General features: G+C 50.6%; 3 protein-coding genes across 3 annotated transcripts in view; 1 reads left to right on the forward strand and 2 right to left on the reverse strand.

Annotated features, from left to right (window-relative positions):
* Positions 1-11,219: 11,219 nt before the first annotated feature.
* Positions 11,220-22,599, reverse strand: LOC119103408 (3-oxo-5-alpha-steroid 4-dehydrogenase 1). Its single transcript, XM_037226933.1, has 3 exons — positions 22,298-22,599; positions 12,752-12,929; positions 11,220-11,984 (listed from the first exon to the last, which is right to left on the reverse strand). Exons 2-3 carry the CDS (start codon positions 12,917-12,919, stop codon positions 11,388-11,390), a joined length of 765 nt encoding a protein of 254 aa, XP_037082828.1. The 5' UTR covers positions 12,920-12,929; positions 22,298-22,599; the 3' UTR covers positions 11,220-11,387.
* A 4,348-nt stretch (positions 22,600-26,947) lies between these two features.
* LOC119102233 (glutamate receptor ionotropic, kainate 2-like) lies at positions 26,948-58,627 on the forward strand. The gene is given in 19 exon segments (XM_037225597.1): positions 26,948-27,087; positions 37,078-37,275; positions 38,749-38,916; positions 39,239-39,426; positions 41,819-42,121; positions 42,499-42,702; positions 43,376-43,528; positions 48,397-48,597; positions 48,947-49,153; positions 49,865-49,949; positions 50,352-50,490; positions 50,896-51,033; positions 52,195-52,249; positions 53,269-53,411; positions 54,022-54,187; positions 54,189-54,203; positions 55,343-55,510; positions 55,944-56,096; positions 56,538-58,627. Coding segments are annotated over 18 exon segments (2,784 nt in total). The 5' UTR covers positions 26,948-27,087; positions 37,078-37,154; the 3' UTR covers positions 56,715-58,627.
* Positions 58,628-71,103: 12,476 nt separating this feature from the next.
* KaiR1D (Kainate-type ionotropic glutamate receptor subunit 1D) overlaps positions 71,104-72,089 on the reverse strand; it is a gene marked incomplete at its 3' end in the record, with an annotated part of 41,860 nt that continues 40,874 nt past the window's right edge. The window contains exons 18-19 of the mRNA XM_037226557.1: positions 71,556-71,714; positions 71,104-71,211 (exon numbers count right to left, since the gene is read on the reverse strand). Coding sequence (XP_037082452.1) covers positions 71,104-71,211; positions 71,556-71,714 — 267 coding nt within the window. The remainder of the gene's footprint in view (positions 71,212-71,555; positions 71,715-72,089) is intronic.

Consider the following 72,089-nt stretch of genomic DNA (forward strand, 5'->3'; position numbering starts at 1 on the left):
GTGTCATGCAATGCCTTGTGGTGCGTGATGATAATGCGTCATGAAATGCCTTTTAACTCATCTGCTTTGAGCCCCTGGAAACTCGGAACACGATGGTCAGAATAAGACTCTGCTTTTGATGTACACACATACTTTTTGTTCCCGTATTTTGAGTTGAGAGAATAATTTTACAAGAACCTCCTTGACGACATGAGGCCTCTTTGCAGATGGGGGGGGGGGGGGAAGTGCAGCCTTTTAAGAAGTCTCTTGGATTGAGATGGGAAGAGGGTAAATGAACGCCCACGGTAACCTTATTCGTACTACTCCAAACTATACGTGGCGTGATCTTTTCGCTTGGAGAAACTGAAGCTCTCCGTTCTTCAGTGAATCTAGAGTCTTGGGAGGAAAACAAACCCCATTCTTAGGGGTCACGGAGGATAGTATTTATAAGCACATCACGATGAGCAGTTTCGAAGCAATTTTATCTCTTCATGTTTTTAAGTGTTATATTCCTTTTTGTAGACATGTTTGGCTGGACAGAGTTAAGTCGTGAAAGCTGTAAAATTTCTTTCAAAGGGAACGCTACTCATTTGAAAATATTTAAGGAATCATCAGCTATGATGAAATAAGCTCACTTGTAATCCTTGGCTTACTTTTAGACGAAAAAACTGCTTCAGACAAAATGCTTTCTCCATTTAATAAACATGCTCCTCAATACATCATTGCTTGGTTGCATCATGGATCGTCTGTGTTACGTGTTTTGTGAGTGTGTTTTAACCCTTTCTGGTAGTCTTGATAAATATGCTCCCGCATATTTATTCTTGAGCTTAAGGTGCTTACTTTTATTCGCATGCCCGGCAATCGCACCATTCTTTAGCTCTTCGATTACAACTCCCATTTCCGTTATAGCTAGAAGGAATATGCAACTTCTTGTGCTATGTAGCATAAAACATAATTCGTGTTAGAATCTTGTACAGCTTACACAACACTGGTTGAGAGCAAGTTGAAGGCCGTCATATTTGGAAATCGTGTTCACGAACGTCATATATGAACAATTCGACAACTGTGTTTTTATTAACCTTGAACGCTACACGGGCAGTGGAATAACAGGACTTGGATGACGTAATTTTTGCGACATGAACGCCATTTTGCGTCATGTGTGACCTTAGAATAGTCTCGCCGCAAAAGTCTACATCTGCGCGGGCGTCTAACACAGAAACTAGAAGGGTTCAGATCTTAAGAAGAGCAAGGCTGTGAACTGCACAAAATAATCTTCAAGATGACTATTTCAGCTCAAAACCCCATACAAGTGTGGAGCACTCCCTTTAACACGTACTCGGGTGGCCAATTGCATATGACACGCTAGGGGTGGGGGGGGGGGGGGGAGGAGAGGATAATTTGACCCAGCTGGGATCCCAAAAATTGAAAAAAAAACTCAGAGACACCAAATTCACAGGGAGGTTGACCCGCATGTGAGCTAACTTGTGTCAATATTTGAGGCTTCTTGGCCATGACCTTGGTGTCAAATAAGGCCAAATTAGGTCAAGCTTAAGATTAGTGTCCAAAGTGCCTCCAGACCTACGCATGCAACCGTCTTAAACCTGGACACCTGCTCTGAGGGTAAGCTCAGTGGTGTTAATTTTGCATTAGTGACTTTGTCTGCACCTAAGGTTACATGAAAAAGGTCAAATAAAAAGAAGCAAATGGCAAAAGGCCGAATGGCAAAAATTGAACTGGTAAAAAGCCCAGCGAGTAAAAAGTCAATTGCTAAACAGGCAAAACTAAAAAAGTCAAAGGGACGGAAGTCAAAAGTCAAAAAGTAAAACAACCCGAAACCCAAAAGCGATAAAAGCCAAATGGGTAACAGTCAAAAGGCAAAAAGCTCCACGGACAAAAAAGAAATGGTCAGAAGTCAAAAGGATGGAAGTAAAAAACAAAAATTCAGGGGCATAAACGTGAGATGGACACCAGTAAACAGGTTATCACAAAAGCACTTCCCTGGCTCCACAGGGTTTCAAAACACCCCGAGGGGCCCCTGGTCAGGTGTACGTGGAAGAGGGCTAAGGGAGAAGAGGGGATAAAGCCCGCCCTGCTCAGACAGTTCGGATAAGTCATTTATCGGCTCCCTGACTGCGCGAAGGGAGCAAAGGCGGGGTCCCAGCCTTAGACCGAAGAAGGGCCCTCCCGCGTGATGGTAGGTGTATTAATTCACGACGACTTTTCGCGCGATGTGATGCCTTTTAACGTATCAACCTTAGATCCCTTCGGCCATAGAAAATACCCTTAACGACCCTTAACCCTTAAGGACCCTCCGACCATAGAAAAGCATGGCCAGTAAAGAAGTTCCTCCGACGAGCGGTGTCACGGATTTTGAGCAAGGGAAGAACTTTTCAGGTGGAGTCGGGGCCTGTAGACAGAACGGGGCCTCCTCGCGGGGAGCCTTCTGGGAGAGGCTATCTAATGGGTCTCCTATGCGGTTTCGCGGAAGAAGGCAAGGGAGCCCCACAAGTTTATCACAATTCCCTATTCCAATTCCTCACAATTATGCCGTACCTCCCTAATCAGCAGAGCCTCCCGAGCCAGCAAAGGGGCCTCCTTAAAACAAATAAGTCTTCCTCATTCAAAGCAGATTCTGTCGAATTTACGACTTGATGCAGAAAGGGCGCTATGAGCATGACTTAGGATCTACTTGCTCAATGACGGGGTGGATGGCTGCCCCCTCGTTCCTTCCCTCCTGCGTTGTCCCTGACTATACCCTGGAGACAAGGCTCCCCGCAGGTCTGCAATGGGCAATGCTGACGTATAAAGGAGTCCCAACCTTAAAGTGAGGGAGACTTAGGTCCGCTCCCCCAACTTGGGCTCCATCCCCATAACGTTGAGAAAAAAGTGGGCCAAATCTTGGAGATCCTGTTTGTTGGCGTATTTTTGGGATATGGTTCTTCATGTTTCACTGCTCAGCCCCTCCCCCCAGCTTAAGTTGTAAAACCAGACACCTGGTGGGCCGAGATGTTTGCTGCTACGCATGCATTATTCATCGGGAACTTTTCTGGAAAAATGCAAGGATGAGGCTGCTTTTGTCCATCAGTTACTAAAAACGCGTTTCAGTAATTCAGTTTCACCGAATGCATGACCGTGCATATGGATGTAAAAAACCGAAAACTCTAGATGCTAGGCGCAATCATGAAAACATCACTGCGGAAGTAGGAATTAGTGGAAATTAATGGGTCACTAATTCCACTGTGGCGAAAGGTCGCCGTCACTGGCTACATGACATACATCCCATGACTTTTAGCTCGTTGTTGGATCATGAGCACCTTGATCTATCACATACGGCAGACCTTCAAGATCCTGGTAACGCGTCCATAATACGTATGGAAAAGAGATGATATTGTGTTCCGGTCCGCGCACTCGCACGGAGCAACTTAAAAGACATGATAATGTGTTCCGGTCCGCGCACCCGCACGGAGCAACTTAAAAGAGATGATATTGTGTTCCGGTCCGCGCACCCGCACGGAGCAACTTAAAAGCAGCAAAATGGTTCATTTTCGCTTTTAATCCGCAACAACACCTTCAAAACGTCTGAAGGTTTTTCATCGTGTTATTTGTGCCACACAATTTGGTCTCATGTTCGGTTTGCAGCTTTGCCCCAATCAAGGAAATCACCCGTTATTATTTGTCATGTCTTAAGACCTTCATCTGTGCCTACCTAGCCTTGCTCACCGTGGTCCATGCCAAATTTCGCGAATTCTCCCCAGCCCCGCGCCGATGACTCGGATGTGCGTTAGACTGTTTATCGACGGGCCGATGACTCGGATGTGCGTTAGACCGTTGATCGACGGGCCGATGACTGGGATGTGCATTAAACTGTTTATCGACGGACCGATGACTCGGGTGTGCGTTAAACTGTTGATCGACGGACCGATGGCTTGGATGTGAGTCAGACTGTTGATCGACGGACCGATGGCTTGGATGTGCATTAAACTGTTTATCGACGGGTCGATGACTCGGATGTGCGCTAAACAGTTGATCGACGGGCCGATGACTCGGATGTGCGTTGGACTGTTTATCGACGGACCGATGGCTTGGATGTGCATTAAACTGTTTATCGACGGGTCGATGGCTTGGATGTGCGTTAGACTTTTTATCGACGGGTCGATGACTTGGATGTGCGCTAAACTGTTGATCGACGGGCCGATGGCTCGGATGTGCGTTAGACTGTTTATCGACGGACGCCAATCGCCGACAAACATCGGCGGGCAAATGCTGGGATCATTAGCGTTCTGGCCGTCACGTCACGGGTCTGTGAAATAACAACTCTGCAACAGGGATATGGCAGAGTGACGCGGGGAGAGAGCCGTAAAGGGGCCTGCCATCCCCCTTCTAGCACCACTTACAGTCATGCCGTCGTCCCTCTGTTCTTGGAAGCTCAAGCACTCTCACGCTGCGGCCATCAAGCCTTTCGGCAGTTCTGAGTACTCTGAGAAGTGGAGCACCCACTTCCTTTATAATTCAATGATGGGATGGAAAACTTCAGAGCCGGCAAGGAGCCACACGCATGCAAACTCACGTGCCGGTCTGTCATTATGCAAATAAGAGCAAAGAAAGACAAAGGCTGCACGTGCCAAAGTTCAGTCAAAGTTCAAGCGTTGGACACACTGCGCGCATCACATAATGCTGCCCGCGCTCGTTACAGACGTCCACAGCTTCAGCGGAGAACGGAACTGGGGCCTCACCAACGCGGCAAGGCTTCATTCCAGACGGAACACGACGAACGGCGTTCCCTTAATACCAACAATGCAAGCATTTTCCGCTTGGAGAGAAATGGCAGGGTATTGGGTTTGCCGGTCCGTACGAGGTGCAGGCAAGACGTTTGGGAGCGTTACTGACATTCCGCACTCTCCGTTGAGGGGGGAGGGAAGGGAGGGGTCGTCGGGGGCCGATGGTTCTGCATGGGCGAAATACAAAAGTGTGACTGATTTGCGTCTGTCCAACAGAAATAGAGGGTACACCGTCTAACGGCTCAAGAGCCGAGTTTCATAGACTTCACACAAACTTACCACGAGTTTACCATGTCTGCTTTTCCCTTAAAAAAAGCACGGGCATACGCGAGAAAATTATGCCAGATGTGGAACTGGGGGAGGAGGAGGGGACCTAGGGGCGTTTGGTTTGGTTCACTGCCATATAAAATTAAGCCAATAAGGCCTTAAGCCAAATTGTCGGATATGAAGAGTGGCCCAGTCTACCAAGTGGCCCCAGCCAGGAGCCATGTGATTCGCGTGTTCACGAACGCAACCAAGGAGACGTTCTGAAGCGGTGAAGTCTTCATCCAATAATCGAGGTGATCCCTGGTCACCTCCTCACCCTGCACTACCCACACACAGCGGTGTTGACCGCAGGCCGCACCCTTCACCACGTCACCGCCCGTGACGCCCCACCAAAGCCTCACGTCTCTAACCCAGTGCCCGCTCCTCCGACCGCACCAGCCAAACAGGGTGCAATCGTGGCACGGCATCTCGGCCGTCCCCCGAGGGCAGTAGGTCACGTTCCGCGCGTCGGGCACGTCCGAGGGCGTCCGCCGCCGCCGCTGCTGCCGCTGTCGCCGCCGCAAACCGGGGCCGAGCTGCGTTCGCCACGCGGTCCAGGGCCGGACCCAGCCGACAACCCGCCACAGGAATGCCTGTCCTCTCGTCACACTGCGTGCGCTTGAGAGCCGCCACGCTAACATAGCCTGCTTCTGTTTGATTCTCATGGCTCGACAGGATTCCGTAGGATTATACGATATCTATTCGCGGCCTTCATACACCTGCCATTTACAAGCATTTTAGTCTAAAAAGGGGGTACAAATAAAGGCGATCATATCTGAAAACATCACGGAAGCATTCAAAGGTATGGGGTAAAGAGATAAGCTAGCGCACCCTGCCGTCCCGCTGTACCAGAGGTCGGCCCGTCGTCCGAGGCCGTGTCAGCCGGCGGTTAGGCGTCCCGCCAGGAGGCCGTGCGGGTAGAGGCAAATCATCAGACACGTCTCCGCAGGCTGTCTCCAGCCAAGAGGCAGTGGGAAAGAATATGTATTTGTCCCCTCCCCCATTTCCAGAGGCGACTTTAACCCAACCTGAAGTCTTGTAGTCGTTCAAACGTTATTAACATCGCGATCGAGGAGGCCCATAGCTGAACTAGGAGGTCTTAAAGTGGGTTCAAGAGACTCTTCTCTGCATCAAGAGGGCACTTCTCTGGATCAGAAAAAGCCCTTTTTATGAACGAGACCGGCCCTGCTTTTGATCAGGAGCCCTCGTTTTGTGTTAAGCCGGGGGGGGCTGGCTCTAAAGGCCCTCTTTACGCATCCGAAAACCCATTTTCCGGATTAGGAAACACCCTCCATAAATCAGAAAGGCCCGTTCTATGCCAGAAAGTTTTTTATTAAGTGCCTTGCTCTTCTGAAATACCCCTGTTCTTCATTAGAAGGCCATGAAAAGCTTTTCACTGGATTAAAGGTCCCTAATTCACACCGCAGCTGGTGATCATTCCATCTTCGTTAAGACATAAGGAGTGACAGATCGTCTATGACCTGCTCCCCCATGCACAGGTTTTCCTCTATCACCCACACTCGCTAGCCAGATACAATGACTCCACCACACATGCTCGCATCGGCAACACTCTGGCGATTTCAAATCAATCTTTGTCCATAGTTATCAAAAGTCTGGTTGTTCAGCATCAAGTGACAAACCTAGTCACATTTAAAAGGAAATTTTCCGCCTTTCAGGGCTGTCCAACTCTCTTTTATCATTATTACCTGCCACCTTGTTAAATTAAAGTATGCCTTTCTAGCAAGGTAACGCTGAAAAAACCGAACAGATATCATTAGTAAAAAATCCGCCATTGTGATGCGCGCTCATTGTCCTCCATGTTACTTAAGCAAACGCTGCCGTCAAATCGGCGACCTCTGGCTCGTGCCTCGCCCTTGACCACGATCAGTCTCAACGCACACAGGTCCGCGTCTCGATAGGTAATGCATTGCAAAATGCCGGCTCGCATTCAACCTCGGTTTTGGCGTCAAGATTGCCGATTAAAAACGTCAGCAATAGCTACGAAGCGCGAAAAATCCCTCCACACAACAAAACAATGCCCCAAGCAATGTAGCTATTACGACTCTCCGTGAGTTCTAGAAAAAAGAGCTTTCTTTGCCTTCTCGGACCGCAGTCACTAGACGAAAGATCAATTCAATTTCTCCAAACTAGGCAAGTATGTTAGTTTTGGGGAGTGGAAATAGGTCGCTCTCAATGTTTATTTGCCCTATTACAGCCCAAACTTAAGCGGCGCGTTGAAAAACCTCACCCAGCACCCCCACCCTACCTGGAGGGAGGCCGCATCTTGTCTAGATTACCTTCTTGTCATATTGCTTTGTCGCCTGTTTTAAATTGTGCATTTGGCTCTCATCATGTTGGGTTAATGCCATTTGACTTCCCGTCCTTCTGCCTTTCTGCTTTCCTGACTTCTTGCTCTTCAATCTTTGTCCTTAAGCTTTTTGTCCCTTGACCTTTTGTCATGGAAGCCACGGCCGGGACAGGGACAGCTCGACCAAGGGTCACCACGCCGTGTCAGGGATTACTATCTCTGTCCCGGCCGTGGCGTCCTCTTCCACGCCCGTTGTGATCCCTACTACGATCGTTGTGGCCCTCTCCCGGCTGTGGTGGCCAAGCTTCGCTTGGTTTCGGGAATTAGGCCGAGGAAGCAAAGATGGGCCTGGAGAGAGGCAAGGATGGTTTACAGAGAATCGATATGTCAAATCGTTATTTTTAGTCTGATAGATCCAGTCTCCCAAATGTCGTATCCAAGATCAATGCTCAACAATTATCGGTCTCGTTATGGAAAATGTTCGGAATGGATAGAGTTCGTTTTGGTATGCGCTAAACGGAGAATAACAAAGAACCATTCCACGTGTTCAAAAACGTCAACAACTAAGTCGATGGCCTGGTCAACACCGCCGCTGCCGATTGGTGACTGTTTGGGTGGGACCAGGGGGGTGTCATCCGTATCGTTTAACACTATCAAAAAGTGGCAACATCGAGCTTGCGTGAGAATAGAGGTAGTTTGGAAGCAAAGCCTGCACGACGTCGAGTATACCATATTTGATGACGTCAGTGGCACGGAAGCCTCTCAGTTAGCCAGCTGACTGCTACACAACCCATTCGTTTGAATGGCGAGTACGTTTTGGGGCGTGCGGCTGGCGCTTCCAGGTTGGACTCTGAATGAATGGTCCGTGGTTTTGTCATGCAAACACAATTCTGGAAGAGAGATTGAATCTCGGAACAGTTTAACCTCATCATAATTTTATATTCTTCCGTGGGGTGTACATAACTAGGGGTTAAACGTCAAGCGGCGTTTGTAGCGCATCGCGTATCGCAGCTGCTTGGCGCTTCATGTCAGAGGGTTGCGATCAGTTGCCATGACTACGCCTTGTACGAGAGATCTCCCGTGCAGTTTGTCTTGAACGATTGGTAGCATTTAAAATGCTCGGTCTGAATATTTTATTATGCATATGTGTACAACCTTTATGTAAAAAACACTTGACTGTAGCATCACAAGGCCAATATCATAGGGTTTTACTGTACTTACCTTACTGTACTCACATCACTGTGATAAGAAGAGTGGAAGCTAATACAAATCAATATTGCAAATGTTCATGCAATCATACCTATAGACAGATCAAATTATGCAAGTTGAGCTGTTCAACTCTGCCACCAGGCACAAAAGGCACAGACAAGCCTAAGGCTATCTAACGACAAACCAGCCTTGGACAAGCCCAAGGCTATCTAACGACAAGCCTGGTCATGGAATGCAATACACCACAAACGCCGCATGGCATATAACCCCGTGTTATATCATCATGCATGCAAAAATCGTACATTCTGATAAGGCTAAACTGTTCCAGGACTCACTGTTCATTCCAAAAATGTGTGCGAATAGCGAAATGACGGATAATTTTTTTTTAGTCAAACGGGGAACCGCCAGGAGCACGCCACCAAAACATACCCATTATTCAAACTAATGGATTGTGTAGCAGTCAGCTGGCTAACTGAGATGCCTCCGTGCCACTGACGTCATCAAATATGGTATACTTGACGTCATGTAGGCTTTGCTTCCAAACCACCTCTATTCTCACGCAAGCTCGATGTTGCCACTTTTTCGGACCGGACGGTTCTACCTCGTTAGATAGCCTTGGGTGGGACACCATGCACAAAATGAGTGAAGGCGCCGGTCTTCCCCTCGTAAATTAGTTATTTTTGCGGCGTTGTTTCACAAAAACAAATAGCCTGACCACCAGGGATCTACCAAGATCAGCAAAAAAGACCCCGCGATCGGATGCCTAAGATTTGAATGTCAGACTTCCTGTGCTTCTGGATCTTTTCTAACATTTCCTCGAATGATTTTGTTTATCCTGGATCATATCTGCGAGCTTGTCAAAAAGTATTTTGAAACCAAAGATCTTGTTGGCATTTTGCGAAATGACCTTCTGAACTCCTGTGCCTTTTTATTTTGGCCAAGAATGCAATGCAATCTTGGATTTTTGAAGGTTTTCTAAAAGATCCTGTGAGGTCGTAGTTCGCTTAACATTCTGTCAAAGAACCCTTCCAGGTACATTTATATAGTTGCGTGAAGTGTTGTAGGTAGATACGATAGCCAGTCCAGTGGCGCACAGGGCTGTTTTACAGTCATTGTATGAACCTCAATTCATTCCACTGCTATACAGATAGTAAATGTCATGCCCTTTCTCTCATTGTCTTCTTGTCATCTTAATGACAATCGAGTCATGTCTCATAGAGACATGTGTGCAAGATGGTCAATGATCAAAGGTCAAGTCTAGTTTATGGCAAATGCCAAAAGGCATAAATATTCTCACCATTTTTCACCTTACGCTGCTATTGGTGTTTTAATCTGTATCATAAAGATACAGGCTCATGCGCATAAAGATAAATATTATGAACTTCTTCTTTCTCTGAAGGCCAACAGGCTTCCAAAGTCTTTGCAGTGCTTAACCTGAATTTTTCACTACCACTTAGAAGCTTCTTGCTGTGATACTGCAGAGGGAGCTTATGTTGGCTTGTTTACTACATCATTAACAAAAAGTAGGCGACACTTCTTTTTTTCATGGTGGCGTGTGTGCGCCACTGGCACACCTGTGGCCACGTCCTCTGCTTATGGTGATACATACGGTGTATGATAGGTTGTGCCATGATGTGCTAAATTGTTTCATCTAAAACTTGCGATGACATATTTATAACGAAGGATCTTCCAGGTTCTAAGATCTTGTGATATTCTGTGGTTCTGGATCTTTGAAAAAACTGCCGAATCTTCCATCATTCAGGACCTTTTTTGAAACATGGTTGTTGTCGAAGAATCTTCTGGAATGTGGGATCATAAAAAAAACGTGGAAGAACCATGCAACACTTGTGATTAAAAAGAAAATTGTGGAAAGATCTACTGGATCTTGACTCTCTTCGGGGGCCCAGACACAGGTCTGGGAGTGACCATCATTATCCCGGCCGTTGTGAGCCCTGCCCGGGCCGTTACGGCCCTTGTCCCAGCCCTGGTGAGCCCTACTCCGGCCCTGGTGAAGACCGTCCCGGCCCTGGTGGTCGTTTGCCCCGGCCTGGCCGAGGTGCGCTGGTGCAGGTCCACGCGCTGCCGGCCCCCGGCTGTTGTGCCGGCGCGGCGTGGTAAGGTATGCGGCCGCACGAACCTCTCCGCTATTCCGAGCACGTCCTCGGAACGGAAGGCGGCCGGCTGCCGAATGTTTTTGCTATACTCGGACCCAGCCTACCCGGTACATAGCCTGGAGTCCTGGCTTTGACTACCAAGCAAACGATCTGAGGGTTCGGCAGTCGACCCCCCCCCCCCCCTTTCCCTTTCCCCGGGTTCGGTGACAGCGGCCGTGCCACATCTCACGCGTTGGCTCATATCTCATGGGTTTCGTGGGGTGCGCAAGAAATTAAAGGCTAGTTCTTGTTGGACACCGAAAAAACGTCGCGCTAGTGAATTCTGGGTGACTTTCTGTTTCTCCGTGAGTCATGTTTCATGACTTAGTTGGATATGGAGAAACGCATGCTCTTAACGTTGCGTGCTCCCTGCGCTGTATTTTTGACATCATCCACGAAGAGCTTTACATTACGTCGAATTTATTTGGCACAAAATCAAGTGACAAATCACTATATCAAGGATGCAGCTCTCCAAAAAACACGTGCTCTACTTTTCCAAGTATATTTTCAGCGAGTGACTCATTGCCCAGCTCTGTGTTATCACCATTACGCTGAGCAAAGCCAAACCAACCTTTCTTCGTCTATGTCCTTGGAATGTGAAAGAAACTCTCTTCCCAGCGCACATGTTGTATCCCACTGGCCGCCAAAATACGTTCAAAACAGGAACGGCACGATCCGACGGCGCTCGCGCGGATACTCAGCCCCGAAGCGAGCCTTGTTCTGCTCGTGCAGTTCTGCCGCGCAGCCGGTGAGGTACACGGTGGTGAACAGGGCGAAGAACAGTGCCGCCGGTGTCCAGGACACCAGCGCGTAGCCCCACCACTCGATCATCTCGCCCAGGTAGTTGGCGGCCGTGACGAACTCGAAGAATCCACCGTGGGGCACGCAGTAGCGCGGTCCACCAGGCTTCCTCAACGCCAGCAGTCGCTGGTCCGAGTCGATGTTGATCGCAGCGCCGAGCACAAAGATGACAGCACCAACGGCGTGCAAGGTGGTATAGGTGTCGCTACTATCGGCCGGACAGCGATGTGCCGCCAGGCTCTGCAGCTGGCCGTTCCAGGTGGTGAAGGCCGCTGCCATCAGTATGTAGGGCAGCGGCCGAGCCGAGTCGGCCGACATGCGCAGCGGGTAGATGAACGTGCGCTGGAAGTAGTGCGCGGCGAACAGCGAGAGCGGCAGCAACGGTGGCCGGAGCAGTGGGCCAGTCTGGCCCGACAGGTGCCAGATGGGAATCAGCAGCGACGGCAGCTCCTGCCAGCACGGGCATGATACGGGTCATGGAAACTTCTCGAATACTGTCTTCAGTCACTGCTGCATGATGATGATCAGTAGAACATGAATTAAGACCTAAAAAGGATGAAGCGATGTTAGGGGTCCATTGGGTAGGACACAAGGTGAGCTCTGAGATCACAGTGCATTCCAGGTAATTTGAAAAGGTTGTTTAAGTTACATATTCATTCGTCACCTAGTGACCCTTTTCATCTAAAATGATGTATTGCATACAGTTTGAAATGAACAGTCATATACACAACCCGCAACCATATTCTACGGCTTTTTACCATCTGAGTTGGAATGTGGGCGCAAGTGGAAGTTTGTACCTCTTCAACAAGACTTCAATTACCATAATAATTGTCTTGACCGTTGAATGTTGGCCCCAAACTTGCAAAGAGTTGCTAAAAGGCAATTAACGGTCTATACCGCCAGGTTCGGGGAGATGTCGTAACATGGTAGTCATCCCCCCAAATAATTTTGCGAAACTTTGTTCGCGGAGGCAGGAAATGGGTTCCAGCCCCCGGGGGTTGGGGGAAGGGGGAGGGCGGAAGGGTGGGTGGGTAGGCCAGGCAATCCATGCGAGAGATGAGCAAAGCGAGCTCGTTTTTTAAACCGTACGTGAGTTTTCTGTATATTGTTTTACTACGGTTTATCTCATACTAAGGCCAAATGGTAAGCAGCGGTTCTCCTCTTCCTCGTAGCGTCATCACACCCATGTACCCCTGACGGGGCGTCAGCTGACTTACCTTAAGACACCAGCCAATCCTGTTGTTGACGGGCCAGCGGAAGCGGTTACGGACGAACCAGCGTCCTGGCGGCGTACCGACCAGCACCACCGTCACCAGACACGGCACGCTGAAAAGGCGCAGCCAGAGCCACAGGCACGGCTCCTCGGCCTCCTCCACCGACGGCATGGTCCGTCCCCTGCAGACAGCATCGGGGATAACATGTGACACTCCTCCACCGGCGGCATGGCCCGTCCCCTGCAGACAGCATCGGGGATAAGAGACTGAGTACACAGATGGCCTATCGAGCCAGCATGACACGCGGCAAACAGAGCCCCGGGAGGGCCACCGCCCAACCGCATCACGATCATATCCGACATGACAGGGGCTTCCAGCTGTACCACGGACCTTCGCCATCTAAGACATCTGCAGCGCATAGTAAGGAGGCCTTCTCTCAGGCTCGGCGCCAATCGGCATGGGCTTCATACCACACCTGGCCCTTCATCACACAAGACCTTCACCTCAATGCGATATCCCCTTCGCTATGAAGTGGCCCCTTTGGGAAATCAATTGGCCTTCTCCTCAGTTGGAACAGTGAACCGCTCATCAGCAACTAGAAATCATTCAGCTCTTCTGGATGTTGTCAATGCAAGCCTAGTCACAGGAGTGGTGCCAGCGAGTTAGGAGCACGCACTTGTAACGCCAATACCGAAAGAAGAGAATCTAGCTGGTGCGTCGAACTGGCCACCCATTTTCATACTACCCGCTGTGGCTAAAATAGCTGACCGACTCGTGTACCGCTAGATAAGCGATTATTTCGAGTAAAATCATTTGTCTTCATGCTCACAGTACGGATACAGACGTCATCATTCAACTGAGACTGAATTACTATAGTGACTGACCGCGTGTATCGTGCGATAGACTCCGGTAAAATTGCTCTGTTAGTGCTCCTGGATTGTCCAAAATGTTTTGACCGGATCGATCACGGAAAATAACTCGGTAACCTGAATATGTACGGCATAAACAGCCACTGGCTAGATAAGTATTTTGAGGAACACACTCAACAAAACAGCTCGGAGGGACGGAAGTGAAATCCTCTCATAGTCACTGCCAAACACAACCGGAGTCCATCAGGGTCTAAGCTTGAATTGTTTAATGTTTTCCACATTTTCGAACGAAATGAACCTGCATACCGGCAGCTCCACAGTGGTCCCGTTTGCCGACGATACCCAGCTGCTCGCTAGTGGCCGTAAAGAGCAGCTTGCAGATATCATCATTCGTTTGGAAACCGCTCTCACAGAACTTACCACCTGGTTTCACCAGAATAAAATGAAAATGAATGCGGCAAATACTAAACTTCTAGTGCTTGGAACAAAATCTCTGCTCTGCGATGTTCCTAAAATTACGATCCAAAGTGGAACAACGACAGTGACTGAAACCAGAGCTGTCAAGAATCTGGGTCTCACGATTGACAGAAACCTCACCCTTCAACCACACAATGACCAACTGACAGCTAAGTGTACTGGTACACTCATTAGCCTCATCCACGCCAGCCACCTCGTTCCGCGCTGTGTTCTGCGGCAAGCAGTGGGATGGGGGGGGGGGGGGGGACTCGTGATGTCCGCAGTTCGTCACTGCATATCCATTTAAAGAACATGCGGTATCACGCAACTTCACCGAGTACAAAAACTGGCCAGTTTTTGCACCCGTGTCATTTCAGGCAAAAATAATTACGATAGAATTTCAGAGGAAAGCAACATGTTTAGGTTTTTGTCGGCTTAAAATCTACTAAAATATCACTAATTAATTCTCACCAAATCCATACTCCACACAGGACAACCGACAGACTTACGCGGATTATTCCAGGCCGTCCAGAACAACTACAACACTCGACAGATAGGACAACTTGAAGTGACGCGAGCCAGAGCGAACGCCAGGGAGCGAAGGCTTAGCCACGGGACCGCAAAATTGGTTCATCGTCTGCCAGCCGCTACGCAAAACAGCAGGCACGCGTCGCGCTGCGAGGCAGATGTGATGCACCATCTGCTCCGAGGTGACCAGCTGAGCTGAGTGTACGTTGCTGCGCTGGTCTGCGAATTGTTAGTTTTTGGTTTGAATTGTGGGACTGGTGAGTTTGATGTCCCTTGCAGGTCCGCTTTGAATTGCTAAACTTGTGAGTTTGTTTTCCCTTCCTATTTTTGTTGTTAATCTTGACTTGGTTCATGAAAAGCCTGGAAGTATTTCAGGAAGCATCCGCAACAAACTGAACTGAATGAACTGTTTGACAGTCTTAAGGCTTGCATAGCAACCGATAAGGGCAGCATAATTATTGTTGTAAGCGAATCACGCCTTGCTCTCTCCGTGTTGGCAGCACTCAACTCCTTTCGTCCTGCTTTTTGACGTAGCAAACCTTAATACTTGTTACTATGTGCCACGAAAGGGCTACATGGTACAACTGTACCATGAAATGGCTCTAAGATCCTACGCTAAGAGTCGTTGGCGTCCCCGCAGCCGCGCAGCCAGATCCTTGGCAAAGGGACGCGCACAACGCTGACATACGGCACCCTGGTAGTGAACCCCCCCCCCTCCCCGTAAAAGGAAATCGACAGATATGCTCAGTTGTTAGTGAGGGCATATTTTAGTTGGCATTTTTTAATTTGTACCTACTATAACTGGAAGACGAGCCAGAAGCTACCGCGAGATCAATTCTGCCTGAATTTTATGGTCAAGAACCTAAAGACATCTTGTGTTAAACTACTGTGTGAGATAAATCGCCGGCGCTCTTCTTTTTATAGTGGTCCAGTGGAATTTTTCTGAACTCAAAACAATCTGAGGCTTTGCCCGAATTTTTAACTGGGCTTCACACATATATTAAGGAACCCACGAATGTAGCCTGTCTATCGAAATGGGTCTGCAATCTATATTAACATGGACAAACCATGTATGTCTGGAAATGTTCAACACTCAGTCAGAATCATTAGTGATACAAATTATGTAACGTAGTTTTTAGCATGCGCGCCCGTAAAGCTTAGCAACAGGGGTCGAAAGTGTATTTTTGTCGCCGACCAAATTCTGCAGACAAAATTGTCACCAGAAGCGTGACACAACACCATATAACATAAAATGGCAATGACGTCCATGCCCAGAAACGTCACCAGGAGTTGGTGTATCACTGAATGCCTCTGTCATCACCAAAACCTTCAATATATGCACACAACCGAAACGTTCATTTATACAATGACATTCCACTTATGTCAGAATAACAGCTGCTGCGACGAATGCGGGCACGCCGGTCCTGGACAATGTAATAGTTCAATCCCAAAACAGCTTCGAAGCTTGTCGTGAGGCCATCGTCCTCCGCTTTCGGGACTTGGGGCCTCACGTTTTAGCTCGCTCTACGGCTACATTTGCTATCTTGGACTGCAAAAAACGTCGAACGGACTCGACAGCCAAAGCAACTGAGTATGTGGCAGAATTTCAACCCGTGGCAGGTAGCACTGGGCTTCGTCCAACATGCGGGCTTCCTCGTGGCTATGTCCCATTATGAAAACCACGTGTGCTCTTTGAGCCCCATCCCAACCATCATCATATTCTCCACCAAACCTTAGACATGCTCCAAGCCTGGCGCGACATGCGTTGCCTGATGGGCGCTTTTCGCTGGGACCCAGTGATTGGTACATACAAATTGAAACTGGGCGTCTAGGCTGCCTGAAAAGAAAGGAGCAATATGCTGTGTTCCGGGTTCGGCTCAAATTGCGGTGAAAGCGATGGTGCAAATGCTGGGCAAGGGCAGTGGCCGCGTGCTGGAAGAAGGCTGCATCTGGGTCTCAGAAGGGTGGGACCACACAACTGTCCAAAGAAAACAAATACCAGATGTTTCATATTTGTGTCACGATGAGCAAAAAACAACGAACAAAAAACACGCACACACACACAAACAACCATTTACGGCTGTAGCCCAACTCAAAGGGAGTGCCTCACCTATATATGGGGTTCTGAACTAAAATAGCCATCTTGGGGGCCTTTTTATGTTATTCACGGCCATGCCCTCTTTCAGACCCAACACCCTCTGGTTCCTGAGTAACACGCCCGCAAAAATGGGGAAAGGTTTGTTGGAAGATTACTTCAAAGTCACCTTGGCGTTGATGTCATAGAAACGTCATATGATCGCCGTTATATTATGGGCTGTTTTCTACTTATGGTTACAACAGCATGGTCACTGACACATTCGCAAAAGCGATGATGTGGCAGGTGTAATGCAATGCGCGGAGGGTGATTGGCTGTTAGTAAGATTTCGATGCTGAATGCGTGTCGCGAACGTAAGCGTGAGTACTTTCGGGTTGTGCGGCACTTGTCGTCAACGGGGACATTTTTCCTTACTTCTAGGCCGTACGTCTCTGTTATAAAAAGAACGTCATTGTCTGCAAAAATGTACGGCTACGAAAAAATGTCACTTTCCCGAATGTCGGAAAAAGAAGACGGGACGGCAAATCCGTCTTTTTCTCCTGCTGGCGTTTTTTTCCTTTTTCTACTGGCGCATTTCTTACAGACAGCTTGGTAGCCGCATTGTGCACCGGAGCAACGAACCTTGCACGGGTTTATGGGTTCACAAAGCATTATAAAATTGCGTAAACATTACAATGATTATATATATATATATATATATATATATATATATATGTTCGTGTATTTCTAAATATTTCAGTCACATTGTACAGCAAATTTAAATCTTGAACAAAACATTGTGGCCTAGAAGTACAATCTCTTGAGCAGCATTATCATGAACACGCGTCAGGACTTTGTTTTGAAGGGGCCCACGATGAAATGCGGTGTTATAACCAGAAATCTGTGCGTAAATTGTGAGAAAACCTGCAATTTGATAGTATCGCGAGCTGTGCAAGCGTGGGATCACACTTATATGACAAAAGAGTGTGAATCAGGGGTTAAAATGGGTGTGATCACTGGTGGTGCGTGTCAGTGACTTGTATTGATCTTGATGTGATGGGGAGTGTGCGTGCGAGATTTGTACTTCTGAGAGAAAGTGTTGTTTGGTATTCTTCAAGCTTCCTGACCGCCAGTGAAATGTGATATATCGATACCTGCCTATATCTTCATGTTCGTGTTAGAACCTGACAAGATAGTAATGCCAGCAAACTGAAAGAGACTCTAGCACCTATGTTGCAGGGGTGTACAAAAGGCAATTGCTACTTCATCATGACCTTGCCAACATTTTGAGTCTAATGAGCTATTGCAGCACGTAATTAATCCATTGCACGCCATTTTATTAGCAATTCATTTTGGCAGTAGGAGCTGGTCTGCGCAGCTTTTTATTGTACATGCTTGGTGTAAGCTCACATCATACGGCTTTGCAAAATGGTCTTTCCCTTACGAATTCTGAAAATTTAGCGCTGTATTATTATAGGTGCACATACTAATGTCTTAACAAATTTTGTATGCAGGCAAGCACTGCTTGTGAGCCATCAATGTAAAAGTCACTGCAACTTGTGTGAGGTGCTGGGTGCTGAGAAAGGTGGAAAAGCATTGCTATTGGCTTCTTGGACAGCCCTTAATAATATTTTATCACGAGCCTTATGTGCACTGGCAGCTTCATCACTTCCTTGCATTTTGCCCATCGAACCAAAACTACAAGCACTTGTCATGCTTCTAGTCTTGTTCAGGGGTAGCAGGTCTGCAGTGCCATTTCACTACATGCAATATTTTCTTGTTATTTTTTAGTGAAGCAGCCTGATGGTTGCGACATGTTGCACGGCTGTGGAAGCGAAAGACGTGTTTGCACCTTTGTCACCAATGGTTTATAGATTCCCAAAACAGGCTGAGCAAGGGATGTCACTTATTGGTTGTGTGCTTTGTTGAAAGTGATTTGTGTATTCTATGTGTGTTTTTCGTCACTCATATGTCAGATGCAGAGTTAATGCAAAAATGAATGCTTGACCCATCTTTTCATGATGAAACTTATCATGAAGCCAGCAGGGATTGCAGTGCCAAGACCATATTGTTGTTACTATGCCACGCCACAGTACAGCACTGCGGTAGTGCCACAATGACGCTGTTGACCCGTGCCATTACATGAGTACCACATCGGTTGACTACTCTATGTCACGCCTATGATATAACAGCTTATAATCCATGAATAACTGATAACAACTCTTTAACAACGCCAAAGGGCAAGAATGTCGGCAAGAATGTCGTTGCACCGCAATGGTTATATCAGGGTTAACTAGCAACTGCATACATAATCCAAAGCAAGAAAAATTATTGACAGCTTAACCTTACCACCTCTACCATAGCAATAACAATGATTTGGCAATCAATTCATAGCAATGCTACAGATTTATTCATTTTTGCACACAACGGAATTTGCAGTTACATATAATGAAGACATAGCTACTATGCACATCACATGACATCCATGTCAGGACTACAGCAATACAGTTTTGACATCCTCAACAGTCCTTGGCAGGTTTCGATAACATTCAGGACAATATATGGCAGTTTTCACAGCAAATCGTGCTTTGATATTCATAATCTGCAATAAACAACTGGCGAATGCTACGTTGCGTATGTCAGACAGTCCACCAAAGCTTTTCTTACGACCAGTGCCAGGACAAAAAATCCACCAACAAGCCGTCCACTAACCATCCACCCGACATAGCGCCCGCGACGAGAATGGCCAGCTGGCGTGAGCCTTCGTGCGTTTCGAGATATTCTTTAGGTCTGGCTGCCAGATACCGCCAGGTATTGCTGTCGTCACAAAACCATTCCATGACGCCATCAAACGATGGCGTAATGGGCCGCATTTTTAATTTTTTGAAATTTTTCCACTTAGGGTTGTTTTTGAACCCAATATCTTTAAAGGTGGAACATTCCCTTCAAGAAGACTGGTACATGCTTTAACGAAACGAAGGCATCAGAAATGCGTCTGTGTCTGTCCCAACTTGAGCCATATCCCAAAGATGGTTTTCAATTTCACGCAAATAGGGCCTCTCAGGAGCGCAGCCAGAGCCTTGGCAAGGGGGACGCAGGGTTAACAAAGGGCTCCTTGATGGAAAAAGGCCCCCCAAAAATCGCCAGGTATGACCCATTTGTTAGTGGAGGCATGCTGTTCTTAGACTATATATATATACATATATATATATATATATATATATATATATAACGCATTTTTGCCTGCTATAACTAAAACGGAGGCCGGGCGCTACCACGAGATCAATTCTACCTGGAGTTTCTATAGCCAGTGAGCTGAAAAAGTCATGCGCTGAGTGACTGCATGAAATAAATCGATGGCGCTTTTCATTTTACCATGGTCCAATGGAATCTTTTAACACCGATAGAACTAAGAAACTTCGTCAGGATTTCTATCTGGGCTGTGCAAGGATATCAATATCCCCGCAAATGTACCTTGAAGATCAAAAGGTTCAAGCAATTGTATTCACATGGCCAGGTCATGTTTGTCCGGATATGTTCTACATTCAGCCAGAATCGTGATTAGTAATGCAAACTATGTAACATAATTTTGGGCAAGCGCGAGCGCATATCTTAGCAGCAAAAACCTCGACGCCAGGCGCTGCATTCTCCGGAAGCCACGCAGCGTCCGCCCCGCGGCCAACACCAGGTCATGGCCAACAGGTGGACGAAAATGATGATGCTTTTGAAAAAGGCACCTTAGAACGCTTTAAGACACAAAAACTGGCCGATTGGAGGCCCCATGTTGACACAGGATACCCTGTTAGGCACTGTGGGCCCCTGAGAGATACAGGAGTCCCGATCCATGTAAAACGCGTGCCCCGCATTGTCCCTTCATGGGAAATAGCCCCCAGAGCTCACACCAACACGGAGCCTGTTGTTCGTTGTTCGTTGTTCGTTGTTCGTGATCTCTAGCCGAAAGAGAGGAACGATTTGTCTGAGCGGTCCCAAATTAGTGCAAGAGGCCCTTTAACTGCCATTTCAGATCACAGCCATATAGCTGAGAGGTGACCTGCAGCTAGCCCTTGAGACCTCTCGGCCATTCAAGTGGGCCCTTGGTCTTTGGTCTCGAGAGACCCTTCGTCCCCCTTCGGGCCCTCTCAAACACCGATCCGACTCGGGCCACTTGCCGCCACGGGGCCCTTGTTAGGTACTGTGGCCCCTAACCGATGCAGGAGCCCCTCATTGTGTCAGGTACCCGAACATCGAAAATCTTCGGTCCCGGCCTCGTTTCTGCCAGGCATTTCAAGGATTTGACGAACATGGGGCCGACTGTTCGGTGATCGCGGTCCCTGACCGAATTAGACACCCGCATTGTCTCAGGGGTTCCTCAAACGGTACAAGGCGAGCTGTGGTTGACATTTCATGTTACGACTCTGCGGACCGCGACTCTAAATGTGATCTACACCCAGTCCTTCGGACCCTGACGCCCTCAAACCGGGCCTCTGATAGTCGATTCGATTGGGCTGATTGGGCTGCTCTACGGACCTCATCGAACACTATCTTTGGTTGGCTCGGGGCCCCTTGCGAGCACAGGACCTTCCGTTAGGCGCTGTGGGGCTCGGACAGATACAGGGCGCCGACCGGAGCAGATCGCTGGCTCCGGCATTATACCTGATTGGGAGGTGGGTCCTCAGGTCCATATTGATATGGAGCCGACTGTGAGGTACTGGTGGTACCCGACCGACATATAGGTCCATATCGTCTCAAGGGTCCCCGATCGGCGCAGAGGGCCCTCCGTCCATTATTTGAGGGCCCGTCTTCGTAGGCTGGGGCCCCTGAATAAAACTCCGACCAGCCCTTCGTGCCCTTAGACCCTCCAATCGGGCGCTTGACTGCCGGATCCGATGGGCCCTCCAGACTCTTCGGGCCTCCTCGAACACTGCCTCAGGCCGACCCGGGGCTCCTTGCCAAGAAATTTTCCCGTTAGGCGTTGTGGGGCCCTAACAGACTCCGAGGGTCCAATGTAAATCGCTGGCCCCGGCTTTGTTCCTGCTTGGAAAATGGGTCCTCAGACCCATGCCACCACGGAGCCGACTGTGCGTTACTGGTGGTGTCTGGCCGACATATAAGCACTTATCGGCTCAGGGGCCCCCTGACCAGCGCGCACGGCCCTCTAGCTGGTATTGGAGTGCCCGGCCCTGCGAGCCAGAGCCCCTGGATACGACCTACGGCCGGCCCTTCAGGCGCTCCTAGCCCTCAAATCGGGCTCTTGGTCGCAGGTTCCGAGGAAGGCCCGTCAGAACCTAAGGGGGAGGGCACGTGCCCCCTGTGTCTCTCTGCATGTGCTACTGCCGGCAGCTCGCGAGAGAACGGCACCTTCCGCGGATGACCTTCCTCCCGCAATTCGATCAGGAGGGACTTGGGTCAGGGAGAGGCTTGGGTCAGAAAGGACGCGAGGTGGTGCTTGTGTAAATACCGGCTGCACCGTTCGAACAACGGTCCGACCTTGAACGGCCGGCGGGCGGCCGCCCCGTGCGCCGGGACGCTACGTGTGAGACATCAATGCTGATCAAATGACCAGCAGCAACAGCAGATGCGTCAGCACCACAGCGACACGGTACATCCGGTCGAATAGCTCACCACGGGCACCCGGCCGCACGACTGGCGAGGGGCCGCCAGCGACCTTGGTCGTGCCGGTACTCCGGTCCCCTGGTCCGGCGACCTCACGGTCGGAACAACTGGATATGAATGTGCCTGCAGCGCGAAGCACGAGGCCCGTCGGCTTGAGGGTGAGGGCGCCGGTCTTCACATCTCCCCGCCGAAATCGGCCAGGGACGACAACCACTGTTTGCTGGCTGGATGCCTCCCAAGGCTTTCACTATTAGTGCGCAGTAGCGGGCACGCCCTCCCCCACGCTCTCACTACAGGGCACACACGACACGGTACGCCCTCTGACAGCGGGCCTATCGTCGCGGCCGAGTACACTCTCTGGCGTCCTGCCTCGCTTGGTGCAAGCATCGGCGTGCTGTCAGGCGTTGAGGGTCAACACGCTCTACGTACTCGATCTAGGAGTTACAAATGGACGTTGAACCATATTCTCTGCGAGTACGCACTAACTGCGATTAGACGGCAGGACTGAATTATCCCAAAGTTCACTCAAAGCATTCCCTCCGAGCTCCAAAAGCGTCGAAACCGGTCCTAACTTTTCACGTTCTGGCAGAGATGCACCAAGCACTTCCGTGTTTACTGCCTGTTCTACCAACTTAGTGTGCGTTGCTACGATTTATTGCGCTTGTCCGAAGTATCACCATGCATAAGCTACACGTAGTGCGATGGGTAGATCTTCTTATTTACGGTATCATTATGCGTAATGATATGTTGCCAGACCCATCAGGCCTCTGGGTCCGACATGTTTGACAACTCCCGCGACGATCTGCTTACATCGGCGGCAGCCCTGCTGACGTTTCAGTTTGACTCCCTCCGCCGCCCTAGCATCAGACCAGCGTGTACACGCCCGTATCTTCTGGGGGACATGCTATTTGAAACGACGTTCAAATAAGGATTGGCTTTATCCAAAGAGACCCTTCCAAATTTAGATTCGGCCTGGGGGGGGGGGGGGGGGGAGCCATGGGCAGGCCAAGCAGACAATGGACCTGATTCCCCCGACGGCTGAAACTGAAAACCCCTTTGTCCTTTCAGAATGCCGATACACGAATGACCTGGATTTATTGGCTGTTAATCGCGGTGAGACCGGGCTCTTCTTAAACACTAGCTTGGCTCATGTAGAATTGTGTTCAGCTGACAATCACGCGTCGACGTTGCCGGTACTTACGGTGTACGTCAATGCAGTCATAGGTGCTCTGAAGAGCAAACAGTGCTGTTTGCTGCCCAAACAGTTTGTTACATGCTGAACACACGGCGGGATGCCTTGTAACTCACAGGTTCGCATACCTATGATGAAAGTAGTTGTCCAACCAAATTTGAAATTGTTTGTTCTAGTAACTTCGACATCTAACAAATCGGCATTGCTTTAAGACCGAGGGAACGGGGACAACGTGCCACTAGCTTTCGGAAATATAACACGTTTAAGGTGCTGTATGGAAAGAGCGGGTAAAAAGCTCTTTGCATTTTTTTTGAGGTTCTTTGCTTCTGTAAATAGGTAGTGCAAACCGTGGAAATACAATTGATATGATTGAAAAGAACTTCGGACATCGACCGGAATGCAGCACCCATCTTGACTTCCCCTTGGACATCGAACGGAATGCAGCACCCCTTTTCGCTTCCCTTTCGACATCGAGCGAAACGCAGTTCCCCTTTCAGTTTCCCTTCGGACATCGAGCGAAATGCAGTACCCCACTCGGCTTCTCTTCGGACATCGAGCGGAATGCAGTACCCCACTCGGCTTCTCTTCGGACAGCGGGCGGAATGCAGTACCCCTCTCGGCTTCCGCCCCCCCCCCCCTCCCTTGCCGGGTTAATCGGACAAGGTCGCTTGAGCTGTACGTGTCGGTGACCATCCACGGCTGCACCAGACAAGACACGCGTGTCCAAGACGCTGTACTGAGTGCCGTGCGACAGCGGTTGAGCTACCACGCAGTCTGCAGACCTGAAGGCGGCTGTAAAAGGCAGCTGAAGGCGGCTCGTGGGCAGCCTATTTCTTTCGGAGTACAGAATAATAAATCTGCTCGCGGCTCCAGTAGCTCCTTGGTGCCATGAGACGAGAGCTAGTGGGCCGGGACAGAGACATTCCTCGACTCAGTCGTCAGAGTGAAGCCCATCCCACTGAGCTCAACAGTCCGGAACAGAATCGCCTTAGTAACATGCTCAACATAAGCGGAGTCAATGCGGTGAACAGCGACTCCACGGTCAAGGTCGCACCTGACGCAGCTAAAGGAGGCGGCACTGAGTGGCTCCCGCCTACACAGATCGATGTCATAGCACTGGGCGAGGCGTCGACTCTGGCAAAACAAGTCAAGGTGTGTCTTGTCAAGAACGTAACGGGATGTAGAGCTCCAGTGATCTGATTCGTAGCGCAGACATCCAGCGCCAGCCACCCGGACGTGCACCATTGCGAAAGAGACGTCCAGTGCCAGCCACCTGGTCGTGCACCATTGCGAAAACTTCACAGAGATGAACCAGCACGTCTCACATGTGCTTCGCCATTTGAACCGTGAAAAATACGTGGCCCGTCTGGCCGGCCGGGTGCATCATAAAAGCAAATACGTCCTGAGGACTTGATCTTATAAGGATGTCGTGAGCAAGACGGCGGGTGTGCGGCGAGCCATTGTTTCCTAGTCTCCCCACCTGAGCAGCTGCCAGTGGAGGGGGCGGCCACTCTGTCCAGGCCTCCCCACCTGAGCAGCTGCCAGTGGAGGAGGCGGCCACTCTGTCCAGGCCTCCCCACCTGAGCAGCTGCCGGTGGAGGAGGCGGCCACTCTGTCCAGGCCTTCCCACCTGAGCAGCTGCCAGTGGAGGGGGCGGCCACTCTGTCCAGGTCTCCCCACCTGAGCAGCTGCCGGTGGAGGAGGCGGCCACTCTGTTCAGGCCTCCCCACCTGAGCAGCTGCCGGTGGAGGAGGCGGCCGCTGGAGCTTTGCAGTCGTCCAGCGACGGTCATGTGACAGGATCGGTTCACCGGCCAGCTGGCGCCGTCGGAAAGTTCAACAGCTGCCGACGGCCCATGACGGAGCTCCATCTGGGCGCCTCCCAACGCAGGCTCAGGCAAGGGCATTGTACGTTTTGTGCCTTGCATATCGAACCATATACGCAAGGAGGCAAATCATGCCTTTCTGTCGCAGTGCATGGGGACAAAAATGACGCAGCGAAGCTGTTAAGATATTGTCGTTGGTGTTTGGTCCATAAGAGGTCGGCCGTATCATTTTCATGCCTGTAGATATAAGTATGTTATCTTTGAAGCAGGTATGCTTTATAATTTGTTGCCACGAATTTACAATGTTCCATCGTTTGGCTGATGGCCTACATCAAGGATACATGAACAGCGCCATTAGAGAGCGACAATAGGCAAGACAAAACAGGTGTGCTAAGGGCATGCAACAGATGGGTGGATTAGTTAATAGCTCGGCTTTAACAGGTAGGTCGATTCGTCGGTCATCCCATCGAGTCAGAAGCTTATTTCTGCTCTTAATCAGTGACAGCTTATTTTACCCGAGGTGGGCTGGGACGAAGCATCAACAAACAATGGAGTGGAAGTTGCAAAGGGCATCTCATCACATACCCAACGCCGCACTGAGAGAAAAATAATAATTATCATAAGGTCGCATTAAAAATATTTGAAATTTGAGCCAATCAAAATAATGCAAACAACCGAAGTGCATGGCTGTCTTTTGGAGTTGGTGAATTGCACGTAAACAATTTAAATGATGTGTAAAGATGCGTTTTTAACTCGCTTTAAAAAATTGATCATCTCCATATTCTCATGTCTCAGCTTTTAACCATGGGTCCTGCGGATGGCGAGATCGGGGCGGGATAGCGGTAAAAATGCGCAGTTTTACGAGGTCGAATATACTGTCAGCAACGAAGTTCTCATGGGCAGTGTATCATTTAAATATCTCCACATATTTTGGTTTTAAATCCCTCCTATGACGCAATTTAGTGGCATGCCGCCGCAATACAACTAGTGTGCTGTTAAAACGCTCAGATTGCTCTGACATAATGAAGTGATGCTACTTGATATGCTGTGCCCCCACACGTTAGGTGCGTTCGAACGACCTGAGGATGCCCATTTCAGGCTCTAATGTGCCCCAGACCGTAGTTTGGAACACGTCAATGTAAAGGCCATGCACACATACGCATCTACAATGCCTCGATGTTTATGACACTGGACGGCCGTTGCACCCACCCGGTAGACACCGAAAGACGCTGATGCAACACAATGTAATTCACGGGTTCCACTTATGTTCCCTATGTCCTATGCGCAAACCACATGTCTATCTGGCCCAAGCGACCATTCTTACATCCATCTCGACAACTTGCCATCACAGTATCTTTTTTACCTGAAGTCTTCCTGAATCCAGGCAGATTTTAATTCACTTCTCGTCATTGTCGGGCCGTAGTTCCTGTTGACCTCTACCCAGTCTTCCTCACCTGTGCTCCATGCTCCACCCGGCCCGGCTGCGACGCACAGGGGCGGCGGCCGACCCACTCCGCGCTGCTCAGCCGCTTCGCCGCGCGCCGCCTCCGGGCTTACTCCCGTCTGGGGCGGCGCGGGCCGTCGCGTCGGTGCGTCGGACCCGACGCGGTCGGAGTTGACGGGCCGCTCAGGGTGGCTGTGCGCGTGGAGGGAGCACGAGCGGCGGGGTGACGCGGCGAGTGGCTGGACCGGTACGAACCGGTAGTGCCTGGACCGGCTGAGCGTGTGACGTGGACGGGTGGAAGTCTGCCGGCTGCCGGTGGAGGGCTGCCGGCGTCAACGGTGAGCCCTACCTGCTATGCTCTTTGAATGGCGGATACATTTACACATGCTAGCCCAGAAGGACCAACCAAACAGCAAATCGTGTCAACAAACACATCACAGCAGATCAACAACGAAATCATACGATTCGTTTGAAGCTTGATGGAGTATGTGATTTTTCTTCAGTTAAACTACCAAATTTCACGAGTCTACATTCAGTCCAAGTTGTAGTAACTGTGACATCCTTTCATGAGGGTAGTGGACGCTCACGTGCTCATCACCCCGAACATCCCTCGCCAGCGCTCGGCGATTGCGATTCCGTACCCAATTCTTCAGCTAGTGCTTATTCTGGCGAGAAGTCTGTTGACAAATATCCCACGAATGGCCTCGACTTTTAACGCTGTGGCATCTGAATTAGTGGCGTCCGCAGTCAATAGCACTGTCGCTGGTATGTAACCACCGCTGACTGGTCTGGAAAGGCTTCAGACCCCGAAGCTGAATGTGACTTAAGGCACTGGAGACGTACTCAAATTAGATCGAACCCCTCCTGCGTACAAGGCACTGGAGACGTACTCAAATTAGATCGAACCCCTCCTGCTTACAAGGCACTGGAGACGTACTCAAATTAGACTGAACCCCTCATGCTTACAAGGCACTGGAGACGTACTCAAATTAGATCGAACCCCTCCCGCTTACCCGACGGTTTGGCGACGTCCCGTCATTGGCGACAGCACATCAGTTCGTGGAGGCATCGAAACCTGCCTTTATATTGGCCATATCTGCGTCGGTAATGACACCGATGTTCGTAAATGCATTCGGACACTCAAAATCTTCAATGAGAGTGGCTCATTTAAGAGCTGGAAGAGCCTAACACCACTAAATGGAAACCCGTGTCTTTATGCATCAGCATAACATATCAAAAGGTATTCCACCTCAGACAACATACAACTGCGAGAACCAATGGTGTAATAACACGAGCCACCACCAAACGAATGGTGTAATAACCCGAGCCACCGCCTAACGAGTGGTGTCATAACCCGATCTGCCTCGAGTCAGATAACGATATGTTGGCCATGAGCTCACTTTGTGCGTTCCCGAGACTTCAGTGGCATGCGCCTGTAGGACATAAGCAAGCATCGCTCTGGAGGTAATCTTTCCAACAAGCAATGACTGGCTTTATTCCAGCCACACGTGGTGCAATATGAATTCGTCACGCCGCATTTGCCTGCAGGCCTTCCTGCGCGACATATTTCGCAGCTCTCAATGCAGTATACGACTGGCCGTTGTGTAGCTCTGATTCTGAACCTCATAAGCCTGTCAGGGTGACCAAAGGCTTCAGTCTCAACCTCTCACGCTGATGGTTGTGCAGGGGGAGCAAAACGTTTCCTGGTAACCAAGCTCGAAACGAAAGCTTTCGATGGGGAACAATACGCTTTAACTACTGGAACAAGTAGTTTGAGCGTATTGTTGTGCGGCCATTGGATGGCGCACAGCTCGGGACCATGTCCTCGCGCTCCCCTCAAAGTATGTCCGTTGGCTCCGCGCTGTGAGGTGGCTGCTCGCACCACCACCGCACCCAAGCCTGCCGTGCCGTTTGATGGCTGGGGGAGACGAAGAAAATTGTATTGCAATATCTAGGTCGTAGGCGCAGTGTCCGCACCCACAAAATAGATGTAATTACATGTATATATATGTACATATATACACACACACACACATATATATATATATATATATATATATATATATATATATATATATGTATGTATGTATGTATATATAGCTCGCTCACTAAGAAGTGACTCATATTAGCATATGCTGTCACCTTATGCATCTTATGACAGCGTTTCACAGAACAACAGCTGCATCATCAGGCAAAAGAACAAGCACACACACACACACACACACACACACACACACACACACACACACACACACACACACACACACACACACACACACACACACACACACACACACACACACACACACACACACACACACACACACACACACATACGGGTTCCATTTATTGATTCGTAGGTTCCTCGATGCTAGGCTTCTTTCTTCGTCCAGGCCCTTTAGCTTTCCAAAACTCAAAAAGTATTCATTCTGCCGTACTTGAGCTTAGCTTCCGAAGGCCTCAAACGTGAGTTGATCAGTCTGCTATCAAAATTCCATCCATTTTTAGATCCTTGGATTATTCTGCTGAATTCCTTCTCAGGAGGTTCTTTCTCCAAACGTAGGAATAGATTACCTAAATGCTGCCAACCGACTGTTATATACACGTTTTGTTGTGCCTCGTGTGGACATCCTACATAGGTTCCCCTTCGGAACTTGCACAGTCGCATTCAGTAGTATTTGGGTGAATCTATCGGAACGGGAAAATTTCATACAAGACCTGCTTCCTCCCCCACGAGAACATTCATTTACCTATGACACCGCAGTTCTGGATTACAATTTTAACATCTTGGGCAAGACATCTTCCTCGCTTGATCTGGGATTCTTATAGCCTTTATGCCATTTTTAAGAAGCGTCGAGCGCTAAATAACACTGCTTTATCATATCCACTCGAAATTGAAATAAAAAGATGATGAGTACTTAATTACGGACATTATCCAATGCTAAACCACATAACGCTTCACCTCATTAATTTAGGAGGAACTAGCTATTCTGGGTACCAAATGTTCTAAATTTTGAACTTTGATCAAATTTTTAAAGTTGGAAAAAATAACACTTCTTTATCGTATCCACCCGAAATTGAGATATAAAGATGATGAGTACTTAATTACGGACATAATCCAATGCTAAGCCACGTGGAGCTATAATACCTCATATACCTCATATACCTAATACCTCATTAATTTAAGAGAAAACTATCTATGCTGGGTACCAAATGGTCTAAATTTTGAGCGATATTCCTCAGTAGCATGATAATAAAACCGTTTATTTCTTAAACACCAGTTGCTATGGCTGGGCTTTTTCTATTGGCATCTTAGAGCTGGGCGGACCTGCGTCAGGTGATTGTGCAGAAAATACACGACAGATTCAACTTGGATTTTGACACGTATTCTCGCACGTATGGCGCCATTCCCATAATGATATTGCGTTCATTGGTCTTCTTCTTTCTTGATTTTCCTGTTTCTAGAACTAACTCAGCATTTATGGCGCATAACGTGCAACTTCCCAAAACAACACATGGCGCATGCAATTCCATATTATTCTGACAAGACTTGCTTACTCACATGCAATCAAATTGAAGTGTTCTTAATACGCTTTAAGGTGCCCAACCTTACACGTCAGAAAAATGCTCTCAGACACCCATGCCGTCACACGCTAGTCACGAGTGCCCACCATGGTACCACCATCAAATGACCGGCTGTGCTAAAAATATTATATGCTAACTTGGTGAGAGACCACGTTGTTGAATGCTCTCATATGACGATTTAGGACGCCATTGAGTCAACAGGAAATAGGGTATGGAGGATTATGTACAAGTTGGCCGACTAGTTATCGACAGGTTAAACCAACTTTTATACAAGCGCAAGTTCCAATGGTTAAATGTTTCATGACATCCAAAGTACAAGCATGTCTGGACAGCGCGGAGACCCTGACTCGTTGCTGCCACAGTCGGCAATGTAAAAAAGCAGCATACCATTCCACAAGAGAAAATCCAATAGTGTGTGCAGGGGAACACGAATTTTACAGGTGTCTGCTTAGAATTAGGAGGAACTCATTCCTGTTCACGAGGAGTCGATAAAGTCACATCGAACGATCCGTACCTAGCCCGCTTATAACGCCGTAAGATGCCCGTAGCTAAAGGCATAACGCTTTGCGCTGACAACTGCATGAGGTGTTGCGGATTGCATGCCCCTCGTTCCCGGCACGCTCCCTGAACTTCCTGGTTGCCACTTTGAGCGCATACTTGCCATGTGATGCAGCAGGTAGTGCTGGGCCAGCAGGTAGTGTAGTGCTGATGCGGCAGGTAGTGCTGGGCCAGCAGGTAGTGTAGTGCTGATGCGGCAGGTAGGTGTATCTTGTGAGTGCTGGGCCAGCAGGTAGTGTAGTGCTGATGCGGCAGGTAGGTGTATTTTGTGAGTGCTAGGCCAGCAGCTGGCGTTCTGAGCCTCTGATCCCAGAGCACAAACGGCCCGTACGTGCGCCAGCGTGTCGTCACCCCGGACCAATCCCAACAGCAATAATCAGGCCGTCCCCCTTGAACAGTATAGAGCAGATCAGGCCTGTCTACCACGGAAGACGTCAGCAGTTCTGGCGTGGTCTGGAAGCGCCGGACGTCTCTGGCGTTAGCGATGAATCACCCGCGGCGTGTGTACTGCAGCACGCGGCTGGTACGGAGCAACCAGAGCCAGGCTGGCGTCAAACGAAGGCGGTATCTATCGAGAATACAGATGCTGAGAGCTGTTTGGCGCGATGGAACTCGCCCCCCGTTGAGGTCACACCACGCCAGGGTCATCAAAACTTAAGCGTGCAATCCGTTTGCGATACTTTGATTAACATTAAAGGCATTTTCGCGTGCAGCACGCAATTCCCTTCCTAACAAAATACTATAAGAGATCATATGGAAATAGGTTTATAAGTAATCAAAATGTAAGCATACCACAAACTTGTGCGAATTACAGAACCATGCAAGAAACGTGTGCGGACCACATATGCATAACCTTATGACAATGCGCTAAACGACAGGCACTACACACCCGTAAAAAGTTCCCAATGTATTTAGTATGTCTGGGGTGCCAAAACCATAGATATTAAGCGATTTCAAACCTGTTTAATCCCCCCAGGTTTAAATCGTTCATAACTTCCGGCTCGACGCAGTGGTGTGCCTCTGTGATTGATCAATGGGGTCCGCGCTCAGTACAAGGCCATTTCATGGCTCAAATAAACATCGCAGGGTCCGTGAAGGGCACCTTCAGATTTCCGCATGCTTCGGCATCAAAACCTTGGCCAGTCGTGCCTTAGAATTTAAATCTTTCCACAACCTCGGACAGTTTTGGAGGACAGTAAGATCTTTGACGTTCAGGAAGCCGACAGTAATTCGGGCCGATTATCAAAACTTGAAACGGGCTTGTGGGGTTTAGGTCTGATGACCTTGACCTCTTGATATGTGGCCCCATGTAGCATAAAACGTCCCAATCCTGTCTATCATGTATAATTTAGCTAGGATATACGACGCAACTTTGAACTTTCGAGGGCCCTCATCTGGAAAGTGAACATTGATGGGCCTGGCGCGCAAAATGCTCCTGTCCGAGGCTTAATAATTTTCTTAGCGGCCTTTCCGCATTGTCGCACACAAAGGTTTTTGCAGACCAAGGAATAAAATTGATGCTTTTTTGTACTTAGATAGAACATGCGAACAGAACCTTTCATGTTGTATTGTAACCTAGATGGGATTTCAACATACTGCGAATCTTAAAGTGAACCTCCAAATTTGAAGAGAGTGAAGCAAACATGAGATATGATGAAGTAGGCTCACTTGGTTAAATGAAAAGCCCCAGACAGCATAATTCTCTTTAAGGTAAATATGCTCCTCGATACGTCATTGTTTGATCGCGTCACCGTACCCAGCACAACATTTATTGAGAGCGAACTGACGGTCGTTATATCTGGAAATTATACCACGAACACCAGCTATGAACGACTCGACAGTCATATTTATCTTTGCCTTAATCACTGTATGGCCAATAGAATGACAGGGCTTGGGTGATGTTGACAAAGCGTCATGAATGCCTGGGTGACCTTGAAAAAGTCTACACGAAGTAGTCTGCACACCTTGGCGAGCCAATGCATAGGATCCGGAACTATAGCCCAATGGCCCAAAAACTCGAGAGGTTCAGGTTCTAAGAAGGGCAGGGCTGTGAACTGCACCAAATGATCTTCAATATGGTTATTTCAGTTAAGGACCCCGTGCAAATGTAAAACATTTCATTTAGCCCTCGCCCTGACAAGGGGGAGAGGTAAGGCGACCCCGTGGAGTTTTCTGGGGGTGCCTCTCCGGCATACCGTGCAAGTGCGCACAAATTTGCGGTATCTTCCAGGTGATCCATTGCACGTTTGTGAGGCCAAAGACGTGTTCCCAGCATTTATTTTTCTGAGTGGCAATGTTTTTTATGAACACCGCACAGCGATTTACGGCCAGCGCGGGCGGCACACGGCGACCGATGATTCCGCGGACCGCGCGCGGAAGCTAACACTGCTACATTAACGAGCCCTTTATCGTAAATATATGCTCAGAGCACCTAAACTGCACCCGATTGTGCCCAAAATTGAACAAAAAACACGTCTGTTTAATTGACCCCTGACCTGGCCTAGAGGAGTCAAATATCGACCCGATACCATCAAACGTACTACTGATCAGACAATGTTGTTGAGACAAATACGCTGGCTCTTTCTGTGAAGCACGATCTTTCTTAGTTTGGAAACGGAAGAATGGGTCGCATCAACAAGCCCCCCCCCCCCCCCTCTATCAGTCTGCGCTACGAAAAACAGCGAATCAGGGAGAGCACAAACACATCAAACTTGATCAACATAAGGAAATCAAACATACACGGCTGGCAAGGAATAATCAGCAGATCCGGAATAGGTGTGACGCCAATAATTCTGACGCTCATTGTGAACAGCAGCTCTCCAAGCCGACCAGAGGGCCAACAAGACCACCGAAATGGCCAATGAGTCATAGGCAGGTCAAAAAGTGCGCGGCAACCAATATCACGCCAGCAAATTAAGGATTAAAGTATATCGGCACAGCCCTTGAGCTCCAGGACGGGCCACCCCTGAGGCCATCGCATGAACATTGAGGCGTCCCCTGGGTCTCCAGAAGGTCTTCAGGAATGAATCAGAGAGCCAGAGGCCCTACCGTTTGCCGTGCAAGTGTTTTAACATTCGCCCTATGAGCTGGGGCCTCAGAGGCCATTAAGATTAAAAAAGCTAAGCGAGATAAATCACGAAAAAAATGAAATTGTGATCCCTTGTCAAAATGCGTCCGACAGTTGGACCCGAAAATGGTAACTGTGACCTTTGACTGGTCAAATTAGGCCATGGCGGTCAAATCGGAACTTGATACTGTTATTTGATCCTGTTATTTCAATAACTCGGCATACTACGATAATGTCGAAGAGAGCGTTTAATAGCTTTTGGAAAACGACATCGGGTGGGAACTAGTGGAAGTCGACGGATGTGCCCGTGACGGGTCATGTCGAGTAAAAGGGGGTGAGGTCAGTTGTTGTATTAACCAGTCTTGCTGTATAAGAAACATAACAAATCACCTAAATTGGAAACAATCGTTGCAAAGGTCTTCGGAAGCTGTAACACATGCGCCATTAAAGGGAATGTTCCACGTTTGTATGGGTTTTTGTTCTGACATAGCCATTTTAAAAATCCTTCGGTGCGGTTCACAGCCCTTTTCTTCTGAAGACCTAAGCCCCTCTTGTTTCTGAGGCACACGCCCGCGAAGTTTTGCAGACTATTTGGGGAAGGCTATTTTAAGGTTAAACAGGAATCCATGACGCCATAATAACGTCGTTCGAATTCCGCCATTCTATTGGCCATACGACAATCAAGGCCAGGACAAATGTAGCTGTCTAATCGTTCATATCTGACGCTCGCACGCATGATGTTCAGATATAACGACGGTCAACTGGCCCTAAGCCAGTGTTGTGCAAGGTACGATGACGTAATCAAATAATCGCACATTTAAAAAAGACATTGTGCTGTTTAGAGCAGCCTTTCCCACCTTAAGTTATACCAATAGTTATAAGTAAGCATATTTTATCATAAATGGTGTTAGCATCCATATCTTTAAAGGCGGAACATTCTCTTTAAGTTGTTAATCGGATGGCCTGAAGAACATCAAATTTGGATGCAAAGGTCAACATTCGAACAAGTTTGACCTTGGATGACCTGACCGTGTCACAACAATCATAATGATGGTTGATGTATAAAGACAAGAAAAACAGTCCAGATAACTTCTGACGTGTAGTGTCTGCGAGAGATAAGTATTTTTGTCACTTTGAGTAAAATGCCACCGATATAACCCCGACAAAGGGGTCGCAAATGATGAAGCTCTCTGAAGAGAAACAATTGTTTTACATGTGCCAAAACTATGTAAACTTAGCTCGCCAAAATTTCAGCACCGTGCTCAAAAGTGTTCAAGATTTGTTCCGAAAAACCTTAGAGAGTGAGCCTCTGAAGACTTTCGGTGGAAACAGGGTTAAGAGGCCATGGAAGCCAGACATTGTCGTTTTGCCGCTGGGGTGATGAAGGATCCAAACCGATATACTCAAATGAATTGCTCACGCATCCATTGTCTTGCACAGGACCTCCTGTGCGAGACAGGGGTCAGAGTAACCAAAGCGATCGCAAGTGGTGATCTCGCCAACCCAACGCTGTCCAGATATGACCTGCGAGGTCCTCCCCAGACACTCCGTCGGCCCAGCGTCGTCCGGCAGTACCCGCTCCGACCCAAAAGGTCGTCCACCGATGACCTCACCGACTTAGTTTCGCCCACTGGCGACCCCATCACTTCATCGAAGACCCCGCCAGCCCGAGGTCACCCTCCAGCGCGTCGCGGGCTGGTCGGCAGCGGCTGACCCGGGACCGTTGGCGGCCGAACCCGGTGCCGTTCGCTAAGTGGCGGCTGGCGTGCCAAGCGGCGGACGAAAATACACGCCCGCTGCGACATGAGACGCCGCTCGGCTGCGATCGCCTCGGGCGGCCACAAACAGGTCGGCTGGGTTGTGTCACCGCCCGCTGCTAGAGCCAGCGCCGACTGAGCGCGCACTGGGCGCAGCTGCGGCTGGCCGCTTTCTCAGGAACAGCGGTCACGCCGGTTGGAAGTGATAGGTGCAAACTAGCGTCACTGATGTCGACTGGTTGCGGTTCCGTAGATTTATGAAATTGTACATGTAATGTTTCTAGAAAATCCCTTACAGCATGCGTGCATATCGCCATTAACTACTGATGGCTTTCGCAGATTAATAGGCCCTGTTTGCAAAATCTACGTAACACCTTGTTAGAATTATTGTTATGCTACAGAGTTTCCCCAAAATCGCCCTTTAAAATAAAAGCATGCACTGCGAGAGGATTGTGAGGGGTGACAGCGAAGAAGCCGTCCAGTCTTTGAGAAAGTTTGACGTCCATGATATGGTTTCGTTGGAAAATAACGATGTAAACATAGTGTTTGTTATGGTTGTAAACATGGTGCCCCTTTGCCTCAGAGTATCTGCCGTTACCGTCCGAGGAACACGTCTGCAGCCAAAACTAGACCTGATCTCAAATTTCGTTTTCCTTTTATTGTATCCCTGACTCAAAAATATCCCCAGTCCAAGAATCTCGGCTGGATTTCAAAATTCAACGCCTGTGTTGCACATGACGATTTGCCTCTCAGTTTGCTCCATAGAGTACCTGACGAATGATGACCCGACGCGTCGTACCCGAGTGAGTTCTGTAAGAGACGGACCAACTGTGACGACGTGGCGCGTGGCGAACGAGTCCAGAGATGGTGACAGCCGTTGCACAAAAGACAGAGGGGGAAGCGAAGATAATTGAACATTTTGTTTTCTGGTTGTTGTCCAGTGATTCTAGGATAGTTATTTAAACATCAACAAGTGTGCTGAAGTCGACGGTATGTATTCAGATACGCCGAACTTGGGACTATGAAGCACATCGAGACCACGTTAAGACTTGCAATGACTCTGCTCCAAAGATGGGGCACCATACTGTCAAACTCGACGAGAAACTCTGGGTCCGCCTCTGCAATAACAACAGGCACAGGTGGAGGCGCTTGCAGAAACGCTATTGAAACGTTTCCGCGGTGAACCAGTTGTGCGAAGACTGGCGCGCCTTATCGACCGGGCGCGTTAGCCCATTTTCCCTGGCCTGCTGCACACCTGTTGGTCGTGGCTGGCCGTCGTGATGTCACTAGAGGCCGATGACGTCACGCCACGCTGCTCAGTGGCTGTCCGTGCTCAGCTGACGCCTCGTGCCCGGCCGCAGGTGGTCCCGCAGGCGCCGTTGGCTCGCTTTGAAGCCGGCGCCAGCGGCGTCACGAGCGCCGCGGGTCAGAGGTGAACATGCCGCCGGTGCGCGGCGTCCGCACGGCTCCGCCACTGCCGCTGCCGCCGCTGCCGCTGCTGCTGCTGCTGCTGTGTGTAGTGCCGGGGACCGTCTCCGGCACCCAAACGATCACCATAGGTCAGTTGCTGCCGCTGCTGCTGTGTGTAGTGCCGGGGACCGTCTCCGGCACCCAGACGATCACCATAGGTCAGTTGCTGCTGCTGCTGCTGTGTGTAGTGCCGGGGACCGTCTCCGGCACCCAGACGATCACCATAGGTCAGTTGCTGCTGCTGCTGCTGTGTGTAGTGCCGGGGACCGTCTCCGGCACCCAGACGATCACCATAGGTCAGTTGCTGCTGCTGCTGCTGTGTGTAGTACCGGGGACCGTCTCCGGCACCCAGACGATCACCATAGGTCAGTTGCTGCTGCTGCTGCTGCTGCTGTGTGTAGTGCCGGGGACCGTCTCCGGAACCCAGACGATCACCATAGGTCAGCTGCTGCTGCTGCTGCTGTGTGTAGTGCCGGGGACCGTCTCCGGCACCCAGACGATCACCATAGGTCAGTGGCCGTGGGAGAGCGGCGGCGCTCCTTCCGGTCCAGAATGAAGATTAGTATCGAGATCGACGTCTCTGTTTCTCACCTCTCTTCTACTATACATGATCTGCAGTTAAAAACTAGAATCCTTGGGTTTGATGTTTCGGGCATTGCTCCAGGCCTGCTATAAGACTTCGTTGTTAAAACAATTTTCTTGCGCCGTCGACCTATGCCAACAACGCATACACGAGTAAGCAACGACGCATCAAGGACATCTTAAACAAAGAATGCACGACGCCTTTGGCCCTGGCCAAACGGCGTCGACCCTTGAGCCCGCCGTCTGCCCCATGCCCCCTGAGCGCACCATTCGTTCGGAACGTGCCGCCATTCGTTTTCATTAGCTAATGGTGGTCTGCTATTTTGGGTGATGTGGGTGACTTCCAGGCCGGAGGTCGCTCACGTGGCAAACATGCCCATACGCTTATAAGCGAATATATGACATTGTTGGCACGCGATGCCGTCACCTATGGAATCCGTTGACTTTCTCGTGAAACTAGCTTGATAAGCCTGTATTACCTGTCGCTTTGTCGCGTTGTGATAGGCATACTGGTGCAGTGAACTCTGCAAACATTGCAGAACGAATCAGGTACAGAATATGCATGCATAGTATTTTCAGCTCTGCGTATTTTGCAGAAATTCTCGTTAATGCACTCTACAGGCTTGGACAGGGGAGACACTAAACAGATAAGATTAGGGTGTGCTAACAGTGGTTTGGGAAATGTTCACGCCCTTCGTCCTCCGCACTCTCACATACCCCATGTCCCGAACCGAAGTTGTTGGGGGTTTGGTCTATCCCAAAATGTGCGGACAGTCACATCTCTGTGCATGCATACGAATTGGCTGGACAAAAATGCTCCTCGCGTGGCGAACAAAGGATAAATCACTGGCACCACGATGCTGCGTGCATGGTTTCCGGGAACTGGAAGGCCCCTTTTCATTCCACGCATTGTCACTCAATGGGCGACACCACGATCTAGTCAGCCACTGCCTGTTATCACCGCTGTCCGTCGCCCTCAGGAGGATTCTTTTACAATGCCAACAACACGGAGTCGCTGCGGGAGGTGGCCTTCCGCCAGGCCATCGAGAAGGTCAACGCCGAGGCGGAGGCGTCCCGGAGGTCGATAGCGTTCGCGTACCAGGTGGAGCGCCTCAGCACCACCAACAGCCTGCCCGCCTCCAGACGAGGTAGCCCGCGCATCCAGCGGCGGCGCCGTCCGTACGGACGAGACGCGCGGACCCTACTCGCGGCCGCGCGGGGACCGTAACCCGTCGCGGAGGTGCAGCGGCGAGAGGAACTCGGCCGCGCTGCTGTCACGCGCACACTTGTTCCCCCGACAAATTGAGAAACAAATAATTTGCTTCAGTTGACATCAGTAGCACCTGTCCCATTTTCTGCCCAAATCGCCACATAACCGAAACTGCTGCCTCTGCGCTGAGCTTCTCCCCAACCGGCGAGCGCGGCACGGTCATGACCGTCGCGTGTGTGACGTCACTTCCGGTCCGGCAGTGTGTGACGCGCTGCGGAGGGTGGGCATGGCGGCCATCTTCGGGCCCGACCTGGAGCCAGCCTCGGGCCACGTGCAGTCCATCTGCGATGCCAAGGCGATTCCACACGTGCAGACGCACATGCGGGACACCAGCGTGCAGAAGCATTTCTCCATCAACCTTCATCCGCACCCGGGCGCTCTCAGCAAGGTCAGACTTCACACGGTGCACCCGCCAACGCACTGGACGGCAGTGAGGGGTGAACGGCTAGTGCGGCAATAAGGGGGGGGGGGGGGCAGCATGCAATTTCCTTGATGACTACCAGATGGCTGCCTGCATGGTAGAATGCCTTCACAGTTTTTAATTTTTACAATTTTTTACAAATAAATTCATTCCGACTGGTTTGCATGGGTGACTTCGGGTTCAGAGTATCTGCTAAGCATAGCTTGTTACGTGTACCCCGAACCCATCACCCAAGTCGTGCCGTCCAGCTCAACGGACGATTTAACCCTTTTGCCGGACAGTGATGCGGAGGGTTTTACGTGCCACACGATGCTGCGGCACGGCTGCTCCCGGCCTGGGTTAACCCCTCGTTGGTCAGTTGCCATCTGACCTTTCCATTTCAGTCGTGTCAGGCAATGCGCCCACTCTGGGACTCGTACCCAGTGCCGCTGGATAACGAGTCCAGCGTCTTTTCCGTGTACCACGGAGGCGGCCATTTGAGGTCATTGTGATTAGGGCTGTGGTCAACTTCGTCACAGTCGTGGTCAGTGTGATCCAGACCATACCTAGGTGAACTGGTCCTGGACTGGCCTGGCCGGCTCTGAACGTCGGTCCGAACCGACAGACCTACGCCGACGCTCATCACAAACCCCCCCCCCCCCCCCGGACGCCGGCTCCGACGGCTAAGTGAATCACGCCAAACGACCAATGCCGACCGAGCATCTTCGTTATGTCAGCGCGTACGCTCCACCCGTGCCACTTCTGTGCGCCAGTGTTTGTGTTGTGTCGCGCCAACACCTGTTGCTTCGTCGCTCGTCGTCTTGTGAGCAGCAGCTCACCCCGACTGCTCCGAGCGCACCGTCTAGTAAGCAGCAGCTTACCCCTGCTGCTCCGAGCACGCAGTCCAGTGAGCAGCGGCCTACCCCGGCTGCTCCGAGCACGCCGTCTAGTAAGCAGCAGCTTACCCCGGCTGCTCCAAGCACACCGTCTAGTAAGCAGCAGCTTACCCCGGCTGCTCCAAGCACACCGTCTAGTAAGCAGCAGGTTACCCCGGCTGCTCCGAGCACGCCGCCGCCGCCGCCGCCGCCGCCGCTGCCGGCGCCTGAGCGTCAGGCAGTCAGATCGGCTGAGCCAGTCGCGTCGCTCTGAATCAGCGGGCTACCTCCAGCAGACGCGCGTGATGCGGTCAGAAATAGTGGCACTAGCGTGGTGGCCGGCCTGGCCCGGGGCGCCAGCGCGGCGGCGGCGGCGCTCGAGACGGACTGGCAGACGGGCCGGGCCGCCAGCCGACAGGCGGGCGGCCGGGTCAACACGGCGTCAGTTCCCACGGAGGCGTCCGGTCCGGATGGGCCCTGACGCAGCTGACGAACAGCACCCGTCACTGCTGCACATGATCAGGGGCTTCAGTGAAAACCGGACGTGAAGGATTAACTCCGCCGGCAATAGAAACGAATGACAAGTCTAGTCAGCATCAGCCACGGCAGATGCGGCCGATCTGTGTGACATATGCCGGCAATAGAAACGAATGACAAGTCTAGTCAGCATCAGCCACGGCAGATGCGGCGGATCTGTGTGACATATGACAAGCCAGTCAGGTTAACATCATACAGGCCACTTAGGAGGTCTAATCATCCTCTACGGTATGACAGACAGGCTTAGTGAATGTCGCACATGGTGAACACATCCTATCAGTACAGTACTAAACGGACAGATTTTAGTCATGCAGGCTACACGGGCAGAGAGAAAGAACGGTACACTAAACAGACCCTAAGAGCTGGAGCGTGCCGACGGCAGAGCCACGCAAAGTTGGCGCTTACACGATTTCCATTCCACGCCTGGCCTGGTGTCTTTTCTCCTGGTGACCTCGCATCGGTGTCAACAGTGATATGAACAGCTCTTAACTAGAAACTAACAACCTGTAAAACAATAACTTCGTGTAAGGCACAGTTAAGCCCGGAAACAATTCGTTCGTGGGATGGTGAAAGCTAGATTTTCAAAAAATACACGACTGGTCCCTGTTTATTCGCCCCTTTGGGTGCTCGCACCATTCGTTGGGGTTCGAGGACCATCACGGAAGGGAGGGGACAATGCGGCCCAAAAGAAATAGAAACCTCTGCCTATAGCTCAGCAGGCAGTTGTGCTGCAGCTCAGAGGTCAGGTGAGGTCAGGTGAGGGCCGGTTCTCGTGCCACAACTGACAGACGGAGAATACAATTTGTCGGAGGCATGGCGCTCCACGAGAAACCCTTCACCGGCCTCGAAGTGACAGCGACTCCTCACCGTGACTCTGTGTGCTGAGAGCGATCGGAGCCGACCCAGAGCCGGCGCTGACCGGCTGTGACCTGCTGTGACCCGCCGTGACCGACGGCTCGACCCGGCAGGCGTACGCCGACATCCTGGAGATGAACCACTGGCCGGTGTTTGCCGTGCTCTACGAGGACAACGAATCATTGCTCCGGCTGCAGCAGGTGCTCAAGCTGCCGCAGTTCGACAACCAGTTCCAGATGAGCGTGCGCCAGCTGCCGGCCGACGGCCACTACCGGCACGTGCTCAAGAGCGTCATGGACTCCAAGGTGCGCCACGTGGTGCTCGACTGCAGCGCTGGCCACGTGCACACCGTGCTGAAGCAGGCGCAGCAGATCGGCATGATAACCAGCGAGTACAGCTTCTTCATCACGTCGCTGGTGAGGGAGCCTTACATGGCGACGGCTTGCGCAGGGTAGAGCGGAGCGCCTTGACAAGCAACACTTAAGTGACACTTCGTGGCTGGTTACTGAGATGCTCGGGCGTACGTCACCGTGAGATCTTGCCTCTACCAAAAACAATGACTGCTAGGCACCCTAGAGTAAAATACGGCAAACAAGAGTAAGCAAGTTACTTACAACACAAAGCAATTTTTTTATTTGTACTCACCCTAACATCTATATATCCTAAAGCCAAATAGAATCTCCTGTTTTTGCATGCGCTCTGTGAACTATATTTCAAGCTTCAGGCCAGTCTGATGGATGCTGGGAGGTCTTCAGTGTCGGGTCAGTGATGCACACATGTGCACCATCTGCAGGACCTGCACACGGTGGATCTGAAGGACTTCAGCTACAGCGGCGCCAACATCACCGGACTGCGTCTGATCGACCCGTCCGACCCCAAAATCATCATGACGGTGCGAGAGTGGAGGGAGAGGCAGCGTGAGCAGGGCGTAACACGCCAGCTCCCTTCAGCATCCAGCGCAGCCTCCCCTCTCACCATCCACGCCCGCTCGCTCAAGGTGAGTGCTGCCGCCAGCTCTCCCGCTCGCACTCAACTGGGGCAGATCCGTGCGGATCGATCCATGCGATGTGAACTCAGACCCTCCTAATCAGAGCAATCACTCCGAAGGCAACGTTTACTACAGGCGTAATTTGTGGTAACGCACAAGTTGTCCATATCCGTTGTAGGCAGTGGACACCGTATAGATGGTGGATGTCCCAATGTCTTTTGAGAGACATCTTACATTGTTTGAAACTTTTGTGCGGGCTTAAGGCAAGCCGGACTTTCGCAAATTGACGGACGATTGAAAAGGCCGGACCAAGGATTACCCAGCCTTAACTCAGTGGATCCTAATGACTGGGTAGTTCGCTGCCTATTTTAAAGAGTGCAGGATTCCTTGGTGATTTGTACTTATAAAACGCCGTTGTTCTCAGGTCAGGCCTTGTTCACCTATTTGAATGCTGCTGATTGTACCAGCAGCTGCGTATATAAGCGAGTCACGAGGACACTTCGCACATGCCAATATGTCCAGCTGTCTCCGCTGAATGCTGAACATGACGCCAGGGTGCCAGGTTGATGCGACGCCTATGCATGATTGCTTTGGACACTTTTTGACTGCCTAACCATGCTTACGCGATCGAGTCGATCATGCCTGCACGGTTGAGCTGACTTACACGGCTGGCCGCCGGCAGACGAGTGACGCGCTGCTGTATGACGCGGTGCACGTGTTGGCCGCCGCCGTGCGCGACCTCAGCACGCCGCTGGACCTGTCGGTGACGCCGCTGGACTGCGCTGGCGAGTTCATGTGGGCGCACGGCGACTCGCTCATCAACTACATGAGAATGGTGGGTGACAGGCGACGGTGCAGCCATCCAGACATCCAGCCATCATACCATCCAACCATCCAACCATCCATGGTCATGCAACCAAAATAGTGCAACCATTGACACACGACACTGCCGCGTTTGCCAACGTCGCTGTTACCTGCACTGTCAACATGGTGGTGCCTAGGCAATGGTCACACCTTTCTCTGAATATTCTTGGCATTCCAAATCCGGTCTTCGCATAGGAAATTCTACCAGTGACTGAGTGTGCTGCATTAGCACCATCAATGGTAGCTCACGGAAATATTGATGGAAAAGGCCCATGACCATTTGCACAAGAAATTCAGGCTCGCAGCCATCGGCGCAGGCAGTTCCTACGCATGCAGGCCCTTAATCGTAGGTTCTGAGGGGCCCTTCGGGCCCCTCAGAACGTACGATAAGGGGCCTGATTTAAGGGCCCGAAGGGTCCTAAAAGCCGGCCAGAGGTCTCATTTAGACGCCGGACACTTAAATGACAGCCAGAGAGCCTTGCACGCTGATCAGGGGCCCACTGAGTCGATAAGAGCTTATATTTCGGTCAGACGCCACCAGCAACGCACAGTCGGCTCCGTGGCGGCATGGGCCTAAGGGCCATCTCCCAAACAGACACAAAGGCGGAGGCCACGAGTTACATTGCTCAGGGCCGCACAGCGCCTAACAGGGGCCTAACATGGGCCCCGTGTTTTCAAGGGGCCCAAGTCGGCCAGAAGCAGTGCTCGAGGAGGCCAGAAGAGCCTAGAGGGCCCACCCCGTCCGACGATCAAGGGCCCGGTTGGAGGGTCTAAGAACCGGCTAAGAACTCCGACCGGCTGGGCTGGTCGGAGTCTTATTTTCGGGCGCCCCGACCTGCAAAGACGGACCCTCAAATAACGGTCAGAGGGTCCTTTGCGCCGATCGCGGGCCTCCTGAGTCGATATGGTCCTATATGCTGGTCAGGTACCACAGTACCACATAGTCAGCTCCGTGTCGGTATGAGTCTGAGGACCCACTTCCCAATCAGCTACAAAGCCGGCGCCAGTGATTTACACTGGTCCGGGGCCTAGTTTCTATCAGGGGCCCACAGCGCCGAGCAGAGAGCCCTGTACTCACAAGGGCCTCGAGCCGACCAAAGAAAGCGCTGATGAGACCTGACGAGAGGCCGGGCGGCCCACCGGAACCGACTATCACAGGCCTGCTTGGAGGGCGTAAGGACCTGGAGGATTGACTGTAGGTCACATAAAGAATCGCGACCCGTAGGGCCGTGACCTGAAATATTATCTAAATGTCCTCTTGCACCGTTTGAGGAACCCAATTAAATAAAACCCAAGAGCCCAGAGCCCATAGCCCAAGCCCATAAAAAACCCAAGAGGACAATGCGGATGTCAAAGTCGGTCAGAGACCACAAACACCGAACAGTCGGCCCCATGTACGTCTGAGCCCTTGAGACCCGTTTCCCAAGCAGAACGAGACCGGGGTCCGCGATTTGCAATGTTCGGGGTCCCTGATACAATGAGGGACTCCTGTATCGGTTAGGGGCCACAGTGCCAAAAAGGGGTATTGTGGCGGAAAGTGGCCCCGAGTTGGAGCGGTGTTCGAGGGGCCCGAAGAGGGGCCAAAGGGTCTCTCGAGACCAAATATCAAGGGCCCGATGGGATAGTTTAAGGGTCCGAAGGGCTGGCTGTAGGTCACATTAAGGACCCCCGCCCATAAGGCCATGACCTCAAATGTCAATAGGATGATCTCTTGCACCGATAAGGATCCCTGAGACAGAGTATTCGTCTATTTCGGCCAGAGATCACGAACAACTAACAGTCAGCTCCGTGTTATTATGAGCTCTGGGAGCCCAATTTCCCAAGCAGGGACAAGGCCAGGCCCGTGATTTACATCGGTCCGGCTCATCCACCGTTCAGGGACCCACAGTGCCCTACAGGGCATTTTGTGTCAACAAGGGACCTCAAATCAGTCAGGGGAAGATTTGCTCAACAGGGGCGGGGACGGGAGCTGGAATGGCAGAGGGTCTCTTGCGTTGGTCGGGGCCCTCGAACAATAGAAGGAAACAAAAACTTATGAGTGCTCACATTGTCATAGAGGGGTCTTGTGTCAGTGAGGTTCCCCAGCACCGAACGGTGGGCTTCCAGCCATTTTCCAGCATGTCCATTAAGCCTAGCTGTGCTATGTGTCAATTATTTGACCAATTGCAGTGAGCAGGGATGTCGTTGCGTTAATGACGGTTCATGCGTCGATCCGGGGTCAGGTGCGCGGGTCAGAAGGCCTCCGGCGTCAGGATGATATGATGGATCAATGTGATATGATGTATCCCTCTAAGGGCCTCCGGATCGGTGGGGGGATGCCGCCGCGTGTCGCCGGAATGACGGCCGGAAAACACACCGTGGTGGAACAGAATGACCCCTCAGTTCTTGACCGGGAACAACAATATGTCCGCAGTGTTGCATTCAGGGGGCCCTGTACCGCAAAGAAACAAGGGGTCTCATTAGCGCTGAGTGGAGTGAGTCAAAATGAATTGAGAACCCACAAGGCCATCCCATGTTTGCCCGAGGACATTTATTATCTTGCAGAGTCGACTAGTGAAACAAATACCATCAAAATGCCTGAACCTGCGCGGCGGGTGCCGATGGTGTAGTGGTTTACGCGTCTGCGCCATGCAGTTCCAGCAGCCGATTGCGTCATAAAGCCCAAATGACCCGGCCGTAATGTCGGGGAGCAAGGATAGCGATGGCTTGGGTCGCAGCTTTCGTAAAACTGACCGGCCCTGGCCGCTGCAAGTAACGCCAGAGGGCGGGCGCCGAGCGCGCGTCCATGACTATAGCAAATTATGTTTCTGAATTTCTCTCACAATTAATTCGTACAACTCAAGGGTTACAATAGGTGAATCTTTTTTTTACAGGTTTGAGGATGTCCTTTGGACAGATTAACAGTTAAGCGACACAACAACTAGAAATTTTACCTTTGCCCTTGAGCTCGGCATCCAGCTTTCAGCACCACTTCGCGGTGCTGTAAACCAATACGTTATTGTCATCAATCTAAAAAACAGGCCATACAATGTTGCAGGTGAACAGGTGATATATACGCCCGGAATGTCTCTAAATTTACAATTTGGTGTCCAAAAGCGTGCCAATGTACTTCTTTGAAATGCGTCACTTTTTTCGTCCACCTGCTGGCCACGACTTAGTATAAGCCACGAGGCAAACGTCATGCGGTCTATGGAGACTGCAATGCCCGACGTCGAGCTTTTGTTTCTGAGATTTGCAAGCGCGCATGCCTAAAACTACGTTATCTAATTTGCATCACTTATCAGTTCGGACTGGATGTTGAACATATCCAGGAAAACATCCCCTCACCGTGATAATACAAATGGTTGACCCATTTTGACCTTCAATCTACATTTGCGGAATCCTTGCTATTTCTGTACAACCCAGATAAAAGTTCTCACAAAGCTTCTGAGTTTTGTTGGTTTCTCCACTGGACCATTGTGAAATGCAAAGTGACGGCGAAATATGTCATGCAGCTAGTTAACGCCTGATTTTGTCAGTTACTTGCTATAAACTTAAGGCACAACTGACCTTGTGGTGGCGTCTGGCCCATATTCCAGCTACAGAAGGTAAAGGTGGGTGAGGGTTCACGGCGCCTCGACTTCGCGGTCATTCAGTTACAGGAAGGTAAAATGCGTAATATATACATATATGTGTGCGCACAACACACACAGGCACACACACACACACACACACACACACACACACACACACACACACACACACACACACACACACACACACACACACACACACACACACACACACACACACACACACTATATATATATATATATATATATATATATATATATATATATATATATATATATATAACAAAAACATGTCCTCAATCACGAATGGGTCATATCCGGGGATTTTTGGGGAGCCCTTTTACTATCAGGGGGCCCTTTATCAACACTGTGTCCCATTTACCAAAGCTCTGGCCGCGCACCTGTCCACAGCCCCTGTCACGCAGAGCGCTGTGTGTCATATGCTGAGTCTACCATTCAAGTCGTGTCATTCCGAACATGGAGATAATGAGGCCCCGACCTCTTAAGTTAGACGGCGCTGCTGAGGACTATGTTTATGCCGCCGGGAGCCACGGATCCCAGAGCTGTGTCGGTCGCCTTTGGCACGGTGCCAGCCCACATTTTCCTGTTGGTCGGGCCAAACAATGCGCACTTTACGGAACCCGTACTCTGTGCTCTTGGCTTAGGAGCGCCTGGCTGTAGTCGGCGGCGGGTGTTGAGTAGCAGGTACGGAATACGAGGATACGCCGACGGAAGTTTGAAGGCACTTCTCGTGGAGTCGTTAAGTCGAATGCCACTGGAGGTTCTTGCACCTTTATTCTGCGCGCATATAAGTTGCCTTCTAGGCGTCTTTGTCGTGGCTTTTAAAACATGTCGAAGATCCCGCAGTCTTTTCTTGCTGAACGTTAGCAGCACAAATGAAAGACTGCTTAAAGAGAACTCGCATGAGATGGGTTATCGTTGTAAACATGTCAAGTCAGCTCGATTTGAGAGTGTGATCTAAAGGCTTCAACCTTTAAGCGGCAGGATTTGTTTATCCACACGTCTGCTCGCCGCTAGCAGCTGAAGCCCAGGTGAGTCCCCGGAGAAGGGGACATACCCCTTCCATCCTGCATCAGGCTGCCAGGCCACCTACGCGGCCTGACTCGTCTCGCTGCCGTGCTGAGTGGTGCTGCGGCCGGCGCCGGGTCACGTGCCCCCTGCGGGCGGGTGTGCCCCCGCCTCCCGGAGCGCGCGGCGGAGGCGGACGGGCATGGCGCTGACGCGTGCCCGCTGGCGGCCTGTGAAGGTGAAACAGGACGGCCTGACGGGCCGCATCGAGTTCGACGCCGAAGGCCGGCGCACCTTCTTCAGCCTGGACGTGGTGGAGCTGAAGGAGTCGGGCCTGGTGAGGCTGGGCAGCTGGAGTCCACGCGGCTCCAACATGACGCAGCGGGCCAGGCCTGCCGTCCAGGACCAGAACCGCACCGTCGTCATCACCACCATCCTGGTCAGCAGGCACCGGAGAGCGAACGGCCAGCGGCGCGTCCGGGGGCCGCTGGCAGATCATTTGGTTGCGTTGATCGGATTATACACCGATGCTTATGATGCTCATGCAATGCCTCTTGTGGCTGCTAAGTGATAGTCTCATAAGCTTTGCTCTGGCGTTCACCTCAGCTGCGTCAAATGTAAGCTCCGCACAAATTGCAATTTACGCAAAAGCTCAGTTTCGTTTTTTGCTCTACCAGTTTGGAGCCGTACTTTCGCCACCCTCCCCGTGGCTTCATGTCTTTCATGACGAAACTCGATCTCGGACGTACTTTTTTGCAACACTGAATGCCTTACTTTATGTTTCCCAGAAAGATCCGTACACGATGCTCAAAGAGTCGTCCATTTTGAGGAAGGGCAACGACCGGTTCGAGGGCATTTGTGTAGACATCATCGACGAGCTGTCCAAAGAGCTCAACTTCAACTACTCATTTCATCTGAATCCCGATGACACACCAGGGCGTCCCAACGCGAAGACAGGAAAGTGGAACGGCATGATCGGCGAACTCCTGGAGGGCGTGAGTTACACCAATGTGTGGCAATCCATCCAACACTGCCAGCTGTAGCGAACTCCTGGACGGCGTGAGTTACACCAATGTGTGGCAATCCATCCAACACTGCCAGCTGTGGCGAACTCCTGGACGGCGTGAGTTACACCAATGTGTGGCAATCCATCCAACGCCGCCAGCTGTAGCGAACTCCTGGACGGCGTGAGTTACACCAATGTGTGGCAATCCATCCGACGCTGCCAGCTGTCGCGCCGCTACCGCCGTGTCAAAGAATCACGTTTTCTTTAGATGTATGTATGATGCATATTATGATGCATGTTTGATCACAGCACTAGGTGAAGTGGCTAGAGTTTTTGTCAAATGTTGTTGGTCGTTTTCGACAGCGTAGTAGTAAGAGCCCCACTCTACCGATGGGAAGGTTGTCATGGAGAGTCGTTCTCGAAAGCGTAGCGCAATGGCCAAGCAAATGGCCGAGCGTAAAACATTCTTAGCTGCTCATCAGAGCAGTCCAACAGCTGGCGGGGGCCGGTGAGGCGACCCGCCGTGGTGTTGTGTTAATAGCACCATGGTTGAGGACAAAAACCCGAATAATTTCTCTACATGCATAGGCTTGAAAGACATTCATGTACGGCCCATAGCCTACTCATAGACGCCCGTGGTCTGCATACCGCTTGATAAAGCCCCACTGTGACTGTTAGCCCGAGACCTGGGCCGTTTCAGAACGCCCACATGGCTATTACCGATCTGACCATCACGAAGAGTCGCCAGGAGGTGGTGGACTTCACCATGCAGTGGCTCAGTCTAGGTGAGACGCGCACACATGTCTCCAGGAAGTGCCAGGTCAATTAGGCGATTAGTAGGTTACATACTGATGCAGCGTCTGCAGGCTATTCGGTTGAGTTTTGCGAGTATCTCGAGGTTGGTGTATCGAAATGCTGTTATGCAAATGTATGACCCACACCCCTTGGTTGAGCAAATGCGCGGAGTGCTAACTGTGCGCGGGCTTCTTTCACCGCCGGCCTCTACGCGTGACATTCGCGCTACTCGTGGTAGACCCCTATAAATGAGATGACGTAAGCTAGGCTAAAAGGCTAGTTAATAGCTTACCTTGTGGCCAGCTGTTTGAGACCTGTAGGCGGACCTATGCTCTCGGCTTGGGCCTCTAGTGTATGCTGTGTGATAAGAGGTTGCGGCGCCCTGCCGCCAGGCATCGGTCTGCTCTACACGAAGCCGGTACGCCAGCCGCCGAACCTCTTCTCCTTCCTCTCACCACTGTCGCTGGAGGTCTGGATCTACATAGCATTGGCTTACCTGGGCGTGTCCGTGCTCATGTTTCTGTTAGCCAGGTAAGCCGCGCCCCTCTGCTTCACACATACACCATAAGGCGCTGGTTGGTTATGATGTCCTGCATTTGTGCAGCATCGTGATTCATTTAGTCACACCCGCGTTGAAAGACCTGTGTCTCCATCAGATACATCACAATGCTACAATATTGCTGTTCAACCCAAACGCATACCCAACTACCTGCCAAAGCTATGTAGTCGATGGGTAATCTCTCCAAATGTTCTATTACCACAATTTAGTTATATTTAAAAAGGATCTAGATTCTGGCGTACGCCATTACTGTATGCAGTCTATGATGGAGTCTTGCCGTAGTCACTTGCTGTCATGTGTTGCGGTAAATCGTCGTCTTTCCCCGTAATCTGTCTCCATGCCCTGTTCCCACGCGCAGAGTGCTGTTCTGGTTGCAGGTTCACCCCTTACGAGTGGGATCACCCGCATCCCTGCCACCTGAACCAGGACGTGCTGGAAAACCAGTTTAACTTTTTAAACGCGCTGTGGTTCTGTATTGGATCGCTGGTGCAGCAGGGGTGCGACTTTCTCCCCAAGTAAGGGTCTCCCTTCGATATGCGCCGCTGTCCTCCCCTGCGTGGCCATTTTTGGTTTCGCCGCCCACGTGCTTGGCTTTGGCAGGTGCTGCTGTTCGGGGGAGTCCATGTCGGCTTCGTGGGATGTGACGCCGAAACAGGCGTTTTATCCCCCTCACTTTTTCAGGTTTAGCCCTTATGAGTGGGTGAACCCCCACCCCTGTAACGACGAACCCGAGGAACTGGAGAACGAAGTGAACATTCGGAATGGCTGCTGGTTTACCATAGGCTCTCTCATGCAACAGGGTTCTGATATTGCGCCGAAGTAAGGCTGTCACGCTTGTGAGCCATAGGGGCTTCTGAGCCCAGTGTAATTGTTTAGCTACAGCGATTCTAGTTACTAATTGATCCTCATCACTAACTGCTCCACGTCCACACGCACATTTCCTGTAAGTAATTGCTCTTCCGTAATTTTGACTTTTCGCTCTGGAGTTGCCTGAATCTCTGTCCATACGTTTCAACACGTTTCGTCATGCTCTGTAGCGTATTTGTAGCTGCACAAGAGGAAGCAAGGTAATCTAGATAGTAAGTGTTTAACAAGCGGTTGGTTGTGTTTATTTCACATGGCTTTAGAAGCATGCGTAATATATATCTACAATCTGTCAGTCTTAACAAATGACGTGTAACGGTAACAGCGATCGTACGGCACGTAGTTCTAACTAGAACCTTCGAAATGCTAAGTTGTACGCTCAGTTGCACCAATCACACAAAACGACCCGACAAGGTCAATTTTGTGATTTGTTTTTCAGTCCGGGAGACAGATCTTGAGCATGTTCCGGATGAAATGCCAGACTTTGAATCGTGAAAGTAAAAATATTTCTGACAACACGCTGCGTGGTCTTATCCTACTTTAGCGCAAGACGGTTCACTCAAGAACAGCTGGTATTAGCATCAAAGTAGCACAAAACGTCACGAAAGCCCATGAGAAACGTTTCCTTGTCGTGACGTAGTAGTCACAAAGTAAACAACGGTTTGTGCTGTGGCGCCAGCCTCGCTTCAAAACCGACAATCTCCCTGTCTTACAGGGCTTTAGGTCTTGCGTTCAGTTTGTGAGATCTTCATAGGCCTAGACCGGAACACTGCCCGCGGACTTTCCAGTGACGCGTATGGGTGCTTTTTCAGAGCCGTTTCCACCAGAATGGTGGCAGGAAGCTGGTGGTTTTTCACACTGATCATGGTAAGAACTCATCTGTCTTGACTTTCCCCACTTCACGGATATTTTTTCTGCGTCGCTGATGCCTTGAATAGTCTGGGAACAGGCGTAGCTTATGCACATCCAAACACGTCTGCCCCATCACGTTCGTCCGCATACGAACATCTGCAGTCGCATCTGCTTGTGAGCTGCGCCCTGATCTCGTCACCCTTTTTTTTGTTAAAGACGGGACGCGACGCACGTCGTCGCGCACCCTTCCATGGGCCGCCAGCGACTTCAGTAGCCATGTTAGCGCTCGGGGGCCGTGGTGCAGCCGGGCCCCGGCACCGGCACCCGAGCCTGCGCCCCCACGTGAAAGTACAGTGTGCCGGCCACCCTTTCAGCCCGGCCGTCGCAGGCGCCGGGCTGAAATCTGCGACTGCATTGGTGACGCACTGCTGCCGACATTGAAGATGTGCACGCTTCACTTAGAACGCTTGCTTAATCTGAATCGCTTCTGTCGATATAAAAACCATTTCGTCAACGGGCTTAGTCACAACACCTGGATTATGGCGTCAGTATTTGCTCCGTTCTCCAAGATGGTTTGTACTGGGAAGGTGTTCTCCATGGTCAGATTCACACATTATGGTTACCATGTGGCCCAACCTGATTGGATGCGGCCTTGCATAGTCGGATGACATCGCTAGCCTTCTTTTCGCGGCTTTTACTTAGATCAGGACCGTGCGGAGCCCATCAATAGTTATGCTCGCGTCGTTCTTCCTTTATTGCTCCCCTCGCTGAATAAATTTTTGAGCACTCTTACACCGGGACATTGAAGCAGATCGGACAGCTTACGGACTGGCAAACCACTTTCATTACGCGTAACAGGTCAGCTTGCGGTCGCTGCACAGATCCGTAGCTTATCAGCCCGCGTTTAGATCATCCGACCGCTCCCATCGCCCGTGGGGCACCGGTGGCACGAACCAGTGACGTACGGTCGTACGTTGGCCGCGTCCGGCTGCGACTCTGACGTCATTCCGTGACGACACCGTCTGCGGTCGCAGGTCTCCTCCTACACCGCCAACCTGGCCGCCTTCCTGACGGTGGAGACGCTCGTGTCGCCGATCTCGAGCGCCGAGGATTTGGCGCGCCAGACCGAAATCAAGTACGGCGTCCAGGAGAGCGGCGCCACTGCTCAGTTCTTCAGGTGCGCACGGCATCGGCGCTGCGCGTGGGGTGGTGGAGGCTGTGTTTGCCGCTCCGCGTCTCGCGCCGGACGATACTGCACCAGCTCCGATGACTCCTGCCGTCCAACATCACTGACGTGCCCTTACGATATTGCGTCGGCAGTCACACTCCATCAGAGTACCGGTGAGGAATGCCGGGACCTCACATCGAGAGAGAGAGCTTTCTCCTCTCGAGGCGATGAGCGAGGGTTCTCTCTCCATGAGAGATCTTCTCTCGACTCGTCTCGAGTATAGCGCTGCTATCTCTCATACATATAACTCTAGATCTCAGCTATTCCTCTCTCTCTCTCTCTCTCTCTCTCTCTCTCTCTCTATTCTCTCTCTCTCTCTCTCTCTTCATCTCTCTCTCTACTTCTCCTCTCTCTCGCTCTCTCCATCTTTCTCCAATCTCTCTCGGCTGTTGTAACTGCGTAACTGCGCCCTTCTCCTTCCTTCTTTTTGCTGACACTCTGCTTCTACAGGGGCGTGCAGGTATTCCCCGCCATGGTATCCCGTTATGAAAATGTTTGTTGATGCCCATGAACCCCCAGCAAAGGTGCCGTTTATCCGAAGCTGTTGTCCGACCAACAGAGGCTCCAGGATATCGCCGTTTGACAAGATGTGGTCTTTCATGGAGTCCCAGGAGCCGTCAGTGTTCGAGAAGACGAGGGACGGCATCAACCGCGTGTCAACCGCTGCCGGCAAATACGCTTATTTCATGGAGTCCTCAACGATCGAGTACACTATAGAGCGCCGCTTGTGACCTGACCCAGGTGAGAGGGAGGCGCGCACTGTGACCTGACCCAGTTAAGGGGAAGGCGCGTGCTCTGACCTGACCTAGGTGAGAAGGAGGCGCGTGCCGTGACTGGGCTAGGTGAGAAGTCAGCGTGACCTGTGACGGCGTGACGCCTCTGTGACCTGACCCAGATTTTCAAACGTGAGAGGGCGGCGCGCCGCTGTGACACGGGTGGTTTCATAACCGGCAAGAGCGGGCGCTGACCCAGCTGTCCGGCGCTCACCCACGCGATAGGGTCGGGGCCGTCACAGCAGTCGGTGCGCAAAACAGAGGAACTTTCGTTGTTTCAGACGTCATGAATTTCCCGTGTATGCGGTAATTATTTTCAAACGTAGAAAAGGGATGCGAATGATCTGTGACATGGGACACATTTACGGCTTTTGAAACTATTTTTCTTTCTCTCTAATTTTCTCTTTCTCTTGGGGAAATAATCACATCAGCTGGGATTGTTTTTCGTTTCGTTTATGTCATCTGCGAGTCATACAGCGTGCCGGCTGCCTAGTGGGCAGTGCGTCGCTGCCACGTTACAGCGAGCGTTCTGCACACACGATAGGTTCAAGGCACATCGCCACGTCAGGTCTATGATCACCTTGATCCCTCACGGCACTCGTGAATGTCCGCTTACGCCCCTCAAAGTCTGGCGTCGAGAGCGTGGACGACGGCAATTTGTCAGCGCTCAGAAACCTTCTAATCACACGTGGTAGATTACGTTCCCGCCTTCAACAAGCTGTCGGCGACAATCGCAGACGGCTGGCGACTGACTAAACGAACAGGTTCGGGTGCGCTGGATACTGGGCCGAAGGCGTCAAATCTCCCGACGATGATGGGGACATGGACCACGGACAGCCGTGTCATTGCTGTTTCTGACACGCTGGGAATCCTCGGTACTGCTTGGCAAACAGATCGTGGAAATGATCTCATGGTTGGGAGTACTGGGATGGCGTGGCATAAGCTACAAGCCACAACAAACAGCAGGTGTCCAAACACCAAGCTTTGCTTGGAGATGACTCCTGGTGCCAATGCTGTTCGATCAAGTAACTCACACGACAGCATTTAGTCGAAAGAACAGTCATACCCCATTGCCAGCCAAGCTCATCATCATATCCTGGTTCGCAGGTGGGCGGCCTCCTAGACAACAAGGGATACGGTATTGCAGTGAGCAAGTGGTCCCCGGTGTCAGCATCTGAGCTGAGCGAGATCATCCTGAAGATGCAGGAGGACGGCCGGCTCCAGCGCCTGAAAACACTATGGTGGAAAAACAAAAAAGAGGGCGGCAAATGTCTGGTACGTTTACATCATTGAGGGAATATGGTGCATTGCCCGCATGCTTAAGATTCGCACGAGAACGCTCATCGAAAATACCAATTCGGGAACACAACAACATAAGCATTCAGCTATCGTGGCTTTCAAATCGCGTAACCGCTCAAAATGTATCCCATGAAAAATTTATCAGCCGAAAGTTCCTGTTGTCGGCACAACCGTCATTTCTCAGAGCTCAACCGGGCGCATACTCTGTCGCATAAAGCCTTACGGCAGTAACTTGTATTGCCTGCTCGGACTGACCCACGATTGTGTACCGAGCGAAACAGTTCCCATGTACATGTCGCCTGCCTGCCAGCCAGACCCCACGCCGCAGACCTGCATCACCTGTACGGCAAACGGTTCCATTCCAGTGAACCGTCCGCCCCTGACACCTGCCCTTCCGCCGTCTCCACAGGAGCAGAACGCGAAGAAGGGCAGCGTGTCGGCGCTGACGCTGAAGAACGTGGGCGGCGTGTTTGTCTGCTTGATGTGCGGCGTGGCGCTGGCCGTTGTCCAGTCGTGCCTCGAGTTCATCTGGGCCGTGCGGAACCAGGCGGCGGAGGAGAATGTGAGTGCAGACCTCGTGCCGCGCCGGTCGAAAACAGTCCGCGACTCGAGGAGGTGTGAGCGTGGGGCGAGGTGGTGGCGCGTGGGTAACAGGTGCGGTAGTCGCGCCAGGGTCTCGGTACTCGTCACGGACCGTCCGTCGGCGCACGGGACACTTTGGTAACAGGCTGCCGCGAGATCGGCCGAGGCCGGTATGGCCGAAGCAGAGCGGAGTGGTTCTGTCAGACGGGAGCCCGTCGGCGCACGGGACACTGGCAACAGGCTGCCGCGAGATCGGCCGAGGCCGGTGTGGCCGAAGCAGGGTGAAGTAGTTCTGTCAGACGGGAGCCGTCGCGTCGGCCAGGCCCCGGTATCCTGTCACCCCACCGTCGCCGGCGCTAAGAGACCGAGATAACGCCCCCCCCCCCCCCCCCGCCACCTCTGACGATCTGTGGCTCCGCAGGTGCCGTTCGCCAGCGAGGCCATGAAGGAGCTCTCCTTCGTGTTCCGCTTCCGGGGGAACACCAAGCCGGTGCGACGGCCGGTGACCGTCGACGAGGACGAGGCCACCATTCCATTCAGCACCAACAGCTCGGGCCAGTACGCCGCCAGCGGGTATGGCTACACCAGCCGCAGCTGAGCAACGAGCCGCCGCCGCACAACTACCTAGCCGGCATGCATGCGGGACGGAGCCCGAACTGGCCGGGACGGAGGCGGGACGTGGCCGGGACAGAGGCGGGACGTGGCCGGGGACGAGCTCAGGAGCGCGCTGAGTGGCCGAGGTGAAGCGCTTGGGACCTGTGGTGATACAGGGCGCAGGTCGTGTTTAGATGCGGCGCGCAGCGACGTTTTACGGAGGTGCGACGATATTGAAGTGCCTACGGAATGAGAGCGGTGGTGTTGCTGAGGTGTCTACAGAGTGAGAGCGGTGGTTCTGCTGAGGTGCTTGCAGAGTAAGGGCGGTGGTGCTGCTGAGGTGCTTACGGAGTGAGGGCGGCGGTGCTACTGAGGTGCTTACGGAGTGAGAGCGATGCTGCTGCTGAGGTGCTAAGGGAATGAGAGCGGTGGTGCTGCTGAGGTGCTTACAGAGTGAGAGCGGTGGTGCGCGCGTGTGAGCGATAGCAATGCTTGTTCCCTGGGCGGTAGTAGGGTGCGATCACGGCCGAAGATGCAGCGCTGGAGATGCGGCGCTGGGTATGCACCATGGAAGGCCAAACGGGACATCAAAGTGGCATGTAGAATCGATGACGAGACAGAAGAATGTTTTACCTCGTGGATCGCACAGAGAAAACTGGACACGGAGAAGTGACGTGGTAAAAGTGCAAACTAAATGAAAAGAGACGTAAACTAAGTACGTCTGAGTGGGCTTAGGTAGCGCCGAACCTTGGCTCTCGATAGGTTCCCTTACTAGTGAAGCACATGCTCACGTTAGCACATATCCACGATGTGGCAATATTTACGTTTGAATGGTGTCAGTTCCCGGATCTGACACGTCTGTGTAGTCAGCTCAGTGACTGAATCCTAACGGTATTGTCATTATTCTCATTCGTCTTAATTCTGATGATAGAGAACTGCGTCATAGAGTTGTGATGCCTCAGTAAGTGTGCCATATATAAACTGAGTCTTTACTGAACCAGTTGTCGAAGTTCGTGGCTCGGTTGCTTTTGCGCAGTTGCAGATTTGTGCCTGTCAGTAGGGTGATTATTACCACAGTTGCAGATCTGTGTCCGTCAGTAGGGTGATTATTCCCACGGTTGCAGACATGTGCCTGCCAATAGCGTGATTATCCTCACAGTTGCAGATCTGTGTCCGTCAGTAGGGTGATTATTCCCACGGTTGCAGACATGTGCCTGTCAATAGCGTGATTATCCCCACAGTTGCAGATCTATGCCTGTCAGTAGGGCGACTATCCCGCATGTAGAGCTTCTTATTTCATATAAACATGAACTTAAGATCAATAATTGACCCTGGCAGATAGCAGGCGTCCTTTTTCACGCATTTGAATGTCCTGTTTCGCGCTGCGAAATACACGCCGCGCTTGATGTGCACCCGTCCACTAGTTACCTCCGCGCGCGCAGCAGACGCCGAATGGCTATGCTACGCGGCAGCCGATGTGCGTGCATCGCCTCACTCCGAGATCGCGCCAAACCCAATACCTCAATGGTCCCCTCATGCCGCTTCAGATGTCTGTAGAGAGCTGCGTCTTCAGGCGTCCCAGTGTAGCCATGTTGCTCTGTCACAGAGATGTTTGTATTTTAACAATGGTGACTGGGCGGCGCAGGCGTTTTGACTTGGACATCCGTTGTTCTCTGTGTAGCCGTTGAGCCGCTCCGGCTGAGTGTATAAGCGACCTTTTTGACAACACAACTTCATGTACGTTATGTTGGATGTTTTCGCTGCGCGGAAGTGTCAGAGTCGGCACCGAAAATAAGATACAAGAATCAATGCAGCATAATCGTCTTAGTAGCCGATGCCGTTGTCGAATAGTCTAGGTTTTCCATGACGTCAGTGGGGCGTCACAGCTTTGTCTAAGGCATGCCAATATCACCGGTGGGCTCTCCACTAAAACCTGCTATGCATGGTGTGCTCATTTGGTCTACGGGCTTGTAGCCGGCACTGATACGCAGCACCCTTACTGGTCAGGACCATCCGGCTAACGAATAAGGCCACGGTTCACGGGATATCCTCCACTATTTCCTCACAATTTTCCCCTCGCCAGCTTCGGTGATATTGCCACCTTCCGCATCGTAGTATAGGACGGGTCATTGGCTCCACCACCCTCTGATGCCACGTCCATTAGTGATAAAAAAGAACGAGGCAGCGAGCATGTACCAGATCTGCGTTCACTGCCTTTAATTCAACTGCCTTCACGGAACTGCAAGTCGGATCGAACTTCTGATTCATCCGTATTCATACAATCATGACAAAATTCATGGCGCTGGTTGAGGGAGCTCCCTCAACAACAAGCTTCGCTTAGCTGGGTGGACTCCCTGGAGATCCAGCTCAAGACCCGGCATGAAAATGACCAGGCCCCTCCGACTTATGAGACTGATAACCTTTATTAACACTGAATGAGCGCTAGTAATTTATGAGTTGGTTCTAGCGGGCTGTCATGAGCTGACTTCGGCTATGACTACTTTAAGTCTTCTCATGTATGATTTGTCCTCGTCTATTGCAAGCCACGAATCCTGCAGTGTCTGCACCACCTCTCCGCCTGCCTTTTTATGTTTGTTTCTACTTCTTAGCTGGGAGTGCCGCGACTTGAATTTATATTTTGTGGTATGAACGTACGGTTTATCGCGTCGTTGGGATAAAGGGGAGGGCACTCCTTGAGTGAAGACCTAAAACTCTAGTTTCTCGGCTACACGCCCGCGAAGATGTGCAGACTGTCTCAAGACCATTGAGGCGTGCATAACGCCAAAGAAACGTCATTCAAAGCTTGCCGCTTATTGACCATGCTGCATTAAAGGCCAAGAAGCATGCTGTTGCAGAGTCCTTCATGTCTGACGTTCGTGAAGACGGTTTCCAGATATAACGGACTTCAATTGGCTCTCAGTCAATGTTGTGCAGACAGTGCAAGTTGGCGATTGGCGATGAAGCTGGGAGCACAAGGCGATTTCGACTCAGTAAGACCGCCGGAAATCCAGGGGGGGGGGGGGGCGTAGCAATCGACGCCGGCGTCTTCCAAGCATCGGACTGATAGATGATGATGCGCAAGCGTTTACTTTATCTGAAGCACGTCTGGAATGTGTCAGCGGTGTTTATGGGCGGATGCTTTCAGCGGCTGGCTGGAGGGAAGCTGTGAAGGCAGCATTTGGCCGTAGGCAACGAGAGAATATTGTACAGCGGTGCACAAGCTGCGCACAGTGTGACTGAAGCTGTCTGCGGGCTGCCAAAAACCAGTCGTGGATTTAAATTAGACACGCAACCTTCCGAAAAAATATCAGCCCGCAGCCCAGCCCACCCCGCCTAGCTAGTGATCCAGCCCGCAAAAGCCCACTATGCTTTAATGCTGATTCACTATCAGACTGTAAGTTTTCATTAACTGCAATGCGCATTTTATCATCACACCTTAATTTCAGACATATACACTACGTCGTGCACAAACTAGCCTGTAATTGCCACCTAATGTAGAGCATTGTCTAGCTAACACCCGTGATGTTACTTGGAGAGCAGCAATCAAAGTGCCACCACGATGGAATTTATCACGCACCGAAGTAGATCTTGAACAATGTGATAATAAAAATACAACAGCTTTCAACCGCAAATGAGAAAGAAGGGGGTGGAAATAAATTTGTCCACCACCAAAATGTCCCTGGGGTTTTGCCCTTCTACCTCTTCTTAATAAACCACAGGCCATTTATTCCGAAATTGCATGAATCAACAGATAACTTTGCACTGGCGGGGAAGCAATTCTGGATATTTCAAGTGATGGATGTATCAGATGATTACAAAGTACATAAGATCAATCATCATTTGACTGCGTCACAATTGCAGCGTCCAATTTGTCATTGAAGAACCAGAGCCAGCCTCCTATGTGGTATTGACTGTCCTTAAATCGATACATCATGCAACCATATCACAAAAGAAGCGACATGGTAGCTTTGAAATAGCCCACATTTCTCCCTCAGCACTATCCACGTTCAAGCCCAAGACTACTCCCGCGTGGTTCGTGTTATGCTGCGTGAATGGCACGTGAAAGCAAGGATGGCAGTAATGTTTTGTGCACGAATATTTGCCCCTCCATTGACGTTATTGACATTTATTAATATCGTCGAAAACTGTGATACATTGTTGCATGTTACAGCACAAAACTTCTATGAAAACAAATACAAGTTGTTCAAATGATTTACACAGAAATTCTATCCACATTCTCTTCCTAAATCATTTTCAAAGCCTGAAAACCGTAACTTTTGATCTTTATAGAATGCCTCATTGACGTCATATATTGAGATGATTTGTTCACAAAGAACTGCATGCAGATGCAATATTTGAAAAGAATGAACACATCGGATAGCACGAAAGCCTTCGTGCCAAAAATGTTGAAAAATACTAGCAGCCATAACTGGGGAGGGGGAGGGGGGGGGGGCAGGGCGGGGGAACTGTGTTGTGTGGGTGCCCTGTAGCCCCGGCCACAAGTCTCATCTTTTCTAGGCAAAAGCTCTTTGCCACCAATTTCTTGGTTTCGGCAGTTATTACGCATTTAATATGCCAGTAGCTGCTGGCTGTATTGACAAACCAATGAAGCTAAGGCTAGTTGACCTACAGTTTTCCATGCGTTTCATTAATCATGGAGATTGATAGTGATTTGTGAGGAATCGTTTTTGTGCACACCAAGAAAGGTTGAGTGCACCACACCCTCGCCACATCCAAGTGCAGCGCGCGCCCTTTTTTTTACAAGGATCTGCCTAATTGCCGCTCAATGAAATGAGTGTTGAAAAATTGGGTTGACATTTTTTAATTTTCTTGTGAGATGCCTACTTAAAGCTGTACATTTTGTGCAACTTGGTTCACTGGTGTGTCATGTCTGCCAGGGTTCTTGGTTCACTGGTGTGTCATGTCTGCCGGGGTTCTTGGTTCACTGGTGTGTCATGTCTGCCAGGGTTCTTGCGGATCATCAACTGACGGGTTAACGGGTTGAAAACTTGCGTTTCTTGTTTGAACTGATCAACGCCGCAGACAAGAGTTTCAAAACACCTTGGCTATGTTTCGCCACGTTTATCCGCGTCTGAATGGGCTGCAGAGACAACCCACTACTGTCATGTTCTTTTTTGAGAGCTTTTTGCGAAAATTTGAGAGGAATTTGGGAAATGGGAAAGTTTTTTGGATGGTACAACAGGAAGTCATTTAAGGCTGCAGATGGGACAAACATTGCGTGAGGTATGTCGTCTAAAGAAATGAAAGCTTAATCGATTGTCGAATATTTACTTATTTAAGGGTTGAACACGCACACCTAGTGCTGAGGTACCTCCTTTCAGCCCAAGAACGGCATTTGTTCATCACATTGTACAATACTCGACCTGTCATCCATTGCCTAGCTTTTTCGGAATCGTGCGTTTCACCTTTTGAAACGCTCGGAGGCAATCGGAGATACTTTATCCATTCAACCTTATATTTCCCTTCTAAGCGACCCCATCGCTGTTTTGGACAGCACATGGGTCCTTTATTGGGTGTACAGAGCGCACACGTGAAATGTCTTTATGGATGGATGAAAACAAAATTACTTTTTTACCGAGCCTTGCATAGCAATTGCAGCGACTCAGTTCAAACAGCTCCATTAGATGTCACAGCGAGCAGTTCGAGTCATAACGCTCTTCCATCTTAACGTTATAAAGACGAGTGTACGACAGGTGTCGTATTGACAGGAAGCTCTTTCTATCTTTCGTTGCCTTCCGAGTAACAGATACCCCTCATCCAGATGTTGAGGTTTAAATCATCTGAGCCCAGCGTCCTGCGCATTCAGAGCGTTAACTCTTCTGGATGTTTCTGGACGAGCCCCGTGCGGTGGGCCCCATTGGCCTCCAATGCGCACGGTCGCTCGTATAATCAGACCGCTTCCTGCCCAGCTGCAACCCCTCAGGCCTGGCCCCGCTCGTTTGCGGCCGCCACCACCCAGCACGTCAGCCTGCGTCAGTCCGTGCGCTGTCCAGAGGTCGCGGTTGGACCGACGGCCGCCGGCCGCGGGCGCCGCGAGATTGCTCGTGTCTGTCGGAGCGGCGACGGCCGCGAGCCCAGCTGGTGGCCGCCGCCGCCTATTTTCAGCCCCAGCAGTCTGTTGTGGGCCCAGCCTCTGCCAGACAGCGCGCCACGACACGCCTGGGGCCGCTCCAACGGGCCGACCACGTGACCTTTCGGCGGCGGCGTCCGGCACCGGACGGTGCTAACCCCAGCTCGGAGGCGGCGCCGGCGCCAGCCAGCCGTCAGGTGGGCCGGCTCGACCAGCCACACATCTGCTGAACGGGGACAGGTGTTGGACTCACCACTTGCATTGGTCGGGCCCGCAGACAGTGAAAACAGATTTGCCAACTTATAACAGTCAGGGTCAGTGTCTGAAATTTGGGTGTTTTTTGTGTGGTATTTTTGACCCCAAAACGTCTTGTTCTCCACAACTAGACAATGGAAAGAACATAAATGTTCCAGTTTCGTGGGAAAGCAGAGAATATTTCGTGCACTTGATGATTCAACGTGTCTGGATTGTCTGCTGAAATTGATTTGAAAATACATGACGTCAAAATTATATGTATATATACATGCATATATATATATATATATATATATATATATATATAACCTAAAATGGTCACATATTAGGTATGACATTAGGTTTAAGAACCTTTTTAGGGTTTTCTCTATTAAATGTAAATCTAAAGCTAAAAATGCAGAATTCTATCTGCGGCATAAATAGGAACGTCGAACACCATCGCAAACACTCATTTGAGTATGCGGAACCAACGGCTCCAAGGTCTCCGGGTTTCGGGAGAAGGCATATTCTCCACCAAGAATGTGTGCTGAATACAAGGTGGAAACACACAAAAGGGGCGTTGGAAAATGGCTTGCAATTTCTGCACCAGTCTACGCAGCGTTGCATCCAAACTATGGGGTGGGTATAAAGATAAAAAGACTTTCTTGTCCTTTCTTGGGCAGGCCTATTGATTAAAATTGGAATAATAATGTAAGATATTTAGCATTTTTTGCTTATTTCATCCAGGCTTGGCCAATGAATAACCTCCAAAAAATCATTGAGAGCCTAGAAAAGTAAAATCAAAACCGATGAACAACCGACAACGGCTTTATCGTTGAGGACTGCCGCTCTGTGTGCTCGACTTCTGTAGCATTCTGCTCAACGTCGTACAATATTCATTGTTTTGTATCAGACTCAACGTCGGTAAGCAGATCTATCAAATGCTGACTATGTGGAGCTGGTTTGCTCTACGAGGAGGAAATAACCTCTACCGCGACTGAATTGACCCCGGGCCTTTTTGTACATAAGTTTGGGGAGGGGGTGAGCAGAAAAAATCGTTAAATCCGGATAAATGGTAAAAACGATGTCTTCTCATTGGATTGTACCGAATTTCTCCTCAAAGTTGGAGAGGCTAAATTCCTATCCAACTGCATAGGAAACGTCACACCTGGTCCCAAATTAAATATTTCTAGGTAAGTGGAAGCCCAGGTGTGTATAACGTTGCCGCGGCATCTGTCCCTTGGGTGAGAAAGATATGGCCTTAGCTGATAGGCAGATGTGCTTACTTCTATGCGCCAGGTGAACCTATCTATATTGTAGTGGCCGGCATTATTCCACATATAGCCACTCTCCTTAACACATATATATTATGAACTAAGTCGTATCCTATTACATAGGTATATTGTGCGCATGTGCTTTATGAGTCGATACTCGAAGTCATGCTTTTATCAAAGGCCATCTCACTCATACGCACACACACACACACACATACACACACACACACACACACACACACACACACACACACACACACACACACACACACACACACACACACACACACACACACACACACACACACACACACACTCTCTCTCTCTCCTCTCTCTCTCTCTCTCTCTCTCTCTCTCTCTCTCTCTCTCTCTCTCTCTCTCTCTCTCTCTCTCTCTCTCTCTCTCTCTCTCTCTCTCTCTCTCTCTCTCTCTCTCTCTAATCCCTGGTATGCCCTGGGAAATTATGCAACAGGTGCGCAGCATTTTAAGGGTCACTATCCGTACACTATCTGACACGTTCCACTTACAGTTTTAACACTTTCTATCTGCTCCACAGTTTCAAAAAAGTACAGTGCGTGTGAGCACACACTTAAGCAGGAAGCACTTACTTAGCAAGCCGGAAATTTTCAGAATTACAAGCTGCCAATGTCCCACAGTTAACAATTACTAAAACCAGCTAGTGCATGATACTTACTGTTAACTACTGCCAAAGAACATCCTGCAGCAACAGCTATGTACGCAGTGCAGCTTCATCTGGGCTATTTCGTTCTCACTCCAAGGCGCAATTTTTAATTTGGAGTTTTCGCTCCCCAAGGACTGAAACCAAATTTCATATACTGGTCAGGGCCCTCGGTACCGAACGGAGGGCCCACTATCCCATTTCAGCTAAAGATCCGTGAAGCCAAACTGGAGGCTCTGTGCCAATCATTTGGCCATCTGCTAGGTTAGATCACAATGCGCCAATGGGGGCTGCGGCGTCGATCCGGAGCCAGCTGCCAGGGTCAGAGGGCATCGCGTGTTATTGGGGGAGGGGGGGGGGGCGGGGAAATGTCTGGGAGACTGAAGTCTGAGGCGCGATTTTCTCCAAAATATCAGCCTGCAGCCCAGCCCACCCCGCCCAGCGAGTGATCCAGTCTCCAAAATATCGGCCCGCAGCCCGGCCACCCCGCCCAGCGAGTGACCCAGTCTCCAAAACATCAGCCCGCAGCCCGGCCCACCCCGCCCAGCGAGTGATCCAGTCTCCAAAATATCAGCCCGCAGGCCGGCCCATCCCGCCCAGCGAGTGACCCAGTCTCCAAAACATCAGGCCGTGGCCCGACCCACCCCGCTCAGCGGGTGACCCAGTCTCCAAAACATCAGCCCTCAGCCCGGCCCACCCCGCCCAGCGAGTGACCCAGTCTCCGAAACATCGACCCTCAGCCCGGCCCACCACGCTCAGCGGGTGACCCAGTCCGCGACAGCCCGCTGTGGTGCAAAACTGACCAGCCATTAGCCCGCAAGAACTAGCTTATAACAACATACATTTTGCACCTTTCAGTTTCATTTTAGACCTACTCATTAAGGTGTGCATAAAACAGCATGGTGGTGTCATCCAATACAAAACATTGCTTGGCTACCATCAGTGATGTTGCTTAGAGAGTAGCTATCAAAGCACCTGGGCAATCAAATTTCTAATGCACCAAAGTGGACCTGAATTACTGTTTTATGGCAGTTTTCAACCACAAATGAGAAGAAAGAGAGCGGAAATTGAATTTGCCTTTCGCCAAAATGCGCCAAAGATTTAAAGCCTTTACTTCATCTTCGCAGACTACGGGCCATTTCTTCTAAAATTGCATCCATCAACTGATGGCTTTGCGCTGACGGGTAAAAAATGTGTGTTTCAAGCCATGAGAGCCCTCCTCAGTTCATCACATTGTACAGAAGCAAATATCTCTTAACTGCGTCACAGCGGCAACGACTTCATAACTTGCATAGAGGAACCGGGGCCAGCCTTCTTTCTAGTGTTTGCTGTCCTCAAGTAGATATATCGTGCAAAAACACCAAATAAAATATTGCCTTAACCTAATCACAATCTGATGTGTAAAAAGGCAATGCGGTGAAACGACAGCCGTTCGATGACGTTCTCCCGCAACAACACATGTATTCCCGTTGAGATTTCGTCCACTGCCGGAGCACGTGGTAGGCGCGGAACATCAGTGTTTTGACAAAAGCCGGACGGTTTTTGTTGTGCTATCCAAACAAATGAGCGGGTAACCTCCCGCGATGTGGTGTGGAGACTTCATGCCCGTACCAACTCCTTTCGCCTTCCACAGCGCCTCAGCAAGGTCTGCAGTCCCCGTTCCCACAAACACTGAGCTAGGGCGTGCAAGTGTGGAGGAGAGCGCTCTCGACATACAGGCTACCATGGACTTCATGTTTGTTTCCGCCCAATGATCGGTTTCCCCGTTGTAATTAACACTCGTGTTGATTGTAGTTTGCTTCTTTGTGATGCCCCTACACGGACATATTTGTATGCGGAGGCTGACAAGCGTAAACAACAGTTACTGCCCCCCAAGGTGGGCAGCAGTGACGTCATTAGCTAACTTTCATCACGCTCAAAAGCGATTGGTTGTGAGTGACGTCACATGTAGCAGAACTGAATCTGGCTGCATCTTTTCCTCACATTTTTTGTTGTTGCCAATTTTGCAGCACCTTTTGAAAAAAATCACATAGGGAGGTTCATTTCAGGTGTTCTTCCTTTAATCATGCATTGTCCCTCCGCTATACTATGACACGCTGAAACAATCTGTTTAATCGTCGTCAAACATACGACAAAAAGTACGACTGATGCGTGAAAACGTTTTGTTCGTTTTGGTTACCTTGTTGTCTGCTGGTTACGAATGTGGTCACGTTAACAATCAACAAAATAAAAAGACCTGTATCTAAACCATGATGGTGTATGTGTATCATCATTCATGGTCCATTGGCTTCCAAACGGGTTAAACAATCTGCAAACCCCGTGGGCCAAGAATGGGTGTCGAACCCATGGCTCCGCGCATGAAGCGGATCAGACAGTTCCATAACGTAGTTTTATTTACATGGGATTGCACAACACCAACGTTTTGTTTACACAGGATTACATGGGATTACACAACGCCAGCGCGCACACATCCAACGTTAAAACATGCTTGCCACTTAATAGCGCCAGAAACGCTGCCACTTAATGCCATTCTCAAACCATTGTAAAAATAAGCATTGAATCGCTTCACACATTGAAACACTCCCAATCGTTTGCTGATAACACGGCCGTAAATCGCATCACTAGCAAGATGCAGGGCATACGTGCAGCAAATACGTTGCGTTAAATAAGTCCCTGCACAGACCATATGCTTTTATAAGGACATTGTTTATGGTAAATACAATTCCGCCTCATAGTAAACCAACAAGAAATCAACTGACATATCGGGGGTGCCGGTAGTGTAGTGGTTAACACGCCTGCGTCAACCACTGCGCGTCTGGGAAGCCAGAGGTACAAGGTTCGATTCCCCGCGGTGCCCGCCCTTCCTGCCAGGGTGAGAGGCAGGCGGCGCCATATAGCCTCAGCAGCTGAGCGCGTCGTAAAGCCCCAATCACACACACACACACACACACACACACACACACACACACACACACACACACACACACAACATATATGTCAGAGGCCCTCCAGCGAGATCAGTTTAATTCAAGCGAATCAAGTCATTTCAGACATGATTAGCGTCGTCTTTGTGTTTAACGTGGCACAATTATAAGGGAAAACCACGTTGACCTGTCTGCAGCCTCCTATACATGATTTGGTCCATGCTAATGCCCATCACACGACCACGACCACTATACGAATTAAGTAATAAGGATTACTGAAATGAAAACCCTACAAATGCTTAAGTTATTATCCACGACACCGAACACGAAGCTAGCGACTCTATAACGTTAGGAAGCACGCGTCCAGTTATTGGTGCAATGTGGCGGGCCCGGACTCCTACAGTACTGACTTTATGTTCTCATGCCACGCCATGGCTCTGCGAGTGCATGATGAATGTGTGAGTTCACGTGTGTCCAATACTGTACACCACCATTGTACACAGCATACATAGCATACGTGCATTAGGGTGTGCCGTATGGTCCAAACCAGAAACAAAACTTGTTCCGGCGACGTGCACCGGATCACCGACATGAACTACGATGTGAATGACCACTTATCACAGCAATGGATTGTTCAAATAGGGTACAAGGCGTGCACATTACCAGCGAACATATTGCACAACAAAAATATGTTGCCTATACGATAATATATAGCATAATTAGTATCAACGAATGCTGATGCAAAACGAGGTCAATCCGCATTGTTGCACAGAAGCTGCTGTGATGCAATCCATAGGGTATGTCATATGTCCGTCAGGCCAGGCTCGGCGGCGGTGGCTTTTTAGCTCACCGCATGAGCGGGACGGGGCTCTGTTAGAATCGTTTGCTGGGCATAAAGACAGTTTTGAGAAGAAGTCCCATATTTTTCCTAGAACATTTCAATTTTTTTGGCTTTGTTAAAATGTGGCCGGGAGAGATTAGGCAAACTTACGGAGGGGATCACTTCCGCAAGCAACGCAAACCTCATCCACGTGTCAGGGGACGGTCCACAAATTACGGCCGATGGCGAGCATGTCATTTTGTGTCTTAGAGGGTGTGCCATATGATTCGTCTGAGACAAAAGAAATCGAATCATCAAGAAACAGCCATTCTATGGTGATACGTGATGCGTGAATATCTGTTGGCAAAAATTATTCGACAGCTGGATCGGCGATGCTGCGGTGCTGGGATGAGAGACTTGGCGGCAGGCGATGCTTTGCAAGGATTCGTAGTCCCAACACTTTCGCTGCAACAAATTAAGTCACATCAAACAACAAATGACAATAAACCGTGACACATCAGACAAGCGCTGACGGCTTTGCCACATATTAGAGACGTAGCCAAGGGGGAGGGGCACTGAGGCCTTGTCACCAGAGGCTTAGGTTTTGGGCCAAGCGATTATTTCTAGATGTGGGTGATTTCAAGACAGTTCGGCCCAAAGTCGCAAGATTTTGGAGAAAATTTGACAGTCGGCCACGTAAGGAAAATTCAAGCTACATAGCTGCCACTTGTAAGAATTGAAAATGAGTGACTGCTCATGATAACAATGAAAATGGCTTCCAGTCTGGATGCTCCCTGGATACACCTTTAATGAATACAATTTTTTAGAGTTACCAAGATGTGAAAAACATCGAGCCTTCGATACTAACAATACGGCCACGAGGACGCATTACGATAGGGAGAGTCACTCGTCTCATATCTCTCTGCGACAGCGCTGAATGCTATGATGTCTTTTCATTGGTTAAACTGATTGTGCCCGCTCATAAGAAGACCTTGCATACTCAATGTCTCATTTCCATGCGCACATTATTTGCGTAAATAAATAAATTAAGATGGTGAATCACAAAAATTGATGTCCGTACAGCCATCTGACTCGGTTGCACATACTCATGCTCCGCACTCAGCTGCCTTCAAAATCCATCGTTTCATAACATCGAGCGTCTTAGACCGCTGCAAAAGATACGGAACATTGCGTAGTCGGGTCGCCCGCGATCGTATCCAAGCACTCGATCTGTGCCTGTGTTGTACCAGGGCTGACCCGGGTCGTATGGTGCTGACTACGACAGGCAACATGGACACAACCCAAATATGCGTCAAAGCTGACTTAGCAGGCAACAAAGTGTGCCCAGTGTTCATGGTGGAGCTCGGATGCTGGGATTGCCCTTGGGACGCGCGGAAGGGTGAGCCCTTTGTACCAAGCAAACCGTTTCGACCAGTATAGGAATGCATTTCAAGAGGATAGCACACCACCGATGGTTTGTTTCATTGTCTCCTCAAAATGGGGAGTACCAGCCAAAGAGTTATTGGGCAATGTTTGATCGGGAGCGAGGAGGTGAGCTCGCACACGGGCTATGCGTGCGAGCTCATGTCCTGGCGTATGGCGACAGCCGACCTCCCGTGTCCAGGTGACATCACACTTCAGCGATACTGCAGCAGAGACCTGGCCGTACCTATGCCGGCCAACGGCAGCAAGTCGCACACACCGCCGCCTGTCGACGGAGACGGCCTCTTACGATGGAGGCGAATACGATGGGTCACCGTGACTAGGAAAGCTGGGAGCCACCGTGAGCAGGTGGTGATAGTGATAGAGCACCCAACTGGTCATACGTGTCGCTCACTTCAAAAGGCAGAAGCAACTGATCACTGTGTCATCGTCACATGATGGCGGGTGGCCCGGGGGCGGCCAAGATGTCTTACATGAGGGTAGCTACACCGGCGGAGGTCGAGCCTCTATTACATAATAGCAGTTGGTCGTGGAAAAGTCCGGGACGTCATTATATGCGGGAAGTTGTTCCGAATAAGCTCAGAACATCTCCACCTGATGGCAGGCGGATCTCGAGAGGGCCGATCCGCCATCTCTTGATGACGGCCACCCTGTGAACGCCAAGATGTCACGACATGATGGCGGTTGGCCCAGAAAAGGGTTGGACTCACTACATGATGACAGCAGCCCGGAGAAAGCCAAGCCGCCATCACATGATGGCGGGCGGCATGTCGCCGCAGTCGTAGCTACCGCCGTGCGTGCGGCGGAGGCTGGCGGTGGGTGCCGGTAGCCGGGGGCCGTGCAGTGTGCACGTGACGTCAGGGACGGCGGCGGTGGCCGCCGACCCGTGTCAGGCCGGCGGCGGCGGTGGAGACCAGCCGACCGGGGCGAGGTCGGATGACGTCACCACCGGCGCCGGCCGGCGCGCCGGCTTCGATGTGTTCCGGCAGCGCAGCGCGAACCGCACCTCCCGTGCCATCTCGCCGAACAGGGACACCTGTTGGCGAACAGAGAAACTGTATGATTTGCCAGGTGGCGCTGGCGGCAGAACGTGCTGAAAATTGTGGGCTGGGGAAGAAATGCTGTGCAGATGGACGCTAGATAGTTAGCACTTTGTAGGAGAAGAATGAAGAATAAGGGGATAAAAATGATGTGAGCAAGAGACTAAATCCGAACGCAACTGACAGAATATCTTCAGCCTCAGCCAGAATATGCTCCCTCAGCCACCCAAACAAACAGGAAAGCTCATCGATTTGAACACGGAAGTTCACCAGCGCCTGAGACCAGGGCGCCATATCATCAGCACTGAAAAGCCCCCGCCGTCAACGCAAGGCCACGTACATGCTCTTCGTGGGCGAGCTTGCGCGACTTCCAGACGAACTCGCAGATGGCGATGAAGCAGGCTGCTGCCATGCCTCCGAGCAGTACCACAAACACGCCGCCCACGTGGTCCAGGCCCAGCTCGTTGGCCGAGTTGGTGCCCAACTTCGAGTCCTTTCGCTGCGGAGTGCGGCGAACGTTTAGGAAATCAGGAGTCGGGAGCGTACTTGAGCTCCTGTAGGGGGTCACAGGTAATCATGCCTCTTGGATGTGCACGTATATCATGTAAAATTAATAGGGATCAGCTCGGGGACCACACAGGAACTAAATCATACAGCCCATGGACGTAGAAACAGGAGATAGGATGCTCTCAGGTTCCAAATTGTTGAAAAGGCATCTACCAGCTTCTCTGATGTTATATATATATATATATATATATATATATATATATATATATATATCTCTCTCTCTCTCTCTCTCTCTCTCTCTCTCTCTCTCTCTCTCTCTCTCTCTCTCTCTCTCTCTACATGCATATCTTATTCCGTTGCTGCTGCA

This window comes from Pollicipes pollicipes, unplaced genomic scaffold, assembly GCF_011947565.3.
Source record: "Pollicipes pollicipes isolate AB1234 unplaced genomic scaffold, Ppol_2.1 Scaffold_5724;HRSCAF=6776_pilon_pilon_pilon, whole genome shotgun sequence".
NCBI classification, from domain to species: Eukaryota; Metazoa; Arthropoda; class Thecostraca; order Pollicipedomorpha; family Pollicipedidae; genus Pollicipes; species Pollicipes pollicipes.

What these genes read in the sequence shown, in the direction of transcription:
- LOC119103408 (XM_037226933.1), bottom strand. Translation starts at nt 12,919, where the DNA reads ATGCCGTCGGTGGAGGAGGCCGAGGAGCCGTGCCTGTGGCTCTGGCTG. An exon ending in GGATTGGCTGGTGTCTTAAG is followed by an intron (nt 11,985 to 12,751) that starts GTAAGTCAGCTG and finishes CCGTGCTGGCAG; the next exon opens with GAGCTGCCGTCGCTGCTGAT.